Source organism: Mesoplodon mirus, assembly GCF_964341445.2.
Source record: "Mesoplodon mirus genome assembly, chromosome: 4".
Classification (NCBI taxonomy): Eukaryota; Metazoa; Chordata; class Mammalia; order Artiodactyla; family Ziphiidae; genus Mesoplodon; species Mesoplodon mirus.
In genome coordinates this window covers 97,899,901-97,971,989 of record NC_138979.1, presented here as the reverse complement: position 1 = coordinate 97,971,989, position 72,089 = coordinate 97,899,901, and the positions used below count along the sequence as shown (strand labels likewise).

Genomic DNA, 72,089 nt, shown 5'->3' with positions numbered 1-72,089 from the left:
TTCTGGGAACACATCCGACAACAGCCTCCTACCTCCCCCGTTCACGCTGCTTAAAGTATGGGTGCAGCCCGAGCCCACTGGTGACAGAGGCTGGGACGAGTATAACACCTGCCTACTCACCATCAGGGCTACGTCACGAACTCCTGTTGTGTTAACTAACCAAATATCCCAATCAAGTTCCAAGCTCACCTGAGGGCTGTCACTAAAGCTTTACTTACCTAAAGCACAACATTATGAACCAGCCGATTTGAGTTTTAAAAGGTGAATTTTAAAAGTTAATCTGCACAACACACAGTCCGGGTTCTTACTCCATCTCTCATCCTACCTGGATTTGACTCCCCATCGCCCTTGCCCCTCCCTGAGCCTCACAGTATCTCTTATGCCCTCCTTTGCCCTTATGTCACCCTTAATGGGGTGAGCAGTAGAGTTGTGGTAAAGAAAGAACTGGTTTTAAGGGAGGAGGTGAGGAGTGCAATGATGCTTTGTGCATGACTATTATTTGGTAATTTCTTTAAAGATAAAAGTTTAATTGTTTTTCAGTCAAGTCAAACTATTCTCATATCAAATTATCTGAATCAAGATGTCATGTGACATGAGAAAGGAAAACAGTAATTTCTGTGGCCAGGGGATGGGGCTGGGGGACGCTTAATTTTCAAGCTATATGATTAACACCTTTTGTATTTTGTGCTGGGTGTATGCATTACCTTTTTACCAAAACATAAATAAGGGTTTTGTTTTTTTTTTAAGGTTATATATGCCCTTAACAGATCCATTACACCGGGGTCCTAGAAAATAGTGCATGCCAACTCCAGGAGGGCATAAGGTTAAATATCCAGTTAATTCCAATGTATTTGTGCCACAACTTTGTTGGAGATGAAAATTTGAAAGTTCTCTTAGAAATGTTTCCTCTTTTCTAGTATTAGAGGTAGAGTCTAGAACTGGTTTGAACTTGTATATAACAATTGAACATAAGAAACAGGTTCAACATCACTTCCTACAGGAAGCCAAGAAATTATACAAATATGTGTCTGAGAAGCAAAGCCATATTTAGGAATGCAAACTCATGTTTCCTGATTGGTGAATAATTATTACAGTCCTGTAACTCGACATACACAGCCAGCAATCTTCAATAGTAGAGTTTATTGGCTTATTTATTTTTCAGAAATGAAACGAGCAAAATATAACATGCTTCAGATTTGTTTCATTTGCTCTCTTCAATCAACTCCAGATGAGCTGTAAGAGTGTTGCTCTTTTATAGGCTATCAACAGTTTTTCCATCAAAAAGCTATTTTAATTCATTATTGACGCTTTTCAAAAATGCCACTATCTAGCCACCATCCGATTGATGGCAGAGGATAAAAGAGAAAACATCTGAGGAAATGGGAGACATGAATTCTGTGAGTACACCATTGCTTTTGCTTTAATAAGGTCCATTAAATGATCTCTGATGATGTAAGTAAAGTCAGCAACACCTCCATTACCCATCGGCACACTGGGAGCACCAGCAGAAGTTCTCTCTACACACACCATCTCTGCTCTCCTGAAATCAGACAGTCAATGTGGCTAAGAATTATGCTTTGAGGCTCAAGAGCCAGACTGAAATGCTCCACTAGCTCCTAGCTAATCACCTTAGCCAATTGTCTTAACTTTTCTGCCTGAGTTTCCTCATCTGTATAATAGGAAGAACAGTTGTATCTCTCTTATGGGATAGTTATGTGGAGTAAACAAGACAATGTATGTCAAGAGCTTGGCAGCAAGTGAGTGCTCAATAAATATTAGCTATTATAATTATATTGCAGTACAACAACTGGACTTGGCACTATTATATCTGAAAACTTTCCTATCTAGGTGCTTCTCCATTTCGCCATGGCCTCATGGATGATCCGATCTGTGCGTGGAAAGCACATTTCTGTTGATCCCTGTTCCCCACGTTTCGCTGGCTCGTTCTGCCTCGGGCCTTTCCCATGTTTGGTATCCAGCAATTTATATCTGAACAACCTGGAGACATGGACTCTTTAATCTCTCCTCCTCTGCTCTACTCCGATACTGCTCTGAAGCACAGGCAGAATAGCGAGGGCCAGGGCGGGCTAAAGGAGGTACCAAACCTCCCCTCGTCCCTGGTCATCCCTCATCTCTGGAGAATGCCTGAATTTACACCATTGGCTCCGTTAACTCTTCAGTTAAAAGGAGAGAAAAGGAAAAAGGAAGTGGAATTAAAGCTCTCCTAAAAGGAAATGAAACATGAATTTACCTTGTTCCAATCTACCCCAAACTCAAGTTTAAGACAGGGTTGAAAAATATGGCATATGGAGGATTGTGTAGCCTGTGACTTAAGAACCAAATCCAGAGTTTACTTGCAATACTTCACCAAAAATAGACATATGAATTACCTTTTCCCTTCTGCCTACACAAATCCTACACACCATTCAAAACTGTTCTACAAATACTTCATCCAGGAACAAACGCTCCCTTCTTTTTTAATGCCCATAATGCCTTGTAACTTGATTCTGGCCTTTATTAATTCCTGCCTTGTTTTAGGTTATTTGTGTGTTACAGGTCTTGGTGACTATGCTCTAACTTTTCCACTGGGCTGTCAGAAACCTGAGGTCAGGGCTGCCACCTCTATTGCTCATCCGCAGCTCGTCATCCATGTTCATTTTCATGTTGTGCCATCCTTATTGCTCCAGCCTGCATCAACAGCCCCATTTGATGCATGAGCAACAGCGATTAGAGATCCAAACTTACAGTGACTTTATATCATCACAGCCTCAGAAACCATGACACAAACCAAGAAATAATCAATGGCATAGTTTTTAATAGTGCAACTAAAATGGATTACCTGCTCCTAAGCACAGAGAAACAATTACAGCTGGAGCTGCTATGGAGGAGAGGGCTGATGTTCAATAATGGGAAATAGGAAATCTCATGAAGCTACAAAAATTGGTTATCTATTCTTAGCTCCAACCTGGAAGTGACTTTTTCACACAAAGGGATGCAAACCTCATTACTAACCACAGTCCTTAGAAATTCAGCTTCTGGCCCCCAAATTGCTCATCCTTACAAAGGGAATGCAGCAGTCTAATCCATCTCTTCTTAGAGCCACAAAACTCAGAAATCTTATGAACCATAGGCAGCATGTTGGAGAAATATCGAAGGGAAACAAGGTCTTCTAAAAAGTACATCTGATGGACTCAGAGCCAGTGACAGCACAGGCAGAAACAGCATTTTCTTCTCATCAGCTTAAGCATACCTCAAAGCACATGTCATTCAGGGCTGTAGATACAATGTCTCTCAGGCTTTATTCCAGCTTCTTTCCCCTACAGTATTTGGAAGATTTACAAGGAACCCATAAAGTAGGGAGGGGCAAGTCCTGATTTCTCTAATGATTTCCTCTGTTGCATTCAAGATTTATGTCCACATGATCCCTTGAAGTCTGACTGCTCAAAGCAGAGAGCCCATGCCCATCCTGCTCAGGTGCTCCAGTGACCTTTACCTCAGAAGTCTTGCCCGTCCCAGAGCTCTGCTGGGAGCAGGGCATGGGTCCCAACTGCTCTCCAGATTAAACAGCCTCCAGACCTTCTTTATATCTGGGATTTCCCTGCTCTTACCTTGTCCTTGAGACGCTCCCTCTGCATCTCTCTTCTCCAGAACACCCAACACCATTTCTGTGACGAGCTCAAGATTTTAAAACACGTTCGAAGAGTTTTGGACCTCAAGCAGCTTCTTCTCTCTGCCTTGCAAAAGTTTCCAAGGTAAAGAAATAAGAACAAACTTGTTTCCCGTCTGAAAGAGAGAAGGAGAAAAAATTGGAAAATTCACACCAGTTGATACATCAGTCCTTTATTTTGCCATAAATAAAGACTCTGTAATAAAGGCAAGAGCAAGATGCAGATATCCCAGGGCAGATGGGAGCTTTTCAGATAAGAGCAACATGAGACAGGCGGAAAAGAAACCAGCTTGGACCAGAGCTAGTCTAGTAAAAAGTTATCTCCAAGTTCCTTAGGGAGGAGGGAAAAGAGAAAAGGGCAGAATCGGCTATATATCTTTCCTTTGCAGCTTGCAGTCTATACATAAGAACAACGAATGGTGGTTCAATTCATTCTCCACAATACATTTACCATCTTCATAAAACCCAAGGTACAGAATCCTTTCTAAAAGTGTTAGAAACAGACGTAGATTTAGACGATGCACACTTGAACACCAGAGTCCAAATAAGTGGACAAAACCAAATAGGCAATGCCCCCTAAGAGGACTGGCTTAACCCCAGATTATTTCCATCTCTATGTGCAGAATATGAAAAATCACAGTTTTTGAAAGGGGATCCAGGTGTCCGGGTGAGACTTTTGCACGACATAGACAATTTGAAAAATATCAGATGCATTTATCCAATTTATCACACTACTCAGTTACTAAGGAAATGGATTCTGGAAGTCGGCCAGCCGTGCTTAACCTAAAGATTTGTGCTTTCCAAAAAGGAGTGAAGATAAACCTAGTTTATCTTTCCCATCTCAGACACAACCTACACAGGCAGAAGTTTTCCAGCCATAATATACTGTCCCCAAGCTTCTTTTTCATTTTCCCTAATTGTTGGGCAAACGGTCCTAGATGAAACAACCAAAGAATCTTAAACAGGTGTGGTAAACAGGCAAACAATCAGTCTGCACACACGTGGGGAAATAATGTATAACTTTTTATTATGCAAGTAATCAAGTAATGCTTGTTTATTGTTAAACCAAAAAATCTAGAAGTTATATGGGTAAGCCAATAGTAGAAATTAAGAATTGCATATTATCTTACCACCCAGTAATAACCACTATTCACATCTTGGTATAAATTTTTCCAGACTTTTTTTCATATGTACACATAAGTAGACTACATATCTAATATTTACAAGATTAGGGTCATTGTACATGCTATTCTGTAACCTATTTTTTCATTTAGGAATATACTTTTATGTAAACAAATTTCTATTTAATCATTTTAATACTGACGGAGCACTCCATTGTACCATAATTTATTAGAAAATGTAGGTTACCTCCAGTTTTTTGACATTATAAACAATGCTACAATGAATGAATATACTCTAGATGCATTTCTGGCCAGTCCCTTCGGAGAAATTTTTTAAAAAGGAATTTGAGGTCATGCTGTTCAGATTTCATAGTTGTTTTGATGTACAAAACTGCCCTTCAGAAGAGTTGTTCCAATTTATACTCCCACCTGCATGGTGTGGGTGAGTGTCCAAAGCATTAATCTTAATGCTGTGCAGTAAATGCACTGACAGACCCAACTTCTTACAGCTGTCAGAATCTGAAGTCCTAACAACACTGTCCATCATTTGCAAACGAGCATACATGAGAAACAATATATGATGATAAGTAATATACATGTGTTCAATCAAAACAAAAATCTTCAGGAGATTCTCATTTGGCAATGAACTCTTAAATCATGTTCTATTTTTACTTTTAAGTATGTAGTTTAGTCTAGTCACCATGTGAGTCTCAGTTTCTTTATCAACTAGATGTTCTTTAAGGTCCTTTCTGTTCCAAAATATATGGTTCCATTCCACAACGGGAGAGAAAAAGGCCCCGGATCCCTGGCTGGGAACTGAAGGCCCTTCATGTGGCCCAGCTTCCTCTCTAGCCATCCCTCCAACGGTTCCTGCAGGAGCATCTTCCTGCCCGCTTGCTCTTTCCCGAGGGAGCCAGGTCACTTCTGAATTCTGTGTCTTTGGACACGCTATCCCCTCTAACTTAGAATATCACCCTCCTTTTCTATCTCCCGTGGCAAATTCTTCTCGTCCTTCAAGGCCCAACCCCAACAGCACTTTCTCTGTGAATCATCTTTGGGATCCCCCCACCAAAGTCAGTCTTTGTTTTTCCCACATCACCCCATTTCTGCCTGTCTTACACCATCATGCAATGATCTTCTTCATGTCTGTCCCTCCCATGAGACCGTGTGCTCTCTATATTTCCTGAATTAAAAACTGTGATGGGGCTTCCCTGGTGGTGCAGTGGTTGAGAGTCCGCCTGCCGATGCAGGGGACACAAGTTCGTGCCCCGGTCTGGGAGGATCCCACATGCCACGGAGCGGCTGGGCCCATGAGCCATGGCCACTGAGCCTGCGTGACTGGAGCCTGTGCTCCGCAACAGGAGAGGCCACAACAGTGAGAGGCCCATGTACCACACACAAAAAACCCCCAAAAAACTGTGATGTGCATATCCAATGTGCTTTTAATAAGTACTTGATAAATGTGCAGATGAGCGCACAGGTTACAATTCTTCTGAGTCCATCTGTGACATCTCCAAAAACTTCAGAGATTTATTCAAATCTACATCAACTTGAAGACTGTTATTTTGCACATCTAGGTGCCAGGGTTTCTTCCGGGATTTATCCCAGATCCAGGCTCCTCTCAAGAGTATGCTCTTCTGTCCTTCTTAAGAACAAGCACCTACTACTAGTTCCCATTCTTGGACTGGGAAAGAGAGGGATTAAACCCAGCCCATACACACACTGCCATGGGACCAGCCAGGGACTATCTGCCATCCACGCTGAGGGTTCCAGGGAGAGAAGGGAGGATTGCAGTGATTCTAGTTGAGCAAAGCTGGTCTGGTAAGTGTAATGGGAGTCTTTGCACGCCCTTCCAGCAGCGACTATAGCATGACAGGGAAAATAAATGAGAGGGGATTAAAAGGGGAAATGTATTTCTACTCCTATCAACTTTATCTCACAGGACTTAGGCAAGGGCCCAATGTGAATTTCCCTCAAGCCGTGTGAACATCTGCAGGTACATCAGGTAACACTTTAGAAGTGCTAACACTGCACACACGGTTCCCAAGGACACTCCCCTCCTCCTAATTTTCACACAGCAAAACTGTGAAAATTAGATACCCAGCTGTTCTTCGATAGATTTTAATCAAAGATCTGTTTCTCTTTTTGCCGTGAAACTGTAGCCTCGCCAAATGGCCGTGGCCAGAGCAGGGCTGCCACTGAGCCTCGGGGAGCGGCAAACCCTGATGTGGGAAGCTGGAATTCCAGGAGTTGAGATCACAAGAGGGAAGAGATATGGGAACATATGTATATATATAACTGATTCACTTTGTTATAAAGCAGAAACTAGCACACCATTGTAAAGCAATTATACTCCAATAAAGATGTAAAAAAAAAAAAAAAATGCCCTCGAGGCCTACAGTGAGATTAGCCCAGAACTTTGAGGCATGAGGTATGACGGCTGAAAGCGAAGCTTCCAGTGTTTGATACCCCAGGCTTGAAATCAGCTCAACCATTTTCTGTGTGACCCTTGACAAGTTACTTAGCCTTTTTTGAGTTTTTGATACCTCTTTTATAGAATGACTCACTCTCTCACTGTATACAAGTCTCTTCTCAAATGTCTTCTCCTGAGAGAAGCCCTTCTAGACCACTCAAAAATGGTATTTCCTGCCACTCTCCATCCCCTCGTCTAGCTTTAGATGCCTCCTGGCATTTATTACTATCTATATTCTGTTAGTATTTGTTCATTGTCCTCCATTAGTAGGGAAGCTCCAAGAAAACAAGGTCTTTGTCTCACTCACTCTAGAAAAGTTGCCAGCACATATTAGGAACTCAGTAAATACTTGCTGAATGCCTGAATGGGAATAGTGATTGTACCCATCATCAGATTGCTATGGGAGTTAAACGCACAAAAATTGTTTAGCATATCGCTTAGCATATTAGAAGCTCACAGTGTATGATAACTAGAAGTTTTAATAACACTAATAATAAACATTCCATCCCTAGAGTCATTTTTTAAAATCAATAGTGGCAATATGACTTTATGTAGTCCTGTTTTATATTCTTTAATGAATAACCCAGCTTCTCCCAAAAAAGGATTTTAGGTAGTTTACATAAATATGTAAAACTAGGGCTTCCCTGGTGGCGCAGTGGTTGAGAGTCCGCCTGCCGATGCAGGGGACACGGATTCGTGCCCCGGTCCGGGAAGATCCCACATGCCGCGGAGCGGCTGGGTCCGTGAGCCATGGCCGCTGAGCCTGCGCGTCCGGAGCCTGTGCTCCGCAATGGGGGAGGCCACAACAGTGAGAGGCCCGCGTACCGCAAAAAAAAAAAAAAAAAAAAAAAAAAAAAATATATATATATATATATATATATATATATATATGTAAAACTAGCTGTACCAACATAAGTTACATCATTCTGGAATATTTTTACAGTTGATAAATTTTTAATGTGTTTTATTTGCTTACTCATATATTTCATGGCAAACACAATTAACAATCTCATTCTTCTCATACACAACACTTAATAAGACTAATGATCAAACTTTAGAGAAAGAAGCATTCAGTTGTCCCCAACAAATACATGCAGTGGTCTGGTCTCTGCCCCACTGTGCGAGCACCCTCTCATTCTCTGTCCTGCCAGCTTCGCATCTCCATCTGAGGAAAGCAGCTCTTATAAAATACAATAGGTGTCAACGAGTGTTCTGGAATACAGTTTCCCACAATGACAGTATTTAATGGGCTTAATGTATTTAATGACTCTCCACTATGGTGTACTGCAAAGCTCACAGCTGTAACCTGTTTCCTCTGTTTTTCCCTTTCATTCCCTTTACAGTGTGTAGATCTTTGTGTTCAGTGTTCCCATGTGGTTAGTTCTATAGAGTTTCACTTGTCTTCTCATTTCCATTTATTCTTCTCATCCTGCAGTGGCCTCTGTCCATATGTGTCATCTTGATCTCTGCTTTACTACCACATTTGCCTTTCTTATAAGGCTCCCAGAGTCTTTAGACATGACTTAGTTCTTTTTACACTTCTTAAATTATTAGATTAAGCAAATATATGTCAAAAATTCATAAAATTCCTTAATTAAATTAGTAAAGGCTCAGATAGGCTCCTTTAATTTAACTGATAAATCTTCAGAAATGTGTTTACTTTTTCATAAACAATTTTATACCTGGTATTGTCCAAGACAGATGACACGTTGAATATTATATATTGTAGAAATTCTAAGCTTAACTCAAATTAGCTCAATAAAGCCTCAGAAACACGTATTGTTTATAAATGGACCTAATCTGAATCTTCACTATTATAGTTTATAACAGGCTTGCTTTCTACATAATCACCAGAAGTTTGCACCAGTTGAAGTGGTCAAGAGAAAACTTCATCCGGCTGAACCCTGGGAAAACACTCTAGCATTAAATATTCAAGAAAGATTCCAGAATAGAAACAAAAACATGAGAAGAAATCACCAAGATGAGGAAATCAGGAAAAGATAATCAGATAAAGCAAAGGGTAAAATAATTCATAACAAAGAGATACCATATTTTTCTGCATACTTGCTAAAGTTGAGCCTCAGCCACACATCTGGCTGTAATGGGCAGAGCAAAGAGGAAAACATATCTGCTTATGAGACTCACAAACTGTCTGTTCACTCAGGAGAGTTACAGGTCTTCCAAGCAATGAAATCTTAGAAAAAATTTCCCTTGTGTGTCTTAATGGAGGGAATAATGCGTAAGGGAGTGAATTACTTCCTCAGCAAGCCCCTATACTAAATACCATGGAGAATTAAACAGGAGTGCTTCTCACAGCATCCACAGCAGCAGTAAATGTCATTACCCACAAGGCCTCTCACAAAAAGTGGTCCATGAGGAGTCAAGACAGTGGTGTCCCAGGATGCACCTCTCAATTCAGGAATAACTTTTAGAATTTTTTTAAATAATAGACTTATTTGTTCATTCAGTAAATATTTATTGAGTATTTTATGGGTCAGGTACCATGCTGGGCATTAGGGAGGAAGTACTGACAAGACAAACATCGTCCCTTCCTTCAGAGAGTAACATATTTGTTGGAAAGATAGACCAACAACTACAAAACGTTGAGATGTGTGCAAGATGAGAGGACATCCAAACTCTGGATTTTCAGCTCCTTGACCTTCTCATCTCCAGTTGCTTTTTCCTCCACTTCACTACAGCCGATCTAGTCTTATTACCACACACTCCCTGGTTATTACTGCAATCAGCACCACCTCCAAATCTGCTTCTGAAAACCTGATCTCTAACTCACACCTCTTCATGATTTTTTAACCTCACTGACATCCCCAAACCATCAGCCATGTTCTCATTACCCACCAGTCAGTCCCCTCTTTTTATTTTCTTTCTTATTCATTTAGATCACATAGTCTATAATTTATAATCACCTCCTTGAAAATTTCCTCTCCTCCTTTACACCTCTCTCATCTGTCAACACTTGCTTGGAACAAAACATGCCTGATGGAGTCCAGTTTATCCACACTTGCATTTTAAAACTAGAATATTACTGGAGGATAAACACACACACAAAATATAGGTGACCAGTTTCACTTTAAATTCATGATCAAAAACCTGAATAAAACATTCAACACTCCTCTTATGTTTGCCTGGTAAATTAGCTTTTCCAATATCATGAAGATTATTTCATATCGTCTACAGTTTCTCTTCTCAAACCTTCCTCAAATATGAATTAAACATGATTTTTAAAACATTCTTTATGACTAAAAAATAGAAACCATCAGATAAGAATTTATGTATCCTCTTCCCCACCTAATCTGTGAATCTATATCCATCTTCTCCATTTCTCTTGTTTCAATGGAGGAAGCAGAGCTTCTCCAACAAAAGCCCATCTACCCTCTGGAGCTCTGGAACCCTAACCCCAGCACCTTCTCAAGGGTTCCCTTCTCTTTGCCGCATTTTCAATTCGTGCTTGTTTTTGGATCATCCCCATCAATGCACAAACATGCTATAGAATATCCCATGGTAAAAACAGACAAACAAAACCCCAATTCCCTCATCCAATATTCCCCTCCAGCTCCTCAATTTCTCTTTCACGTACAATAAAACAAACAAACAAAAACCCTCTGCTTTTTTCCTTCTCATGGTTTATTCCAGCTTTATTTCTACCCATAGGACTCCAGTGAAACTTCCCTCTTAAAATCACCCACGATCTCTCTGCTCTGTGTTTTGTATTTCACCTTAACCTCTAACCAGTCCTCAATGAAAACTGCCCATCTTCTGTTCTGGGAATACCACATTCCTTTGGTTTTCCCTCTTGCCTCAGTGACCCTCTTTCTGAAACTCACCTGCTGGCTCCTCTTCCTCTATCGGGCTGCACCTCTGAGCTATGCACTCCTATATGCAACTGCCCACTTGACACACAGGTGTTGGAAGGACAGCTGGTGGCGAGAGACATGATACCCTTGTCAGGAGGCTACTTATAGAAGTCTGGGCAACAGATGATGGTAGCAATGGATATGGAAAGGAGTGTGTTGACCCAAGAGATGTCCAGGAGAAAGAGTTATCTGGACTTGGTGCTTGATAGAGGTGGCAGGGGATGGGAGAAGTAGGAATCATGGATGACAACCAGGGCAGTATCTTTCACTAAGATTAAGTTGGAAGGAAAATGGGCTGCATACAATGCAACCTTTAGAAATTTTCCAAAAACCTGCCCATGGAATCAGTGGCATTCACTGCTTCAAGGAAAGGGTACACACAGTCTAAAACAAAGGAGTTATTCCTTTACTTTGAGTTTCAAATTCAATCTGTTTTTTTCTATCCATAGATGACAACATTTTTGAAAGCCAAGATTTGTTGAAGGAGAAAGGCATTTTCTCAAATCTAAAACTCACTGTTCACATATCAAGGGTAAAGTTTGGAGTTCTGAGCATAAAACTCTACCAAGCTATCAGGTAGGCTAGGGCCTGTCACAGGTAGGGTTCTTTGAAGCTGTCATTTAGATGGAGTTTGGGGTATAAGATGTTTACTGGGGCTCAGCACCCGTGAGAGGAAAGGGAGGAAGCAGGATTTGGAAGTTAAAGAAGTTGAACTTCAAGGCAGGTCCAATGAAGCTTTGGTCCAACCAGTGGGGAGCTCTGAAATGAGCACTGCCTGTCAGAGTGGTCTGCTTGGGACTCAAATGGCTGGGCTTCTACACCCCTGCCTTACTTAGACGTGGGCTGCCCTGGGAACGGTGTGATCTCAGGTGAGGAGACTCTACAGCTCAGGCAGTCCCTGAAGGGGCTAAGCTGGAGGCCATCTGCTGACAGCACCCCCCATGCTGGGGCAACAAGTCCTCCCTCGAGGGGTATCTGGGAGGTACACGTCCATGTCTCCTACAGGGAACTTCCGGTTTGGGGAAGAACTGGAAAAAGCGGGAGAGAAGGGCAAGAGGTGAAATATGTGTGTCTTTAGGTTCTAGAAAAAAGTAACATAGTTCTAGTTCTTTGGGAATATCCAGCCAAAGACACAGCAGACTGAGTAGCCCCACAGTCTGGAAAGCAAGCATCCTTTTCACAGAGACTTGTGCCAACCATGCCTGCAGGTCTTAACAAAGAATGACCACAGTCACAGTACCAACAACAACCCTGGCCTGCATGGGCATGGAGTACAAGCTACTCGTATGACAGTGGTCAATCCTCTTGGTCAACTCCCCTGCTTCTCCTCTAGCTCCATACCCTCCACGACAACAACAGTGGCAGAGCTGTGACCACTTCCACCTCTGCTTGCTAAGGAAGGACTTCGAAGCACATGAGGTGATGTGTATAGCCTATCCCAGTATGGAGAGAAATACAGAGCACTTCCTGGAGTTCCCTCTTCAAGACCAGATTCTCTTATGTTCCGTCCTTATGAGCTCTAGGGCTCTTGAGTTCCAAGCCTAGGGGAGAAACTCTAAGCCCAGCAAATTTGGAAGAACCCCTGATGAATGCCTTTGAACCAATTATTTAGAGTAAAGGAGGCATCTATCTCCCTACATAGGGGTGGCAGCCTTCACAGAGCAGACTAAGGAAAAATGATGATGCTAGCTCAAACCCTGAGGGGGTTTATTATATTAAAGTGAAGAAACTAAAGCTCTTCACTCCAGCACGTTTGAGTCAGGGTCCCCCCTCCTCTTGTCTCACTTGCCACCCCCTCAGAACACCCCAATGAAATAGAGCTAGAAGAGAAAATGACAAAGCCGGGTTGAGGCAGGCCCTTTTCCAGGTCACTCATTAAACCACCAAGTACTGAAACACTTCGGAAGGCTTTTCTATCTAAACTCTGAGAACAAAGACAGAGTAAGGCTAGCACAAATGAAGTGGGTGGAACAAGGATCAAAATGTAGGCTAAAAGCAAATTTCCATTTTTTGGTAAATGTAGCTAATGAAAATCCCTTATCTATTTATTTTTTCCGCAGCTCATGGCCTGCCCAGTGCATTCAATTTCACTGAGCACTAAACACTCTGCCAAGTTCTGGTGACATAGAACGTGCTCTCATGGAGTTACAGTGCAGAGGGAAAGGGGATGAATATTTATGTTCTATGTCTGTAATCCCACAGCCTAAAAAGCATGTGGTATTATCCCCATTTATTGAGTTTCAAAAAGAATGGAGGAGGGAGCTTTAACCCAGGTTTAGCTAATTCTAAAATTATTTCCACTCTAAAACGTTTTTTATTTTAGATCAGATTTGATCTGCAAAACGTGAACCCCCCATTAGTATTCAGAGAATTGGAATACGCCCTCCAGGAAAAGAAAAAAAAAATACAAATTTTGAGAAAACTTTGAAGGCCTTCTAGGAATTCAAAATGTTTTAAATAACTTTCACCGAGTTGGACCCACACAGCAGTGAATGAGACCAATGTGAACCGGGTTGGAAATTGGAAATGTTCAGTCATACTCCCAGCCAGTGCTTGACCCTGGGCTTTTGCTGATAAACTCACTAAGGATAAGGATGTGAGGAAATTGGCAGGTACCATTGGAATATGTGAACCATTGAGCAGATTGCTGCTTACTCACAGCCATGGCTATGGCCCCAGCTAGCAACTTCTATGATGGTTAGAGATTAAAAAATGAAGGAGCTCAGTAGACTGAGCTGAAAACTCCTTGTCATGAGGATTCCCAGGCTACTCTCTTAGGAAAGCAGCCTCAGGGACAGCCACTCATGGGCCAGCAGCAACTGAGACACAGAGGGCTCCCTATGACGATGCACTTACAGTCAACACTCACTGCACCCCAGCTCTCTCAGGCTGTACTTAACATGGTGACAATCAATCACTCATCTCATTAAGAAGTGCCCATGGGGCTTGACTCTGCCTGTTTAAATAGGAAAAAGCAATGGCAAAGTATGTGCCCTCTTCTGTAGGTATATTATATATTTTAACAAAAAGTTAAAAAATAAAAAGGTAATAATGACAAGCTGGAGTCAGAACCTGGGACCAGCCTTAGCCACCTGCTTCCTTTCCCTTCCTCTGTCTTCACAGTAGTTGGGGCAGCCTACAAAAACCTTCATTTCAGGGTTGGGGTGCAGATAATAAAAGGCAGGGGCTGACCACCATTCCTAGCTCTCATTCCATGAAGGAAAGTCGAAATCTCTTTTCAAATGACTGATTTCACAGGGTTCCTCATTGTAGATTTTCTGTATTCCCTCCAACAGGAAGTTGGAAAGCTCAACCCTGTCTGGAGCACCAGCAGGTGGAGCTAGAGAGCTGACTGAGCCCCCTTGGTTAGGGGACACTTGAGACACATGCTTGGGGAACTGAGCAGATGGCACTTGGATGGGACAAAAGGATCAACTTATAGAAGATGCTGTGTATTCTTATCCTGTGGACGTTGTCAAGGAAAAATCATTGTGGAATTCCTTATTTCATTCATTCATTCATTCATTTAACAATATTTAGTAGATGTCCATCACATGTCCAACACTGTGTTGAACACTGGAAATGCAGGACGAAATTAGATAGGCACAGTTTCGCCCTCATGGAAATTACATTCTGAAGAATTGGCTCCGTTTAGCAGGTAAGGACGTTCCTGCACTTTAGCATTAGACAGACCTTTCTCTGCATCCTGGCTCTGACATTTAGTTGGAACTATGTAACCTTAGATCTTAGGTAATTGACTCAATCTATCATCCATAAAACAGGGGTAGAAATATCCATCCCAGTAGTTCTCAACAATCCTAGAATCACCTGGGAAATTTTTAAAAATATCCCTGCCTAAGCCACTCCCTAGATTTTGATTCAATTGGTCTGGGTAAGTGTCAAATCATCAATAATTTTAAAAGCCACAGATACTTCTACTGAGCAGCCAGTGAAAACTACTCCTCTATCCTTTAGGGTTAGTGGGAGAGTTACACTGAATAGTGCACATGAATACCTCATGCTTAGTAAACATAACTTTACTGTTAGCTTTGATTCCAAACATAAAAGATGCTAACTCAGCAGAGGTCCACGTATCTGGGAGAAGACTGTGAAGGTGAAGCTGGTCAGTGAGCAAGGAAGAGCTGAAGAAGATAATTTTGACAGTTTTACTCCTCAAAAGAAAAAAACGACTACCAGTCTATACCTTGACCACAACTCAATACCATCTCTGCACTGATTTTAACAGGTTAGCTTACTTGGCTATTTCAACAGATGGCTTGTTCTGGGCTTCTTTGTTTATTTATTTTAATTGTCATTGTAAGTACAAACCACAGTTCAGAATTTAATAATGTTATCAACATGAAAGAACTCAGGGAATACTGTTCCCATGAGTCCTTCCAAAGAATCTACTAGAATATAAGATTTGGGCATCAAAATATCTAGAGAAACAACCCAAATCAACCTAAGAGTGCTGGCAAGCATTAAAAATGTAGATACTTGTAGTACCAAGACTAGATCAGGGTTAAAGGGAGAAAGAATATATTTAATGACTATATGCTCAGGCAATGCAGACAGGCTATAGCTCTTAGAATAGAAAGTGAATGGAAAGAGCATATGCAAAATCTTAAAACTCTTCTCAGTAATTATATGAGTAGTGGTGGTATCAATACCATTATTTTGAGACTCATATATGTAAATAGCACAAGTAAATGAGTAATTATGAAGCACTGGATATTCTATTGTCCCCTAAGTACTGGGACCTTTGAGAACTGGGGCCCTTGAGTGAGAAGTACCAGTATGAACTCATGATGTATTCTATCAAGAGGTGTGTGTGTGTGTGTGCGTGCGTATGTGTGTGAGTGTGTGTGTCTGTGTGTCTGTGAGACAGAGACAGAGAGAGACAATGAGCATGCCTAGCAACCCAGATTCTTAGGTCATGGTCTTGATGTACTCTGCATTTAAAAAAATAAAGAGGCATTTTTGAGAAATGGCTAGTTTGAGGTATAAGATAAGCCTAGAACATCTTTTTATATCAGGTAGTAAGAAAGCTACCAAAACTATTAAGATCATGTCAAAGGCTCTCAGAAGTCAATTTGAAGAGGCTCCCACTGGCTAAAGATGAGACAATTTGAACTTCAGAAAGGATAATAATTACAATTGGAACCCATCAAATATATTTAAATACACTAACTCATAATAATTGTTTAAATAGAATTGGTTATTTGGGAAGGAAAAGAGAGCGCCAAACATCTTGAGAAATGATAAATAAAGAAGAGTCAAGCATATACATTGTCATTGCTACATAAACTGAGTACCACTTGGTACCCACAAAGTGGATGACAGAAATCACCTATTGTAAAATATTCCAAGTAATAAATGAAGAAGAAATTATAGAATAAGAATGCCATTCTTTTGCAAGCTCTAAAGAATTAATAGATTTAGGTAATGAGCAGGAATGGCTGCTAAAATCACCACAAAAGGGAGAAGCAGATACCGTGTGCTTTATGAGGGAAAGACCTCACCACCACCTTAGTGGTGCCAAAGTGTAGCCCAGTAGCAGAGCAGATTCTGAGCATGCAGAGATAGTCTTGCCAAAGGGGCAGTACTGAGTCTGAACAACTTCTGCGTCCAGCTGTCAATCAACAAAAATATAGAAAACGGAGGAACATATTGAGCTATACCATAGGACACAATCAATAAATCAGGACTGTGGGAAACTCTACAGATCAAATGCCCTGGGGTTTTCCAACAGATAAATTATAGGGAAAAGAAAAAGAAGTAGGGGAAACCTATAAACTAAAAGAGACTTAAATGACTTCTTTTAAGGCTAAGCTATAGTATCCTTAGCATGCCCCCAATTAGGGATGAACGATGAACTATTAGAAATATACACAGAAGGAGGTGACTGCTATAGAAGCCAGGAGCCTGGTTACTCTCAGAGAAAAGGATAAGTTGGGATTGGAGCACATGAAAGGATTTCTGGGATGGCTGGCAAACTTCTATTTCTTGACCTGGGGAGTTTATAAGGAAGTCCATCTTATAAAAAGAAATAACAACAATAGTAAGATAATAACTATACATTTATTTTATGTGGCTTTTAAAATCTGTTTTATTTTACAATAAAGCTTTTTCAGATTCTTTTGCAAAATGAAGAATAAATGTATAAAGCAAATCTAATTAGCCTCCTAAATTCTCTTTTCTTGGTAAACTATATTTTATTGGATAGTTTGTTCAGAACAAGTATACCGTGTGTTCTGGGAATGTGTTTTCAAGAATCATTACAGTCTAATCAACAAATGTTTATTAAGTACCTACTATGAGCAAGATTCCACTGGAATTGTTTCATTGTAATTGGCTTATATATTCAGATACTTGCTCTGTTTCCTGGATTAACAACATACATTGTATAAGTATTCACTTTCACTGTGGGTTTGAGTTTTCCTGTTGTTTTGTTTGTTTATAATGTTTAGTTCTATTAATTGATTGAACTACTGCGTCTTGGAGAGGAAAGGTTCATGAGACACTTCCACTTATACAAAGGTAACTGGTCTCTTCCCTGGGGCTTAGCACTGCTGGCATTGAGGCCAAAGGCCAGTGGTCCAGGGCGCCACCTCCTGCAGGTGTCAGCAGCCAGAACTCTGCTTGCTGGGAATCTGCTCCCTTACTGGGCTACACTTTGGTGACTCATCATCCCAGCCTCACAACCACACCACGTATCTGGATAGTCAGTTCCTGGAAATGACGGTTTCAGAGAGGTTTATAATGGGTAGCAATTCCCAGCAAAACAAAAGAGTGTTTGAGAATTTTTACCAACTCAAGATCACAAACTTACTCCTTTCCACCAGAAAAACGCAGTTTCTAAATTTAAAACTTAGCAAGCACATCAATTTTTATGCTTTTTCTGCAAGGGAACCATGAGAGTTGCAAAACTAAAAAATTCCTTTATGGCCAAGAAGCTTCTATCTTAATCAAAAGTAATACATTAATAATAATAATATAGATGATAGACAATAGATAGATAACATTGACCATGGGGCAGAGGCTGTTTTAAGCAGATTGCATCCATTCATTTATGTAATCTTCACACAACCCAAATAGAGGGCACTATAACCTTCCCATTTTACAGAGAGTGAAAACAGAGGAGCAGAGAGGTTAAATAACGTGCCCAAGGTCATATAGTTACTAAGCAGCAATGCTAGGACTCAAGCCACGTGGTCTGGCTACAGAGCCTGTGCTATTCGTCACATGTTACTATACTGCCAGAAGTTCTTAACATCTTGGCAAGTCCAGTAAATGCTAGGGTAGGGAGGATAGTAGTTTATATCTGAACACTCCCTGGCTTGTCCAATTTGCATTTTAGAACCTCTGGCAGAGAGCACAGCTAACCAATGATCAAATAGCCTCCATCCACTACGACTCTTACTAGTTCTTGAAGCTGCCCACTTCTCTCCATCCCCATTGCCACTGCTCTGGTTCAAGCCACCATCATTTCTCCACTAGATTATTGCAGGAGCCTCCTAATTGGAGAGAGGACGAGAGGCCAAAACAGAAATATAAAAGGGTGACAGCCTAGCCAAAGAATGCACATACACGAGCTCCAGCAAATTCTAGAAGCAAAGGCTGGAGAGAGAGGTGGAAGCAGTTATAAACTCAGGTCCTTACAAATCTAAAGAGAGTCAAAAGCAGAGCCAGTATGAAGACAATAAATAAAATCACTCCATAAAGAGCAAGCCGCCTGGATCTGCCCTCGGGGACTGTGGGCCACGGGACTGTCTGCTTCCTCCCTACCTCCTCCAGCCTCTCTGGGGCTTAGGGCTCCTGATCAGAGTGGCTTGGCTGGCTCCAATCACCCTCCCTTGTCCACTGGCCTTGCTGTGATGTGCCCTGGGCAGGGCACTGGGCAGGAAGGAGACTCCTCACATGATCCAGCTTAATCCTCCCCTTCTCCCTTCCCAAGGCTGCACGTTGCAGAAAGACCGCTGCAGAAATGCAGACCAAAGGGGGCCCACGGTGGGCAAGAAGGGCCCTGCTCCTCGGCATCCTCTGGGCTACTGCGCACTTGCCTCCCCCAGGTGCCTCCCTGCCCCAACGTCTCCCAAGGGCTACAGGTAGGTGGACGCTGGGGTCAGCTACCCCTGCTGCTGCTGCCACATATGGATAAACAGACAAAGAGAGGGAAATTCTTACTTGACTCACTTTTGCTTATGCTTCCTGCTGTATTTGCTCTGAGTTTTAGCATTTGGTAAGCTATCAAACACTTCTGATCCTTCGAATAAGTTCTCAAAGATAGCTCTGAAATAATTCACAGACGTCATGAAGCAGGAGAGTCTTCAGTTTTTATTGTTGGAGACTTCATCATGGAAAAAGAAATCTTCTTTCATCCTAGAAATTCTCTCTGCAACAGTGGATGATTCTTTGTGGGCCTTGGGCTTTGCGGACAACTTGGGCTCTGAAATGGGAAAATGAAATTGTACAGATATTAGGAATCTTTATCTTCAAAATACAGTTTCTAATTGAGGAGGAAAAGGGGTTCAGAATTCCCTTTTAGTAATGAAGCAGACAAGGAAGACTGATTTCATTATTTCCTTTTTTTAATTCACCTGCTATCATTATCTTATTTCATTTAAAGCACCTCTTTCAGGTCCCAAAGACTAATTTTTTTTTAAGAATCTACAATTACATCATATTTAAAAGTGATTTAATCCCACACTTCCTGTTTTCTTAAGGAATTTCTATTTGTGGGCTTGGAATGTGTTACTCCAACATCCTTCAAATTTTCACCTCCTTTTCCTTACCAGGAAATAGCACCCAATGTGTTATGTCCCCATCATCAGAGTTTCCTGAAGGGTTTTTCACAAAACAGGAGCGTGCAGATGGAGGCATCGTAATCTACTTCCTAATTATCCTTTACATGTTCATGGCCATGTCTATTGTCTGTGATGAGTACTTCCTACCCTCCCTGGAAATCATCAGTGAATGTAAGTAGCTGGAAATCTTCTCTACAACTTTCCAGAACAGTAGTGCCACACACATATACAGCTGTCTTTGGAGTAGCTCAGCAGCAATCCTGTCCATCTCATCTGGCTGCAGAACACTGACTTCTGCATTGTGGTGTCCTGTATCTTGAGGGACTGGCGTGAGTATGGTCTTTCTTGGTAGTTAATGTGCAGCAGAACATCTTTAAATGAGTACAAAGCAACTATTGCTATACTGCCTATCTCCAGAAACTTGCAGTTTGTCTATTGTACTGCCTCGCTGTTTGTTAGTAAGCTGTTCCAAGTTTCATATACATGCACTTGGTATATACTCCTAATACTTGCCATCAAATACTTCAAAAATTTTTTTCATTTTTACTCTAAAATCTCTGTAACTTTTTTAAAGGTAGATGATAAACAAATACCTTTAAGGACCGCCCTCCTCCCTCTTCCTTTCCCAGCCTCCTACCAGTAAGGAAACTAATTGATGTTTATGAACCAATAAATAAATAAATAAGTCCTGCATTTTATGTAAAGGGCCCTTCGGCATCAGGTAATTAAACATTAAGCTCAGTTACTGGTTTCTGGAAATAAGATCTGCCAAGCCCCTCAGTTCTACTCCTTCAATCATGTATATCGCCCAGAATTCTGAGCACAGACCTTACATTAGCACACTGGTCCCTAAAATCAGGATATCAGTGATGTTTTATGCCAAATAAGCAAAAGTGCCAGCGTTTCCAGTCTCTGTCTCCTGCTTAATTAGTTTAATTGGTCGAGCATGCTCACTTCAGAGAAGGTCAAAGTTAAGGGTTAGATTTCCCACTGCATACTCCCAGGACTGCACAGAAACAGCATCCCCCCGCCACACACACACACACACACACTGCTAGCATTTCTTCACAGGGAAAGAGCATGAATGTAAACTCTCCCTTTTTCCCTTTTCCCATGGTCCCATCCCCCACCCCTGCTGAAATACAAGTCATTTTCTCTCTTGTTCAGTGCAGTACAGCAGTATCCTTAGGACTTAAAACAGGATCTGGCAATAGCAGAGGCACTCAACACCTATTTCTCTAATGAAAAATAATTATAGAACAGGTCGGCGTAAGTTTATTATAATTACTATTTAAGTTATACATATAGTTTTACATTGATACTACATTTGACATTGACACTGATAGTTTTCCTTAATAGAAATTAAATTACTTTAACATAATATTTTTACTTAGACTGATGAAATGCAAGCAGAATAGAAGAAAAAACAAATTCCTCTACATTTCTATCACCCAGAGATCCCCACAGTTATCATTTGGTGTCTTTCCTTTCAGTCTTTTAGATCTTGCTACATATACAATTTGAGGTCGTTTCCTTTTCCTAAGATAATACTTAATCATGCATATTTCCCTATATTATTAAATACCCTTCAAAAACATGATTTTTCATGGCAGCACAATAGTTCCTGATTCTGTAAACGATTTGAGCACCTAACACTGGTTTTTATACATAATAAGCACCCAGTAGAAATTTATCACAATTTTAAAAATTATTAATCTTATTAGACATTTGAGTTTTAGTTTTTTGTTCTAAATGATGTTATGTCCATTCTTGTATCAAATCTTTGCAAACTTCTCTGATCATTTCCTGATAAAGATATAGAGCTATGCATATTTTAAGCTTTATATTATACATTGCCAAAAGCATTTCACAAAGGGTGTGCCAACGAAAACCTCCACAACGTGTGGTAGCTTCCATTCCAGAAAACCATGAGTAATATCTTTTAAAAAAATAATTCTTATTGGGATCATTTTAAATGTCTTTGTTAATTGCTTTCAAATGGAAGTTATTTTATAAAATTTGTATTTATCTTACTATTTGTGAGGTTGAACATTTTATATGTGTATTCAAATTTGTGGTTTTGCTTTTGTGTTTTTTGCCCATGTTCTAATACGGGAGTATTTGTCTTTTACTTACTGATTTCCAAGATTTTTTTTAATATAAGGGTATTAACTCTTTCTAATATAATTTTTATATGATATACTTTTTATGGTTTGCTTGGTTTTGTATTTTATGTGTTTATCACATTGAAGTGTACATATTTTTAAGTCAATTTACAAATATTTTCCTTTATGATTCCCCTTTTGGTTTTATACCTAGAAATACCTTTTTATCCCTACGTCAGAAAAATTGTCATCTTTTCTTCTACTTATAGTTTCTTTTTTTTAACATTTATTTATTTATTTATATTTAATATTTTTATTTCTTCCACTAAGAATTTGTTTTGCTATAGGATACAATGCTATTTTTTCCAAAAGTTGATCCATTTTCTATACTCTCAACTCTATACTTTATTCTAATGATCTATTTGTTCATGTTTGTGCCAGTACTGTACTTCTCATTAGAAAAACTAAATCATATTAATTATATAAAATTAATTAATTAATTAATTAATTAATTAAAAATTCAAGGTACTATATCCCCACTTAGAATCCTTCTCTTCCTGGAAAACAAACAAACAAAAAAGTCACTTTTTGTTTGTTTGTTTTTCGTTTTCACATTTCCAAACAACGACTTGACTGAAAGAATAAATCCATTAAGAAATTTTTAAATAAAAACCTGTCTTGGGAGTGGTAAATAAATAGATAACTTTTCTAGCCCTGCAGAAGAAACTACTGCATTAAAATTTAGATTGCTACTTCAAAATAATCTTCATTAAGCAACTTCATAAAATATCTATAATAATGACTTCTACCATGCCATTTGTGGAATTACTTTGGAACATCATCAGCAAACATTCATTTCTCAAGTGAATCACTCTTTGCTCTGAAGTATAACACAGTAGCTATTATGGATGTGTGATTGATGGATGCCCACATCACTGCCAAATCTTCAGCTGCTAAGAATTGACCCCGGTCTTCAGCATTGAAAATGCTGGCAATGAAATGAAATAGAAATAGTGCTAGCTGGATTCATTTTTAAATGCCTCTAAATTAATTCTGTCGTTTCTCTTTCCAAGGTCTTAGCATGGTCTTGTCTAAATTAGGACATCAGCAATAAAACACAATTTCTCTGGAATTTCTTTACATTCACAGAAACTAACTTCAGAAAGTCTGCAAACGCTTTACATTTCCCCATAGTTCTTTGACAAGCTATAATAGTCCTACCCAACTAATAAGTATTAATATAATCCTCTAAACAATTTACAGAGCATTCTACAATGTACTGGAATGCTATTAATTATTTATGTATTTATTATAGTTATTTATCATAAAACCATTATAGAAGACCAAGCATGGTTCTAAATTAAACATATATGATTATATTTAGTCTTCACAAAAACCCTATGAAGTAGGGACTATCAGATAGGTTTTACTAATGAAAAAACCGATGCTGAGAGAATATATAATTTCTCAAGACTACACAGCCAGTACACAGGAGAGCCCTGGTTTCTCTAATGCCAAAACCCAAGAATGTTTTCAATTGTTGTGTGATATAATTTTACACATACTTGTTTGAGATTAGCTGCTGTAATATGGTTGTTTCAGAAGAACTGTTCTTTTTGAACAATTTTAAAAGGTATTTTTCCTCCCAAGGGCACTGAAAATTTTGACCACAAAAATACATCAAATACTCATTGTAACTACAGAGGAAGCATACTACAAAATGAGAATCCACGAAGTCACTTAAAAAAATCAGTTAAGAATTTTAGCAACCTACTGGGGGCTGTAAATTAATGTTATAAATGGTAACCTGAAATAATTAGACTCTGAGAACTAAGCATTTTGTCTATGATGTACATGAAATCATAGTGCAGTACTGTGGAACCAAACCATCATGTATAATGCAATGACTTTCTATGGAGTACATGTCTGAGTCCCAACCTAGGACACAATGGTTGAATTGGCACACCCCCGGCCCACCCCAGCCCTATCACCCCATGAACCCCTCCTCAAATCACTAACAGTGGCTCATTTGGTTAGCACAAGGGTCTTCAGCAAGGGGAAGACTAGAAAAGGCTCAGGACTGGAGTCTCCATGCAGGGGATAAGTTGGAAGTGGTGGAGGGCAGAACCTCTTGCTGATGCCCTGGCCAGGCCCAACTCAGGCAAGTGAGTGCTGTTTCTCTGCCTGTAGCTATATATGCTGGTCTGTCAATTACCATTAGAACCACCACCACTTGAGGCTTTCAACAAGGATCTTTCCCTTTCTTGCTCAGCTCATGACCATAAAAGTTACACAACCTCTCCTCCCCACCTCAAAACTGGAAAAGCAAGCACATACCCTGAGACATTTTGCTGTCATCTTAACTACGTAGAACCAATACAAGAAAATGTTGCTATACCCCCTTCCTCTAATCCTATTTTCTCTTTTATCCCTTTAAGTTCTAAGGGAAAAGAGACTAAAGATGATTCTTTGAACACATTTATATATAATATAAACTATATTAACTTGTAGCCCAAATAGTAGGACTATTACCTCTCATCTTTATAAGCAGTTCATTTTTAGAAACACAAAAGTTCAGTATAAAGTCAAAACAAATCCTTTTTATGTGTTGTTTTAACATGTAATGGGGACCTCCTAGAGTTATTTAACCACTGTTTAAATCACCTTTCTTTAACTTTTCCTAAGCTGACTAGAGAGAAACATGAGAACCTCTAGTGACTGGTCACTTGATACAGCTCAAAGTCCACAATGAGCTACTTATGAAATTTTTCTTTTTATATGTTACGCTAATATGCTATTCAGTTAGTAATTCTAATCCCTCCACCATGTTGACCCTTTGAAGTATAACATGTCTTAAGTGAAAATGATCTTAGTAAGGTTTTCAGAAACATACTTAAATAAAATATTTACTTTTTTATTAAAAAATTATTCTTATTCACTTTGCTTTGAGCTAATATTTGCCCATGTTCTACTTTATGTTTCAGAAATAGACAATAAGAAAGAAAGGCAAGTTTTAATTCCAGGTAGAATTAATTCTAAATTGATAAAATTGAAAGGGAGTGGAATAATTCTGTGAGTATGGCATTTGGATAGCCGACAGTTTCAGGGGATTGTTTGATTCTTAATCCTTATGAAATTTACAGAGGCAAAGCCTTTCCAAAGAACAAAGAATCTAAGAATAGTGCTTCCTCCCTGCCACACAGGCACTCATTCTCCTCTTAAGAGCATTTTCATCCTCTTTGTTTTTCTTTTCCCTCTGATCTAAACTAATCTAAATTTAAAATATAAATAAATATATTGTGGTCACCTTGGATCACATCTAAATCTACCCCAGGTATATGGATCTAAATAAGTGCCAAGTGGTCTGGATATTACCAAGATGCCATTCAGGAATAGGCAATGATGATGATGATGATGATAATAATAATAAAGCTATGTATTAATCTCTTCACTTACATGGGTAACAGAAAGAGCAGCTTTTTAAACTCAAAAAGGTCTAGCTGCCCATCCCATCTCTGCAACTACTACCTATGTGACTTTGGGCAAGTTATGGAGACAAAACTCAGGTAATTGTGAGCTTTGGAGATAAAATGTCTTACATATGCTTTATATGATAGACTTAAGGCAAGTGGAAATTAATTAATACTAAAGCTGTTAGATTAGGCCATGGGGGAGTCTTTCTTTTTCAGTGGAATCAGGCCTTTCAAAACATTATACAGAGTTTCAGAATTTATTCCGTTATAGCTCAGACAAAATATGAGATGATAACTATAAAGTACTTCAAATGTTTTTATTTACTGTTAAAAGCACCACAGAGCGTATACATGCAGTTGTACATTGAGAGGCTAGGCATTTATTTCAATGATGCTGACTTCACTCAAAACATTTCTAGAATATATTTGGAATTAATATCAGAACCAATTTTGCAAATCATAAAAGACATTGGTTTGCTGTCATACTTCATTTTGAATAGAATTACTCAGCAGGACTACCCACCGTAGTCACTAGAGTTGGGTCTGAATGACTTTTAATTGCTTTCAAAATTCAAATCCATTCACAAAGCATGAAAATTTTCTATCACTGAGGACTTTACAAAATTGTGCCAGAAGACACCAAATTGCTTATAGCCTACTCTTGTAACTCTATTAAACGCACATTGTGAAAAGAACTGGAAATACATAAAGAACGGTAGCAGTGGTTAAAATACAATGTTAAAATTATAAATGATCCTCCCCATTCTGTTTTCTCCTCCATTTTCTAAATTTTCAGCAACAAAGGGGATTTTTATTTATAAAAGGAATTTATTTAACAGTAAGAAGCAGTACAGAGGCTTAAGGCATAGAATTCATATTTTATATTTTTTGTAAAAATTGATAATATTAGAAGATACCTAAATATTGTGTAGTCCAATCCTCCATTTTACAGATGGCAAAATACAAGGCTTGTCTGAATGACTTATCTAAAGTCTCACATTAAGGTACTGGCAAGGCCAGAAGCCAGGTCTCCATTTTAGTTTAAAACTCTTTCTACTATATTTCCAGAAGAGGATTTTCAAAAACCGTTATAAACTTTCCAACATGGTATCAGAGAAGAGAACATGCTTAAGAAAAAGTCTGATGAGTTCCAGTAGTCAGTTCATTATCATAAAGTTGCACTTTATATAAACAATGTGATTTCTAAACTTATAAAGAAAACTCACCTTGAACATTTCTACTATATCCTGAAGGAAATATGATTACTCCTTTAGAGTAATAGAGAGGGAAAAAAGTAATAGCTCTTGGGAGAGGGGGGAAACCAGAACAATTTATCTTTTTTTTTTTTTTTTTTTTTTTTTTTTTTTGCGGTATGCGGGCCTCTCACTGTTGTGGCCTCTCCCGCTGCGGAGCACAGGCCCCGGACGCGCAGGCCCAGCGGCCACGGCTCACGGGCCCAGCCGCTCCGCGGCATATGGGATCCTCCCAGACCGGGGCACGAACCCGTATCCCCTGCATCAGCAGGCGGACTCTCAACCACTGCGCCACCAGGGAGGCCCCCAGAACAATTTATCTTTAATAATAAACTATAGCAGAGAGAAATGCTACCCAAGCGTCAGTGAAGACAAAGCCAGTCGATTCTAAAGTTCAAAGGTATAAACCATTTTACAAAATATGCTTAGAACCGTAAGATGTAACTTGTTAAAATATCTTGGAAGTTTTACACATCCATCTGTACAGAACCTTTCTTTTCATAACTCAAATAGAGCCCAGTGAATAGCAACAAGCTTTATTGTTACTGCCTTTTGAGAGTGAAAGTGCTCAAAAGGGCCACCTATTTTTCCTACCTTGCAACAGCCGGATGGATCACCCTTTCTCTCTCAAGACTGAATTTTTCTAATGAAGCATTCTTCAGCCAGCATTAAATGAAGACTGGCCATTCACTCTTCAGCTGCCCCAAGTTTAGACAGTTACTTCAAGATAAAGCACTTTGTTCTTTTTCAATTTCCTCCACATACTATCTAGCCCTGGTTTGATTTGAGAAGAGAATTCATGGTAATATCACTAAATTTATACATTCTCTGGAATATGCTGGAAAACGTCTAAATTATTCCTGACTCCCAATAACTATTTTCCCCCTAGCAAGGAATGGAACAGTGGTAGTTATGTACCAGTGCCATGAGGCAGGAAAGAAAATGACTCAATTGCCCCCCATAATTGGCCTAAGTGCCATTCTTATATTATATTGAGTTTCTGTGATGAAACAGAAATAGCACTGGGTTTAGAACCAATAGACTTGTGGTTTATGCCCTAACTCCTCACATTTAAGATCCTTGCTCTCCATGTAACTTTTAGTTACTTAACCTTCTGGACCTGTTTCTTTATCTGTAAAATGGAAATACCACCACTCATATCTGAGGATAGCTGAGATGACTAAATTATGTATATGATAGTGAACTGTATACCATGAATTAAGATATTATTTACTTCATACATAAAATGAAAAAGTTAATAACAGAACAATATGCTTCATTTTGTTCTATTTTAAGTTTCATGGCCAATTGGTCCTACTACATATCAGAGTTGTAGTAAGAGTATAAATACTATATACTATATATATACTACATATTTATATGTAAAATTACTCTAACCAGTAAAAGAAATGCTATGAAATGTCACTTACATAAATTACTACTTCTCTCCCTTCATTAGTCACCACAAGTAGATGTTCATCAAGCAAGATGACCAAAGGAAAATAGTAAGGAATAGGATAGAGGGCCTGGATTAGATAATTCCGACTATCCTGAGAGGATTTTTCACAATGGAGGCTTAACAGGTGGCCCAACGAGCTGGTTGGGCCTCTGAGACCAGATAATCTCATGGGGATAAAAAAGATGACTGCGGCTGGTATTACCAGCAAGCAATATTGTGGATGTCTTTCCAAGCACTTCCCATATTCTTCACAATAAAAGCCCAAGTCCTTGCTAGGATCCACAAGGCCTTACATGATCTAGTCACCTATTACCTTTGACCTCATCATCTACAGCTCTCCTTCACACACTTTATTCCAGACACTCCAGTCTTTTTCTGTTTCTTGAACACACAGGCTAGCTTCTACCTCAAAACCTTTGCACTCACTCCATCTGCCTAGAATACTCCTGGGTCTACGTGAGGTTAGCTCCCTCACTTTGAAGTCTTTGTTAACTTACCATCTCAGTAAAGTCCTTTCTGGTTACCCAATCTAAAATTACAATCTTTCCTCCATGACATTTTATATCCCACCCTGCTTTTGCTCCTTCTAACATAATACATAGTTTTCTTATCTTGTCTGTCTGTTCTCACTATAATTAAATTCCAGAAGATGAGAAACATTTGTCTGTTTTGTTACTGCCACATTCCTAGCACATAAAAAAAGCATCTGGCATACTAGGTAGTCAATAGATAAATAACAAATAAATGAACAATAGTCAGGTGTTCCAGTTATCTATGGTTGCTTAACAAATCACCCCAAAACTATTAGCTTAAAAGAACAATCATTTCATACCTCACAGCTTTGGGGATTTACTGGCCTCAGCTGAGTTGTTCTTGCTTGAGGTCTCTCATGCAGTTATAGTAAGAAGAGAGGACTAGAATTATCTGAAAACTCCCTCCTTCACATGTCTGGTGCCTGGGATGGGAAGATTCAAAACTGGGGGGCTGAACCAGCCGGGGTTCCTCAGGTATCTCTATTTCTATGTGGGCTCTTCACAAGGTCTTTCCAGTATGGTAGCCAGGGTTTTTATGCGATCACTTAGGGCTCTGAAGCAAATGTTCCTAGAGAGAGAAAACCATGAGAAAGTTTTGTCACCTTTTATGTCCTAGCTTCAGAAATATTACGGCTCTGCCATACTGTTAGTCAAAGCAGTCACAAAGGCTCATCTAGGCTCAGATGACGTAAACATAAACTCTACCTTGTTTTTTGTTTTGTTTTTTTGATAGGGAATGGAGAGGTTCTGGAATATCATGTGGGCAGAAATATTGTAGCTATTTTTGTTTTGTTGTCACACCGCCAACAACAAAAGGAATCAGTAATGTCAAAGGTAGATGTCTCAGCAGAGAAGTAGAACCTGATGTGGACCTGAGAGTGAGCGACAGGTAACGGCCCCACAGGCAAGAATAAGGAGATACTGACCACAGGTGAAAGGGGCTCAACAAAGCACACCAGAGTTTGAGAGTCTGGAAAGACTGAGTGTCAAATATCAGTAGATATAGCAAACAATAAACATCAGCAAAGGATTGCTATCAAAGCCTTGGAAACCTGAGGTTTAGTTCTGACTTTGACACTAACTTTCTGACCTAGGGTAAATAATGCCTAGCATGCTGCCTCTATCGGCTGTTTTCCAGCTAAAGTTAATATTAGTGATTTTCTGTGAAGATGTAGCTTTGATATATATCTATTTAGTTATAAAGACATACTCTTTCATTTGTCACTTTACCAGGCATAACATAATTTCATTTGTCTTCAGCCTTTGGATTGTCCCAGAATGTTGCAGGTGCAACTTTTATGGCAGCCGGTAGTTCAGCTCCTGAATTAGTTACTGCTTTCCTAGGTAAATATTGCTCCTTATATTTTTTCTTACTCCATGTGATTTGATCTTCTCCAAGTCAATACTAACTGAGCTACTATCTTGCTTATAGGTGTATTTATCACAGAGGGCGATATTGGCATTAGCACCATTCTTGGATCTGCAATTTATAATCTCCTTGGCATCTGTGCAGCCTGTGGCTTACTATCTAACGTGGTATGTAAAAAAACTTTATTCAACAAAATTTATTGCCTTGACAAATTATAAGAACCGTTCAGAGTCTAGGACAAACAAGGCACTAGTAATGTGTTCAATTAAATTTATTAATCGGTAGAAAAACAACATGTATTCAATTTTAAGTTAACCCACAAATACCTCTTGGTCAAATTTATGAAAATCAGACTAGGTTTAGAAACACAATTTTTCTTAAAATTCCTTTCTCTATGCAATATGCAAAAGGTAACAATATTTAGCTACAAATATACAATTTTATTATTGCACTAAGCAAGTACTTGAAGAAGTTACAGTGTAATGGAAAACATTAATTATTTTTATAGGTTTCAACGCTATCATGTTGGCCCCTATTCAGAGACTGTGCAGCATACATGATTAGTGTAGCAGCAGTTCTTGCCATAATATTTGACAACCAAGTTTACTGGTAAGCTTGAAATAATTATTCTTAATGTAAAACAATTACAGAGAGGATTTTTATAAAATTCTGATGGTTTAGTAACATTTCTTTTTTTTCAAAAATGTTATTTCAATCACTTCTCAATCATCTGCCACTTCCGTACATCTTCCCCATAGGTCTCTGAGCTAACCTCCTCACCACGATTGCTAGTTGGGTTCTTCTCCCTTCTTTGCAATTCTTTAGTCAAGTCAGTCTTCTTTTTTTTTGTCTAACCACTGGATGTTACCACCCCTCTTTCTCTCCACTGACTTCCTGTTGAGAAGATCTCCCAACTTTTGTTGTCCGTTAAAGCCCCAACAGGTGGCTTTTTCATCTATTGGGTGGTTTACCTTGCCTCCATTAAAAGTGACCATGGTCACAAGATTGGAGAAGATGACAAAGGAAGTAAAAGAAGTTCCTTTAAATTCCTACAACTTTCTCCCTGATGTTCATTTAGTAAGAGGAACTATAGCCTTCTTCCCCTAAAAATCAAAAACGTTTAGGTTTCAATATTAAAAACTATTTGCTTTCTTTATAATCTCCCCATGCCTTGCTGTTCCAAGAAAATGAAAAAGGGGGTGACTTAGTGAACAGATAGTAATCGTTTCAGCTAACAAGTAGGTGTTTATCACTACACTAGGAATCTTAATGGATAAAGAAATGTAAAACGCAGCCATACAGATTGTACATTGCCCAATGCCAGAGATCACCAGAAAAATAGAAAACGCTGTAAATGGCACCCCTCTGGAATACTACAATTTGGTAGTGCTGCATCAATATCTGCTATCAAAAAACTTTAAACCCCGCAGGGAGCAAATTTTTTAAATGAATCATCCTGAAATCTAGACTGTCTCCCAAGGAAAGACTGTTGGTTACAATGGGGATGCTTCTGGGACTTAGCAGTTGTCTGTAAGGGGACAATGACTGTGAGAGCATCCAAGCTAATGCTCCCTCCATTAGGGAAATCAAGAACTCTGTGCCTTCAAGCTGTAGCAGAGATTCAATGGCTGTAAAATAAAAGGTAAACGCAAGGTTCAAATGTGATGGTATTAGCTAATGAAAATCCTTTAAACAGCAAACCAGAGTACAGGAAAACGGTTCTCGGTGCCTTAGGTATAATTTTATTTTTGAAAACATCCTTGCTTTCTTGTGAATGCAAGCCAAACTCATTTACATTAAAATCGTCAAAAAATCTCTGTATAGCAAACTGAAAGGCTCCAGCCAAAGTCTAACATATTCTGAATATTTTACACAAAATTCCTATACCTGAACAATTGAAATGAACAGATACTATATTTTCTTCTAATTATTATATTCTTCCAATGAACTGAGGTGGAGAATGCCCATCACTATTCATTAGTTTCACTTTTATTTTGAAAGTCTATGATTACTGTTATGTTTAAAGAACTTTTTATGCCTGCCATTCGGAAGGATTCTACAAATTAAGACAATGCATTTATAATCCTTGTTTTTGAAATACAGAAAGGACAGTGTCAAGCTTTCATCAAATTTTTAATAATGCTGTAACCAAAGGTGGACACATCTGCAAAACCAAAATACATCTAGAACATTTCTGTTCTATTGCTGCATTAGAAAATTAAGCAGATACTGCCCCAAAGCTACTAACTCTAAAATAACTTTCACATTTTTAATTGAAAAACACACAAATTTCTTTAATTTATAGGTATGAAGGAACTTCACTGCTTTTGATATATGGATTATATGTTTTGGTGCTGTGTTTTGACATTAAAATTAACCAATATATTATAAAGAAATGCAGTCCTTGCTGCCCCTGCCTTGCCAAAGCAATGGAAGAGAGAAGTGAACAACAGCCACTGATGGGATGGGAAGATGAGGATCAACCATTCATCCGTAGGCAATCAAGAACTGACAGTGGAATATTTCATGAAGATTCTGGCTACTCCCAGCTTTCTATAAGTTTACATCGTCTTAGTCAGGTTTCTGAAGGTAATAACCACATCCTGGCCACTATTAAGTCTATTCACTAGCAAAACTTAATTTCATTTCAATTCATTAAGTACTATATACTTACTATGTAAAAAACACTACGGGGATTCAGGGATGATCAAGAGGCAGACCTATCCCTAAAGAAGCTTCCAATACTACAGGGGGGAAAAAAAAACCCAAATAGCTAAAATGTGAACATTTAAGTACTGTAAAGAGAAACAAATAAAGCATAACTGTGGTTCCTAAAGGGGACAGACGGTACAAAATTTGATGAGGATGGTTAGATAGGAAAGATTATCACGGAGAAGGGAGCATTAAAACTAAGCCTTGTAGAATAGTAAGATTTTAACTAACAACCTGATTTATGAATAATAAGTAACAGCTATTGAAGTCTAGACTTCAATAGCTGTTACTTATTAGTCATAAGTAAATGATGCAGAGATAAGAGTAAAGAGTATTCCATGGACTGACAAGGAAATAAAATGAGCAAAAGGCCTGCTCAAGTACTAACGTAACTGGAGCACTGCATGTGCAGAATGGAAGCAGAAGGAAGGTGGATAGAAAGGAAGAGGACAGAGTCTTAAATGTTAGATTAAGAGTGTTTGCAGGTTTGTAAGCAGAGAAATTATCAGAACTGAAATATGGGATAAAGGACATGGAGGTCTTGTAATTTTTTTTTTTTTTTTTTTTCGGCACGCGGGCCTCTCACAGGCTCTGTACGTGCAGGCTCAGCGGCCATGGCTCACGGGCCCAGCCCCTCCACGGCATGTGGGATCTTCCCGGACTGGGGCACGAACCTGTGTCCCCTGCATCGGCAGGCGGACTCTCAACCCCTGCGCCACCAGGGAAGCCCATGACATGGAGGTCTTTAAGAGGCTACTAAACCAACCGATGTGTTTAGCAGATGTCTAGACAAAGTGAAGGCAGAGGGAATACAAGAGAACAGATGTGAGACATTGCAAAGGAAGCATCACCAAGACCAGGCAACTGAAGGGCTACTTGGGAGCAGAGATAATTCTGAGGCTTTTGATCATGACTGACTAAGAAGATGAGAACACCACTTACAAAAACTAGGAATTAAGGAAGAAAAGCTGGTGTGGGAAAAAAGAAAGTAAGAAGGAAACAGTTGAATTTTAAACATGTCATTTGAAGCAGTAGCAAAACACTTAAGTAAATATATTTAGTAGGAAGTCGAATTCAGCTATGGCCAGAAATACAAATTTGGTTATTTTTTTATAAAGTGGTTGTAAGAAACAGATGCTAAATTTTATTTAGTACTTTAGACAGGGAACTTATTCTATTACCTTAAAAAGTTAAAATATGACTTTTCCCCTTCTTACAAAAATTATAGTTTCTAGTCTTTCAGGCGCAAGAGGTACACACGTCTAAGTTAAATTTTGTAACAAGAAACTCAAAAGAACCAGTCCAAACATTTTTTATTACACTAAAATTATATCTATTACTTCTGGCCCATTGGCTGAGGCTTGGCAAAAAATTTTTTATGAGTTATTTTACTAGCATTAGTTGTAATGTGACCTAATATATGGGTATAGTATTTTATAAATGCCATACAAATTTTAAACAATTTTAAAGTGAATTCCCCTTTTTATCGAATGTATTATTGTCTTCCACTAAGTTAATAAAACAAATTGAATTTAAAAAACATACTCAAGTCTTACAAGTTACATTGTAGATTCTATACTAGTGCCTATTTTCTTAAGGTTTTTTCTAAGAATTGTGGTGAATTCTGTGTTTGGTGAATTAATTAAATAATGAAACAAGTCCCCTAAAGTTACTTACAATGAGAATTAGAAATATTCAACTTAATAAAAAGATTATGCTATAATTATATTATACTCCCTAAGTATACATTGTGATAAATAGGGCAGGCTGGAGGTATCATCAATATTGGGAAATGGATACAATGGGGATAGCTAAGGTAAGACAGCCAGTTAATCCCATAAGCAAAAGTTACTAAAGACCATCCACACTGTAGAAAACCAAGAGATGTCGAACTGACACTTCATAAACATTACGTCTCTAACATACTTAGTGAATGACCCAAGACATTTTGATGGATTTAAGGCCCCAAATCAAGAAACGCTGAGTATCACATTTTACACCATCAGCCCTGAAGTCTCAATTAGTTTCTCTTTGCCAGCAATATCAGTAATGAGGCATTCGAATGTTTTAAATAGCCTCTTAAAAACTGATACAGCTAATTTATTTCAATACAGCTTTCTAAATGAACATTTCTAACTTAATTGGCCACTTGAGAAAACTCAAATTCATTTAATTTTTCCTTAACAGATCCACCAAGTGTTTTCAACATGCCTGAAGCAGACTTGAAAAGAATTTTTTGGGTACTATCCCTTCCCATTATTATACTACTTTTTCTAACCACACCAGATTGTAGAAGAAAGTTTTGGAAAAATTACTTTGTGATAACCTTTTTCATGTCAGCACTGTGGATATCTGCATTTACATATATCCTGGTTTGGATGGTCACAATAACTGGTACGTATCTTAAGTATAAGAGCACAATTTAAAAATAAAATAATCAGTTTTATATAAGAACAAAGCATATATTCACTAAGTGTAGTCCAAAGAGCAATTTTTTTTCAGTAAAGACTAAAGATTAGTGCTATTTACAGAAAGATTAAATATTAATACACCAACAAGCTCATTCAGGTTTTGTGAGTTGTATATCACGTCAACTATATTCTCACTGTTATACAGCCCAGGGGTACAAGTCAAAGGAATGTACATGTTATAAATGAAATCAAATTCACAGAATGTCTTTCTATTATGCTAATAATTAAATCACATTGCATGGGTGCATAACATAGTCTTTATATTGAATTCCATTCCATAATAAAAAATATAGCAAGGTGCCAGTGTTTTGAGAAAACGATGGGTACTGTTTAACTAGATTACATTTTATTTTGCTTTTTAATATGGGAATATAAACGTAGTATGAAATGAATAAAAAGGGTATAAAATAAAAGTTTCATTTTAGGTTTCTACTACCTTCATGATTAAGATTTAACTATTACTGCTTGGTCATAAGCAGCTGTAGTCCCACAGAACTCCTAGTCCAGAAGGAAAAATTGAATATAAACAATGAACACAAAAATCAGGAATTTCTCTCAGAAAGGTTAAGCTGAATGGACTTATATCATGGGTGAGCAAACCACCACCTGTGTGCCCAAATCACTGAGTCTCCTGCTTTTGAGAGTTAAGTTTTACTGAACACAGTCATGCCCATCCATTTATATATTATCTATGGATGCTTTCACATTACACTGGCAGAGCTGAATAACTGCAACAGAGATCACATAGCCTGCAAAGCCTAAATTAATTACTATCTCACCCTTTCGAAAAAAGTTTGCTGACCTCTGACTTTTCTCATATTAATATATGACTTAGAATAGTATGCTATTCTATTTTGCTTTTACTTTAAGAGTAAGATGAAAAAGTCCAATAGCTTGCATATTAAAACTCTAAATTTTCTCAGACAGATCACATTTGACATTAGGAAAGCAACAAAAGAACAAAATGAAGTACTAGATCATAGAACAGTCGCCAAGATGATAAATATTAGTGTTATTTATGTACATATGAACTCTGGCAAACCAGTAACAAAATTAACAACCAATTACAATTCCAGTATCAATATATAAGCATGCAATAAATATGCTACTTGAAGTTCTTTTAACTAACATTTTAAGAAAGAAAAATTCTAAAGTAAGTTTTCAATTACAATATTAAGAGCAGTTACAATTACTTTCTTTTTTAAACTTCCCTCTAGTTCTGTTTCCCAAAATGAATACATTGATGAAAAATGTTGAACTGACATCAGATTTAACAGAAGTATTAAACTGGGACCATAAAGTTAGAAAGACTCAAGCCAAATCCTATTTTGTTTTCCTCAGATTTATGATTTCCCAAAGATAACACTAAACTAAGGTCTGTCACTAAAGTAGGAATTTAAAAATGCATACTGTATTAACACATGTACAGCTTAAAAATAGCTACAAATAATTTGCTTAAATCTGATCTCTTTAGCAAATGTTTTTAAAAGGGAAAAGAGAAAATGACCAATCTCGTTAGCATATTTTAAGCAACAGCCTTGACAACAGTGGACAGCCAAAACTTCTGTAAGCATACCAGGTAGGGAAATTACTCCTTGGTAGAATTTTGTGTATTAAATATTGACATCTGTCATTAAAAATCTGTGCTAGCTGGGTTACCAATTCACCAATACTATTCAAATATTTTGGTAGCTAAAAATCTAAGTAAATACATATTGGTTCTGAAATCTAAATATGCCTATGTTCTTTTTCAGGAAAGAAATATCTGAAATATCTGTAAAGAACAGTTAGCAAATCTGTAAGATTTGTAACTTGTAATATCTATGTTTATTTCAGGGGAAACATTAGAAATTCCAGATACAGTAATGGGCCTTACTTTATTAGCAGCAGGAACAAGCATACCAGACACGATTGCAAGTGTGTTGGTTGCAAGAAAAGGTAAGAAGTAGGTCCCTCAAGCTGCAGTGCCCATTCTTAAAAGCCTGGCTGAAATATACTGAGCAAAGGTAACTTTAAAATATTTATTTCCTCCGTAACATACTTTGAAGAAAAAAAAAGGAGTGACTCAAAGGAAGGATTTACTATTTAATAGCAGATTAATTTCACTAAATCTAATCGCCCAAGTAATATTCATCTGAAATGTGCATTAAATCATAACTAACCATGTTAGAATGAAAAGCAACAAGTAATCTACATACCTTATTGAAAAATGGTTTAATAAATAAAGATAATTATTAGATAAATAAATGTTAAGACTTTAAATACTAACCCCCCAAAATTTAAAAATACAAATTCATTAAGACTTTTCCTCTAATACAACAATTTTCCAAAACAAAGAGAGAAAGTATCCAGTGTTTTTTCTTATGAAGCTTATTAATAAAATACAGTATTGGTGTGCATATTTTAACAACATGCTTTTTTTTTTTTTTTACAGGCAAAGGAGATATGGCTATGTCTAACATTGTGGGATCCAATGTGTTCGATATGTTGTGCCTAGGAGTTCCATGGTTTATTAAAACTACATTTATAAATGCATCTGCTCCTGTAGAAGTGAACAGTAGAGGACTAACTTACATAACCATCTTTCTCAACATTTCAATTATTTTTCTTTTCTTAGCAGTTCACCTTAATGGCTGGAAACTAGACAGAAAGTTGGGAGTAGTCTGCCTATTATTATACTTGGGGCTTGCAACATTATCAGTTCTGTATGAACTTGGAATTATTGGAAATAATAAAATAAGGGGCTGTGGTGGTTAATGTGGAAAATGTGAATGATGGGGAAGGGCAGAGAAGGAAAACTCCATTTCTCCATTTAAGTCAAATAAAAAATATTCTGAACTTTAGAATCTAAAACTTACTTACAGCAATTCTTTATCACCAACAAAAATTTAAAACCAACCAAAATCATATCCTAATTTGTCTGAGCCCTTTCTTTCCAAGGACAATTACATATATTAAACAGAAGTTTTGAAAAAACTATCTATGTTTTACCTTACAATAAGTTGATAAAAGCTTGGGACACTTGAACAAACAAATCCCACTATGCAGAACTGAAAATAACAAGAAAATGGCTTATTTCATTAAAAATAGTATAACCATTCATTTAAACTGAATGACCAGACTTGCTGTCTTTAAAAATCCAAACTTGAGATTAACAAAAATCACAGTATATTAACACTATACTGTTAAAAGCTGGTGGGAGTTTTAAAAGTTCATCTTTACAACTTTTGTAAGCGTACAGTATTACTTAAAAAAATGACTTTTACTAGGAGATTCAGCAAAACAGATGTAAGAATGTTCCAACCGTGGTTTCAAATTATGCATTACGATCCAAGCGAACATCAATTTCTCTGCCACTGATTTTTATGCCATTCATTATTCTGCAGGCTTTTTCAGCTGATTCTGGGGAGTCAAATCTGACCGTTCCACAGCCTTTTGACTTTCCATTCTCCATTTTTATTTCTGCAAACATTACATGACCTTTAAAAGAAAAATTATAGAATTACTAGTCTGTTTAAACAGGTTCCATTTCACTACACAGGTCTGAAATTTCTCATAGCCAATGAAATGACAACTTGGCTAAAAACATCAATGATTTTAAAACAGCACATCATATAAGTATTATTCTCATCATTTTATATTCTGAATATAATGCAATTCATATAAAGTAATGAATATATACAGGTTATAATATACAAAATTGAAATCAAAATAAATTTGCTTAGGATTTAATATTTTATTAAAATAAAAAAATTTTAATGTTAAATCCTTACTTCTAAAGTGAATTTTATAGCAAGATAAGGTAAGCTAGCACAAAATGACACCAAGTCACCATGCCTAATAACAAACTTACAAATTCAAACAAAATTATTTTTAGAAAAACAATTGCTCTTTTATGCCCAATCCCCTAATCTCTCTTCCTTCCCTTTTATCCTCCATTTCACTCTTTTATCCCTGAAAATAGTAGCAACTGCCCAGAAATTTAATTTTTACCAGGCCACAAAGAGCTCCGCTAATTCTGCTTTTCAGCCACAGTGCCAAAGTCATTTATTCAATATGACAATTTGAACTCCATATGTAAGAGTGGCACCAAGTATATTACGGAAACAGGCATGGACGAGATATTGTAGATTTAAATCAATAAAAGTAGAAAACAGTGATGATAAGAGCACAAAGAAGAACCTTAGAGAAGCTTCCAGGAGGAGGAAAACCAGACAATGGTTCTGTTTATAGTTAATATCATTACTGACTCTATACAGACTAGTATTTGAAATAAATGAATATCATTTATCAAAATACGTGGCCATAAAAATCCATCATCCAAACCAGAAACTTTAGAGAGTAAAAGGGAGAGTTATTAATAATTACACACAAATAACAGATGTAAACATTGAGACTATCCCCAGGCATACAAGTCTGTATGATAACCCAGTTCACACAGATTTAGATGTGAGGTGACTACTTGCCATAATGTTTCCCTCCCCTTGAATATTATAGTTGCCAGATCACTATGGGCTAATTTTAGTCTGGCAATAAAATCAAAGACCCAGACATATTTAGTTCTATAAAGGGACAAAAAAAGGAAAAGGGGGGAAGGTAAAAGAAAAGGGATTGGGTTTCCCTGGTGGCGCAGTGGTTAAGAACCCACCTGCTAATGCAGGGGACACGGGTTCAAGCCCTGGTCTAGGAAGATCCCACAGTCCGTGGAGCAACTAAGCCCACGCACCACAACTACTGAGCCTGAGCTCTAGAGACCGTGAGCCACAACTACTGAGCCCACGTGCCACAACTACTGAAGCCCGCACGCCTAGGGCCTGTGCTCTGCAACAAGAGAAGCCACCGCAATGAGAAGCCTGCGCACGGCAACGAAGAGTAGCCCCCGCTCGCCGCAACTAGAGAAAGCCCACGCACAGCAACAAAGACTCAATGCAACCCAAAATAATAAATAAAATTAATTTTTAAAAGGGCTTATCAAAAAATTGCATAAGCCCTTTCCAGGTGATGGGATGAACTTTTAATCCCAATGCATGAGTAAGATTTTTTTTCCTGTTTAAATTTTGATCTGAATGATTTCTACCACATCCTAGACTACTTTTCTTCTTTTGTTTATTCATCCATCCCTGCCCTGCCCCGCCCCATTACTGCGTTTTTTAAAAACCAACTGATAGGTAATCACTCACCCACTCAATACTAATTAAATGGTTCAAGTTAATAAATATCACACTGAACCAAAACCATGATCTGTAACCCAAGCCAGGCAGTCTTTAACTGTGTTCTAAAAGTTATAAAACAGACTAATTCCCAGAAAAATTATTATAATGGTTAAAGTAGATCCAAAAAGTTTTTAACCTACAACAGGTAAAAAACCAAACACACCCCTGTGCACCATTAGTGGGAATGTAAACTGGTGTTGCCACTACAGAAAACAGTATGGCAATTCCTCAAGAAATTAAAAATAGAACTACCATAAGATCCAGATCCAGCAATTCCCCTCCTGGGTACTTATCCGAAGAAAATAAAAACACTAATTAAGATACATGCACCCCTATGTTCACTGCAGCACTATTTACAACAGCCAAGATATGGAAGCCACCTAAGCATGCACTACTCAGCCATATAAAAGAATGAAATCTTGCCATTTGCAACAACATGGATGAAACCAGAGGCTAGTATATGCTAAGTAAATAAGTCACAGAAAGATAAATACTGTATAATTTCACTTATATGTGGACTCTAAAAACCAAAAGAAATGAACGTAACAAAACAGAAACAGTTATACAGAGAATAAACAGGTGGCTGTCTGAGTGGAGGGGGCTGGAGAGAAGAAATAGGAACGGAAGATTAAGAGGTACAAACTTCCAATTGCAAAATAAATAAGTCATGGGTATGAAATGTACAATGTGAGGAATATAGTCAGTAACTATGTAACATCTTTTTATGGTGATATATTGTAACTAGACTTATTGTGATGATCATTTGAAAAGTAGGGAAATATCGAATCACTGTATTGTGTAACAGGAACTAACATAGGGTTGTAGGTCAATTATACTTAAAAAGCAAAGAAACAAATTCACAGAAAAAAAAAGAGATCATTTTGTAGTTACCAGAGGTGGGGGGGTGGGGGGTGGAGTGGAGAGGGGAAATTGGAGGAGGGGAGTCAAAAGGTACAAAATTTGAGTTATAAGATAAATAAGTACTAGGGATGTAATGTACAACATGATAAATATAATTAACGCTGCTGAGTGTTACATATTAAAGTTGTTAAGGGAGTAAATCCTAAGAGCTCTCATCACAAGGAAAATCTTTTTTCTATGTCTTTAATTTTGTATCTATGAGATGATGGACGTTCACTGAACTTCTTGTGATAACCATTTTATATGTGTAAGTCAAATCATTATGTTGTACACCTTAAATTTATACAGTGCTATATGTCGATTATATCTCAACGAAACTGGAAGAAAAAATTTTTTTAAAAAATACAGAAATCACATTTTCTAACAAACATCATAAAATGAAACTGGAGACTATATATATATATATATATATTTTAAAGCTTTAAAGACAAATGCAGAGCAATTTCCAGAGTCCTCTTAGTATCTCAAATGCTGGGACCTGAAAAAAAAAGCAAGTTTAATCAAAGAAGCATACCTTGGTAAATGGGAGCACTTTACAGTGATTTTGAAGAGGACTGTGGAGAATTTTCAGGAGCTTTTAAGGTTAAATGTTCTTCATTATCCTAAATTTACCTGTTTTTCTTAACATAAGTATCCCACCATAGGTTTATTAGCAATACTAAGGTTCACCCAAGCAAGAAATCTTCAAAACTTCAAAGGAAAATATGTAATAATCTCTTACAAAATCTGTTAATCTCCCAGGACAAGTTTCTCTTTTTTTCTCTTAAATTTCCTCTCTGTTTAGGAATCATGACTCAAACCCCCAAATTCCTGACCTCACAATGATCTCAAGTCTTTTCTAGCCGACAAGGTCTATCAGCTAAGATACTTGAAACTTCTTACAGTTTGGACACTCAGGTTTATAGAGAAAGTGGCTTACAGATACTTGTTTCAGTTAGATTGCCCCCAAAAAACCCTAGGTATAGAACTAGAAAGTCCTGTTTTCTAACTTTCTTCTTAATCCCATAAAAACACCAACTGAGATATTTTCTTTTCTAAAGATAAATAATTGAGGAGAAAAAAATTTAGTTTTAATTAATTAAAATCAGACTTCTCTGGTTTTGTACATGCTCCGAGGACTCTTTTTTTTTTTTTGCGTTACGCGGGCCTCACTGTTGTGGCCTCTCCCGTTGCAGAGCTCCGGACGCACAGGCTCAGCGGCCATGGCTCACAGGCCCAACCGCTCCGCGGCATGTGGGATCTTCCCGGACTGGGGCATGAACCCATGTCCCCTGCATCGGCAGGCGGACTCTCAACCACTGCGCTACCAGGGAAGCCCTGAGGACTCTTAAATATCTACTGATCTTGTATGATTCCAAGAAAAACAAAATAGGGCTGCTATTTTAGCAACAGTATAAGAGTATGCAATGAGAAATCAGTATTACAGTAATCAAAGATACTGCTGTTACATATACTAACTACAAAACATGACTCTCCTGCAATAAAAGAAATCTTTCTACTTTATTTAACTCAGCCTATTAAGTAATCTTGTGGGATATACTCTGGAAAATAATGATGTAAAAGCATATCTAAAAACAGATCAAATTAAAGCACAAATAAATAAATAAATAAATAAATAAATGGTTTAATAAAACCTACTTCCAAAGTACAGCTGTAGCATAACCACAGGACAAGAAAGCAAAATCAGATATTCTATAAGAAACTATAATTATGATATGGGGGACAAAGTTTGAGTGTTTCTTTACAAACATAAGAAAGTGACTATCTATGAATATTCTTCATGTATTGTTTTTACTCTTACTGCATTATTTTTACTGTTATGTTAGAGTCCACTAGCCATGCTTGAAGCACCATGTGTTTTAGTAAATAAAATCCACCACAAGTCTCCATTTTCTATGCAGTTAACAGGTAGCATACTGATGTAAAAAATGAAAATAATGGAAACCTGTGGAACAACGTTATATTTGGTATGGTTTATAGCAGGAATAATTAAGAATGGGCTTTCCTTGCACTGCAGTTCTAATACACACTAAGCCAGAGTATAGTTAAAGTGTATAGACAATATGGAAGTTTGAAAAACTACACCTATTTGACTTCATTAACACAACCTGAACTAATGCGGGGTCCAACTCTGAATGGGTCAGTTATTTATACTCAGTCTTCTTAAAAATGTGTATTGAGGAATTACATATAGCAAAATAAAAGAAGATCTACTTTACTATACTCACTTCCTTCTCATCTTGTTATATTTGGGGATATCTGAACACATTTTTTCCTGAATTATACCCGCTAAGGAAATGTTGTATTGAGGGTTATATAACTCATACTCCAACATTTTCTCAATCTTTGTAATTGCCCCACCAAGGACAATTAACCACTCAAGACATTTAATAATCAGAGGGCTTGGTGATGGGCCATTTACTAGCAGTTACTGTCTAGAGGAGAGCATGGAGTACCACTAGACTCCTACTACGAAGTAATCAAGAGAATATACTTACTCACCTTGGGCTCAGGGGGTTAAAAAAATAGCAAAAAACTGACTTCTACTGTGAAAAGGGGCACTACTGGCTTGGAGCAGGTTAAAAACAAACTTTCCATTCTAAAAAAGAAAAGCTCTAAGATTTGAAAATAAATAAAGTGATGTGGCAGAAAAATAGATGGCTCAGTTCATACAAGCCAGATAATTTCCATAGCTGTCAATAGCTGGACACTTAATTCTATAAATTATTACTGTAACTTATCTTCCTTTCCATCAATGTAAGTTCAAGGTTAAAAACAGGAAGATGGTAGGAAATTATTTAGTATGGTATTACTTTAATATAAATCTGAAAGTCAAAAGCTTTTACAATTAGAATTGAGAAAACAAAACCAAAAATCATTACTCTCATGATATAATACAGACTGATCAAAAAGGGACATAAAAATAGAGCTAAAATAACAGAGTTAAGCACTTTATTTTATTGGCTAAAATGTTGTACAGATTTTTTAAATGTAGATTTGGGGACTAGTTTTTCCTTTTAAAAAATGTTTTTGAATTGTTGATGTCCTTCTGTCAAAACAATGCCAGCAACAAGTATAGAAGCCCACCAAAAGACCTCAAATTTGCTGCAACCCTTGCTCATATCTGATCTTGAAAGGAAATCTGCCTACGTACAAGGAAACAGTCAACTCAGTATTGGTCACATTTTCACTAATGTCATTTGTTTGCCCCACTTTGTTCTTTATCTTGTTTCATTTCTACTTTGTAAAATAAAGTCATATGTCATCTGGAGATTCTTTTTCACTGAAACTACAACAGCAGGGATTATCTATACTTGCTGCCACCGCTCCTCATTTGATGGATCTCACTAAGGCCGTAATGTGCTCGTTTCCCCTGTAGCCTATGGGATTCACAGCTAGATGCTGCTTACTCATCCTGGTGGATCTCCTTACTCCTACAAAGACTACCAACACCTCAAAACTTGATAATTCTGCTTTCTCTTAGTAGCGACTATTTACTAGTTGACTTGTTTACAGCAACTTTTTTATCAAGAAAAATTATCTTTCTCTTCTTTGAATAAAATGTAAGTAAATATAAATAAAAAGATGATCAACAAAAAGGAGCCACTAGAACATTGTAGACAGATCCACACTGTATGTTCTTTGAGGGCAGGGGTGGTATCTTACTTTCTTCCCCTTTCTAATCCTAATGACAAGCAGACTACCAAAAATACAATATTTGTAGATTTACTTAATAAATAACCAAATAAATTAATGAAGATCTTTTCAGAGTGCTTAACTCATTCATAACATTTAATAAACTCCTACTATACGTGCAGAGGCAACGAAAGGTGCTAGAATAAAAAGATTATGGTTTTTGCCCTCAAGGGCCTCCATCTGGGAGGGAAGAAAACATGTGAACAGATTACTATAAGAAAGTTAGGTATAAAGTACTCTGAGAACACATTAGAGAACAGTTTCCAGAAGGATCACTTTGATCCCTTGTGACAGTGGCTACAAAGGCTACTTTTGTGGGAGAACACTAAACTTATCCCCTTCATGATCTCCAGAAATTAAAGATATATTCCAAATACTCTTAACTTTCCATTAACTCTCAAAGGTTGAATGTACCACTTTTACTTAGCTATTTTTCATCATTATATCCCACCTACATAGTTGTACTATTAATAATTATACTCTCTGGGTTACCATGCAATAACAAAAAAATACTAGCAGGAAATCTGTTACTTTGTTCTACTCACACTAAATCTCTTATCATTACAAAAAAAAAAGGCCCTCTTTTAAAAGTAATAAACCACCTAATCATCTACAGACCTAATGAACATATTACGGTCGTATAGGTAGTATCATTATAGCCAAGAACAGTTTATAAAAGGAACAGAAGGGCCACCAGAATGTACCTGTCTAAGGCATTCTAGGCAGTGGGTTCTACACTATCAGCTAAGTTTCCTTTATTGTATAGGTGACAGAGTATGCAGAATGGGTCTCATCTATTAACTCCATATCACTTGGATGTCAGCATTTCATTGGGTCATGTTGACAAAGCACTGTACTACATTATAAACAAAGAAATAAATATACCATTCGTTAGTATTTCCCACATAAAAAACATCCTTTTAAATTCAAGCACTGATGATATTAGTAACCATTTAAAAATCAGGTAATAAGATAAGCCCTTTCTTTATCCACAGGAGACAATGTCAGACTCTACTCTAAATCTTGTTATTTAGTAGTAATTTACACTGCTGTATGTCAGAGGATAGCAAAATAATTCATTTCTTTGAAGTGGAATTAAACCTGTCATACTACCCAGGAATAAGCATCCGGACAGGTAAAGGTCTAAAGCAGTATTTAAAAGTTTAAAATCAAGTTTTCCTCCATAATCAATATCAATATATCTACAGTCATTGGCATACTTACCACACTGACTGAATTTCTCTTTTAGTTTCTGCCAAGTCAAGTCAAAAGGCAGCTAGAATGAAAAAAGGTATTAGTAACAGATATACAAGGAAAAAAATAATTTTAAGTATACTTTACATTTAGTTGCTTACATTTCTGACAAATATCTGGTTGCCTTTGGAGCCTATTCTGTCTCTCATTCCGCTTCCCATAGGACCTGATAAAAATCCTCGATCCATATCGATGCTCCTTTCCAGTATAGCTCCTATACCTGGTCCCATTCTATCAAAGCTGGAACTCATCCGATCCAGTCCCATCCCCATTCCTCCAGTCACACTGTTCATGCCACCCATTCCACCACCTGGATTTTCAAGAAGGGAAGGGAGGATTTGGGAGTTTGGTGTTTTTATTTTAAAAACAGAAGGAAAAGGAGAAGGAAGAGGAAGAAGGAGAGAAAGAGGAGGGAATCATTTTTGAGAAAGAAAGAGAGAAAAATTAATTCATTTATGTAATTAGACAATATATAAACAAAATTATTTTTATACACACAATATAACAATCTTCCAAGGAACAGATTTTAATTTTGTATATATTCAGTTAGTTGAATGTTAATGGCTAACTGAATCTGTTCATACTATTATACATATACATTTCTAAAAAATTATATTCTGATCATAAAACATAAGTTATATAAATTTTCTATCAATGACTTTATTCATTAATGTTATAGTAGTCTGTATCCTCATTTTTATCTTTTAATAATACCAAGCTTAGTAATTGTTAGAACAAAGACATATGGGGTAAATTCAAATAATTACAACTCCAACATATCAACTGTTGCTCTCATCATACTTGTCCTACATAATATTCTTTTCCTAGCTTACCTTTCACCTCAGTATCTTGTTTCGCATATAATTGCTCTTTTCATATCAATTCAATTTTCAATAACCACCGAAAAACCTAACTTTTAGTCTCTATGTTATACAGAACTTGTGGAGATAACAACAAAAACTGGAATCGCGCTCCTTTAGCCAGAGCTTAAAAATCTAGCTTGTAGCTCGTACCCACTTGATTCTTATACATTGAGTCCCCTTTAACTATTCCAATCCTACTCTTTCTCAATCGTATCCTTTTTTCTCGTACCTTATATACCCATTCTAAAAATTAACATCACCCTCAAATTGGCTTTCTGTGAATAACAAATATAAGATTAGGGGAACAGAAGTATAAACACTGAGGTGAAAAAGGAAGGTAGGGAAGTTATGATTAACAGGAAAATGGCCAAGGCTGAAAAGATGATGAAAAGAAGGAATAAAATGAGAAGCAAGGTACAATGGAAGTAAGTATCTTCAGCTGACAAGATTTTTTTAACTCACTCTTAGAAGAGTTCAAGTAGACTTTGTTTCCTATTTGTGAGTTTTCAATCAATTAAAGGAAGTCGGTAACTATGGAGAGCTCACATAGACATGGTTCAGTAAGCAACACGGGTCAAAAACTAAGCCTTGTGTTAAGGCTTAATATAAGGCCTAAAATGTAGTAGTGGAAACAGACGGAAGAAATTTGGCATTCCCCAGTTTTGCAACAATAGTACTCTTGATTCTATCAAAGAAAAGGTTTAAGAAGCAAGGAAATAAGCATTTCTTTTAACCTTGCCCTCAACCTCAGGAGGTCTCCAGAAGTGTTAGATCTGAGGCGATTCACCTGTGTTTACCAAAAGACACAACTTTTTTTCACAGATGAAATAAGCTAGTCTCCAACAGCAGTTATAGAGAATAAGCAAAGAGACAGAGTTGGTGCTAAAGCTAATGTTGTTCGTGACATATGATCAGAAAAAGCCCCAGATTCTTTAGTTGGAATAAAGGTTCTTGAATTGGGTGACAGTTAACACATATTCTGGTGTTAGTTTAGAAATGTCAAAGAAGTAAAATTCAAAGTTAGTTTAGAAATTTCCAACAGCGATAAACAGTAAAGCTCAATAAATATCAAAGTTTCTCTAAATTATGACAAGTCATATTAACATATAAGAACAAAGTATTACAATACTACAATAACTACTCTTGCAAAGTTTTTTGCAAGTATTCAAATATTACTGTAAAATTCTAGTAAAATTTAAACCTACTTATTCCAGATCCTACTGGACCCATGTTAGAAGCTCCTATTCTTCCTGCAAACCCTCCAATCATTGCACTGCCTAAACAAGGATGGAAAGATAATATACTAATTAATTTTAAATAATCATACTTTAAAATTCCCAAGGTATTATGCTCTCAGAAGATGTACAATAACTGAAAAGTATAAAGTCTTCTACAAATAGGGTTCAAATATGTAAGACACTGAAAAAGAGAGCTAGTACATTAAAACCTCTGAAGTATTTTTCTTCAAGTAATAAATTGCACAAAACATTATAAATTTCTTATTTTTCATACAAAAAAAGACAGCCAAACTTTGAAAAATACAGCCTGCAAAAAGAAAAGGAGAAGTAAACAGCCAGCCCTACCAAGTCTACCAAAGGAATCTCCAAAGCCTCGATTTATTCCAATATCACCACGTCCAAAATCTCTCTCCATGCTACTAGTCATTGCACCACGGTATAGCTCTGAAAAGATTATGCAACAAATTAACCCTTTTTCAAGTATTATCAATAAACAGTAATCCATTTAGGAACTTATTGAAACTAAACTGTAATGACAGCAAAAGTCACAATACAAGAAGTCCATGATATACCCAACCTACTTCACATGACACAGATATCCCAGTCCCGCTCTGCCTGTCCCTATCCCCTGGTGCCCATACATCCTCTGAAAACATCTACAGTATCCATTCCTAAGTAAAGGGGGGATACTTTTAATAATGGGGAAAATGAAATGTAGCAAACACATCCCATTATATACATTTACCTACCTCCCATTCGACCAACTCCTCCAAATCCTCCCATGCTACTCATTGCTTCCAGACCACCAAACCCAATTCCTATGGAATAAAGATTAAGTTTGAGATCTGTCAGTTATATAGCTGAAAGGTACATTTTGTAAATATTAAGTCTCATCAGTAAGCTCTTCATCCACCCTACCTTGTGCAACTGCTTCTTAACACATCACCTTCCATATCCCTTAAGTATGTACTAGGCTCAATTTCTGCTAGCAGCATTTAGGAGGTGAGCCAGCAATAAACCATGACTTTTGTTTCCCTTGGAATTCTCAACGTAGTTTCTAACTTACTAAACATGGTGATGGGTACATACAAGAAAACAAATGCTTATACATACCTCCTCCAATTCTATTCATTCCTCCAAAACCTGGACCATCCATTCCCATACCTCAAATAAAATACACAATATGTACTTTCAGTAAATCTTATTTTAATGACTAAAGAATGACATAATGCAACACAGCAAAATAGATACCAATGGTCTAGTCACAGTGGAATACTAGAGAAGCAGCAGGGCACAGATGGGACGGTTTAAAGTGCTATGCCACAGCAGTTGTCTAATCATGAGTCTTCAAAAAGGCCTCTTTGAATATTTATTAGACAAGAAAACAAAATTCACTGGTCATACTCACATTCAGTTAGAGAATATCTAGGACTAGGTAATCGTTCATTTTTTTTTTCAGCTCAGACACACAAATATCACTACAGCAGATTGAGAGATCAGGTCAGAAAGTAAGGACTCCTTTAAACATGGCAGCTAAGGGAGCAGTAAAAAATGAAAGAATAAAAATAGTATGTGTTTAGGAGGGTAGAGGGCCTAAGAGTAAGGGAGAAGATTTCCATCTGTTTAGATCATAATGATTACCATAACTATCCTCACAATTTAAAATGTAACTATAACATCTCAACAAAAATAGAAACCAGATAGCATTAATTAGTCCATCAATTAAAACAGCAATTCTCAAAATATGGTCTAAGGACCTTTGAGGGTTCAATAGGTCAAAACTCCTTCATTATCCAAATAACACTAAGATATTGACTGTTTTACTCTCATTTTCTCATGAGTATAAGGTGGAATTTTCCAGAAACTACATGATAGATGACACTGTAACAAACTGAATGCAAAAGCAGATATAAGAGCATGACTGTCTTGCATTAAGCCAAACATTAAAGAGATGTACAAAAAGGTGAAATAATATCACTCTTCTCACTAATTTTTGTATTGGAAAATACAATTTATTTTCTTAAAACTTACTTTCATTTTAACACATAATGGGTTTATCACTGTTATCTTAAATAAATATGTAAATTCTTTTACATTTCTAAGTTTTAATTTCGAATACAGTAAAATTGACAAATATAACTACATAAACAAAAGCACTTTGGGGTCCTCAACAAATTTTAAGAGTATAAAAGGGTTCTGAAACCAAAAAGTTTAAAAATCAATCTTCAAACATAAACTGTAGGTTAGTCTATGTGAATAGCCAAACAGCTATCTGAAAAGCTACCCTCCCAACTAGATATTCAAACTTAAATTGCTTATATGGTAGTATTTCAGCCATTCCACAAATATTGTATATCCATGATACACAAGGCATAAACTATGTTGAATATTCTCCTTCTACCTTAAAGACAATTCAAAATCTAAAAGGCTAAAGGCTAGCTGTAACGTGGCTGGCCTCAGAGGAACCCTCCTGACCTTTTGTTCAACCTCTTTCATGTTCTCTGCTCTCAAAGGTTTCATTCCTTTTTCAGACTAAAGTAACATCTTAAATATTCAACTATAAACTACAGTCCTTTAAATATTATTACAAACTAGTAAATATAAGCTTTTAAATGTAGCAAATGTATCATTTAAAAAGAAATAATAAAGTTAGAATACTCACCACTTGGACCTAAATTTCCCATTACACCACCTATGTTCAACTGGCTGGCACTAATAGGCTGTCCACCTGGACCAAGTCCCATTCCAATGCCTCCAAGACCACCTAAAACACAAATAAGAATATTATTACCAACTCATATATGATCAACTAACTGGCACTGAAAAATTTTTTAAAGCTATATGCCTGTAGTAGTATTTCTAAAATTTTGCAAATTTGTAAATAAGAGCACCAGTTCTTGTTTTCATTGGAATGCAGCACATTGAAGCCTCACTATAATATCATTTACTAATGAGAAGTGTTTTATGAAGCAGATCCATCTTATATCCCAGTTAAAGGCATACTGAAAGAGTAATGAAATACCAAGAGGATTTTGAACCACCTTATAAATGACATACACATCTGAAAATAAGAATCTTGCTTGAATCTGTAGACCCTCTTAAAACCTAGGAATTACTTTTCAGATGGTTCAAATAAAACTAAAACGTCAACAAACATGAAAACATTGAATAAAGCAAACGTTACATTACCTAGTTTTATCATTGACATAAATATTTATTTATATAAATAAATACATTTATTTATATTTATATGGTATTTTAATTTATATACTATGGTATACAGTGTTTTCACATCTATTATCCACAGATGAGGTAATTTTTGAGACCGTTAAGTTACTTGTACAATGCCATTTAACTACGTGATTAAGCTAAGACTAGAATTCAAGTTTTCTGTCTCTAAATCCAGTATTCTTTTTACTTTCTCTCTTAAACTAAGTTCACCGAAAAGAGACTGTAAGAAGATAATCTGATGACTTAAAGACTGTGGGAACTGTTTTATTCTACTAAATCTGAGTTTGGCTAAAAAGTTCTTGCTAGTCAATGTAGCTATTAGTAAGTGGTAAGGGCTGAGAAAACCATATACTATATATATTTTTTTAAAAAGAGTACAGAAGCATGTCGTGTTAAATTGGAGAGAGATCAATGTGACCTGGTAAAAGAAATATCTTTTTTAGCTCAGTCCCTAAAAATGGTTCAAAGCAATAGCACACTTGACTATCAACAATGCTCATGTCTACACCTAAAACTCTTATTTTCATCTCTGATATCACTCTTCACTAAAAGGAACCAGGGCTCTTTGAAAGTAGGCCAATCTCATGTCTTTGAACAAAAAAAATCTTCATGGATCTGGGAAATCCCATTCTCACCAGAAAGTAATAGCAGAGGCATAGGAAATGAGAGGTCCCCACTTGCCAAGTTATAATAATTTGAGAAAAAGAAGTGGGGGGTTGGGGAGAAAGGAAAAAAATAGGGAGGTTAATAATGATTAACTTAACTAAAACAACAAACTGATTCTGTTAAAGTCTATGAGTTCATATTACATCTCAATAGAAAAGAGTACATAAAACCATAAATCTTGAAAAGAACAGATATAAAAGTATGAATGTAATTTTAAAATCTAAATAAACTGAAAAGTACTAACAGTGGAAAGGTAAATCAAAAGCCCCTACTTATAAAACCAGGATATTAATAGATGACACCCTGAGTGATAAGGAAGGGCAGGAAAGGACTGCCCTACAAAGGGAGAACAGGTAATATTCAAAGACATATAAGCTGAGAATTTTTGAGAATTTATTTTAAAAAACTGAATTCTCAATTGTGAAAGCCCAATAAACAGTAATCCACATCCACACTGTAGTAAAACTGCATGCCAAAGACAAAGATCTTAAAATCAGCTACATGAAGAGCACAGCTTATCTATAAAGAAAGGACAGTTCAAATGATAGCTGACTCGATAGCAACAACAGAAGCCAGTAGACTGGAATATTTTTAAAGTGTTGAGAGAAAATAAGCACCTTAAACTATATAACCAGTGAAACTATCTTTGAAGACATTTATAGACAAACCAAAATTAAGAGAATTTACTAACAACAGATACTCACTGAAAGAGCTTTTAAAATATATGCTTCAGGGGAAAAAAATAGTGCCAGGGCCTGTGAAAGCAGATGATAAGTAATAATAATGCCTAATTTGTGGGACTGGAAACAAAGCAATATATAACTAAAACATTGAGCAATAACAGCATATAATTCAGTAGGAAAGTGATTAGAATTAGAGCATTCAAAGGTCATTCTACTATTGAGAATAACTATATTAACTTCAGACTTTATATAGACATATTAAAATATCCAGAATAACCACCAAAAGAGAAAGGTAGGAGAAAAATAAATATAAACATTTGTAAAACACAGAAAAATAAAACACAAAATAAGATAATGGGAATTAATCCAAATAAATCTACAAATGTGAATAAACAAAACAAAGCTGTTGTATCTACATTACTATTAGAAAAATGACTTAAAGGTAGTTACTAAGTATGAAATCACTCTATAATGATAAAATCTTGATTCACTAAGAAAATATATCAGTTCTAAACCTGCATGCACCTACTGAATTAGTTTCAAAATAGTTCAAGTAAAAACAAGAAAAAATATGCAAATTCACCATTACAGCAGGGGATTTTACCATACACTTATCTCAGTAATTGATAGCACAAGCAGACAAAATTACTAGCAGAGATATAATTCAAATGATTAACAAACTTGATTTAATGGACATATACAGAACAGTATACTGCACACCTGAAGTATTTATTAAAATGTATCATATATTAGGCCACAATGCGAAGTCCAAATTAATTAATTGATTCCAAGGAATCACAGAGACCATCTTCTATGACCACACTGTTAAGTTAGAAGTTAGTAAGAAAAAAAGTTTACATTTGGAAATTCAAAAATATATGACTTAGGAAGAAATCATAATGGCAATTTAATAAAAATTAAATCACAATAAAGACACTCTATAGCAAAACTTGTATATAGTGGCCAAATTTAGTCCTAACTACTTGTATTAAAAAAGAGGCTGCAAATTAGTGAAGTACACATTCAACTTAAGGAGTTAGGACAAAAATAAGAGACTAAACCCAAAGAAATAGAGAAGGAAATAAAACTAAGAGAATAAATTAAAATATAAAAAATGGAATTCACTTCTTTGAAAGCACTAATAAAACTGACAAATCTCTAAGAAAAACTGACTAAGGGGGCTTCCTTGGTGGCGCAGTGGTTAAGAATCCGCCTGCCAATGTAGGGGACACAGGCTCGAGCCCTGGTCCGGGAAGATCTCACGTGCTGCAGAGCAACAAAGTCCATCCACAACTACTGAGCCTGTGCTCTAGAGCCTGCGAGCCACAACTACTGAGCCCACGCACCACAACTACTGAAGCCTGCGCGCCTATAGCCTGTGCTCTGCAACAAGAGAAGACACGGCAATGAGAAGCCCATGCACCGCAACGAAGAGTAGCCCCCGCTCACCGCAATTAGAGAAAGCCCATGAGCAGCAGCAAAGACCCAATGCAGCAAAAAATAAATAAAATAAATACATTTTTTTTAAAAAAGAAAAAAAGACAAATTGCAAACCACTGGAATTTAAAAAAGAACTATAGATGTGGCAAAAATTTAGAGACTATTTTATGCCAATAAATCTGAAGATGAAGAAAAACAGTAAAATTCTCAGAAAAGTAGAAATTATCACAATTGAGTCAAGAAGCAATAGGAAATATGAACAATAAATAGTTAAAAATCTTCCCACAAACAATACAAGGCCAGTTCTACAAATAATTTCTAGCAAACATTGAGAACATATTATTCTAAGAGAAAAAGAACAAAACACTCAACTTAGTATTGTTTCTAATAACAAAAAATTAGAATAACCTAAAAAATATATATGTAAAATGTGGTATTAGCAGTTAAAATAAAGGAACTAGAGCTACAATCTATCAACATAAATCTCAGAAACAATGTTAAACCAAAACCAGCAAGTTGCAGAATAATAGGCACAATATAATTTCACTCACACCAAATTTTAAATCCAGCAAAACAATTTCATATAATGTTTATGGATGTATAAATGTGTGATCACGTTATTAAAACCTAAATGATAAACACTGTATTCATAAGTTGTTTCCTCTAGGTAAGGTATCTTGGGAGATGGTAGGGGAGAAGAATCTTTATCTGTAAAATTTTATTTTAAAGAAAAATCACCTAAAACAAATATGGTCTACACAGCTACACTAGTGATTTTATATTTGTCTGTATATTTTAAATATTTTATGGAAAAAAACTTTAATAATAACCAGAGAAAATACAACAAAAAGTAAGAACACGAGATAGTATTTACTGAGTGCTTACATTATGCCAGAACTGTTCTAAGTGCTTTACATATACTATATATTAATTCATGTAATACTCATGCCAACCCCATGAAGTAGGTACTATCAAGCATCCTCATTTTGAACATGGGGTATTGAGACACAGATGTTAAGTACATCATATTGCTGTTTTATAATCCTTTGGAAAACAATTTGATAATACTCATCAACGCGCATACCTGAAAACCTGTAAATCTACATCAAGATATCTATCTTAAGGAAATAACCAAAAACATACCAAAGATTTATATACAAAAAGAAAGAAAAAGAAAAAACTCTATTGGTGATTAAAGGGAAAATGTTAAAATACCTAAAATATACATAACAGTGAAATAGTTATGGAGCATCCGTATGATAGATTATTAATAGCCAATAAATTTTGGAAAGAATTTTTAACATAGAATAATGTTTTTGTTAAACAAAAAAATAGAAAATTATTTATATGGTAGTTCTCAACTATGTAAAAAAATACACCTAGAAGGAAAGACTGGAAGGAAATGCACAAAAATGTTATAATGGAGGTTACTCATGGGTGGTAAAATCACAACGATTTTTTTTCCCCCTCACATATGAGCTTAACAAATTTTTTAGTATATATTGCTTTTATAATCAGGAAAAACTACAAAAAGAAAGAAAAGTGTCTGTCACATATAATCAATTATGCCAAACTAGCTCCATAACTCCAAACACCAAACTGTGGGCAACTTGGGAAGTAGGCACAAAAATAAAGTTTTGCTTAGCATATAATGAAATTGAAAAAGAATAGTCTGTATTACTTCTAATAATAGCTTTTACTTACGTGGTAATTGTGGTGTTTTACTATCATGTGAACGGTAGTCTTCATGAGGGACAGACTTGTCATCCTAATTGCAAAAAAGTTTATTATATGGTTAATATATAATTAAAAAGATCTGTAACATAGAAGAGAGCAGGTAAAACATTTGAAGAGGTTGGAGAGTTGAAGTGATATACAGGAACTCACCATTTTCACATGCATAGGTCTATCAAACAAAAATTGCCCATTGAACATAGCTGTTGGTTCAGTCAAGGAAAGCCAGTTAGGCAACTATGAAATTATACTTGAACACAAACACATTTTTAATAATCATATTTAGCATCAGACTATCTCTGTTATTTTAAAAAAACGTCCTTAGTATTTTACTTATTTGTATTAGTCTATTCCGCATACTCAAAAATCTTCAGTTCTTTGCTTTATAGTTTTATTTTATAAATATCTTTTAATTCAACCACTGCAAAAAGAAAATTAACAAGGCTTCATTTAAAGCAACTGTATTAATGCACAATGAATTACATTACTGTCAACAGCATGTATACAATTAGTTGTGGTAGGAAGAGAAAGTAGAAAAAAGTTCATACCAGGCCTATACAATATGGCTAATTCAAGTTTTAAGAGTGACTTTAGTACTTGGACATAGTAAAGGTTTTATGTGCTGGAGACCAAATTCTAATACACATTTCTAAGCCAGGCAACCTTAAATTCCATAATCCCCACAAAACGGTATCAAACTGCAACCTTAAATTCCATAATCCCCACAAAACGGTATCAAACTTCTTCAACCTTATTAAATAATGCTAAAGTGTAAATCAGGATACAAATTGCTTGAACTGCTTCAATTGCTTGTTCAAAAGTGACTGTGCCCATTCCTCTGCTCTTGCCATCTTTGTCTTCTTTAATATCTGCCCGCTTTACAGTTCCAGCTATGCTGAACACTTCCTTTAGCTTCTTCCAACCAACTTTGAAGTCAAGCTTAATATAAAATTATATAAAGTTACATACCTATTAACTCCTCTCCCCACTTATAAATAATACAAATCTTTTCTAAACTCTCAAAAATATAAAGAACTATAATTCTTGTTAAACAGTGTATCAATAGTCTTCACGTAGAAACATCTTAAATTGTTAAAGATCGGTTAAGCTACATCTACATTGTTCCTTACCCTTAATTTTTTTAGTTCCCGAAACAGTCTCTCAGAGCTGCTCAATCCTGTTTTGTACATTTGAAACTTTCATATCTATTTTTACTGACAGAAATTCAGATTTTGGAAAGTATGGTTGATATCACTGACTTCCAAAAGCTTAGAACAAATGACAAACCAACTACAACATGCACATTCACAAATATCAAATATCAAAGCTAAAGAAAGAAATCCATTTACCAGTATGAACAAAAATCACATATAATGTAAGTACATAATTTCAAGAACTGCTTAAGTGTTTATAAATTCCACAGTTCTGTTTTAAAAAATCCTAAATACTCGTATTTACACTCTGACCTTATATTTATGGACTTAAATTGGGTTTGAGTTTACAATAATTACTGTTTTGCTTAGTTAAAAACAAGCAAAATGTTCTATAAACCTATGACCCATTCATCTAATTAAATAATCTCATGATTAGAACTAAATATCTGAATGGCAAATTTTTAGAGTAAAGCTTAAACTTACATTAGCAACAAAAATTGTGGAACCAAGTCTACCAGCCTGCAAATTACTGATAACCTCAGGAGGAATGTTTGGATTATTGAGAATGGAAGGTGGTAAATTCATCAATCCCGATCCCATGTCGGGTACATGTCCTCCTGGAAATGATCCTCCTGTTCGTTGCAGTGCCCTACGAGCATTTTCTCCATCAGGATCCTATAACACACAGTGAATGTTAAATGCCACCAGATACATCAGTAAGTCTATATCACTAAAATAACAACTTCAAATTCTACAGCAGCTATCCCAACTGGCTCAAATTAGTGGCCCTCTTGAAGAGTGAGCTTTTTTCTCATCCAGAGAATTCAGTCCCATAAAAACCTGTGGATAGACAAAAGATTTCAGTCTCCAGGGATGTCAATTAAATACCTCTTTCCAATCACTAAAGTCACTTAAGAACTTGAAATTAGTTTAATTTTGTCCTCATACAGGTATACAAGTATATGGCACACACACATAAATCCACATAACTCAAAGAGGAACAAAATACTTACTGTGACTCTTATTCTGACCACTATATGCCCAATGTAATGCCAAATTCATACTAACTCAAAGCTTTCAACAGAAGAACAGCCTGTTATAAAACCCCCGAATACTGGGGTAGAGGGGAACTGTTATAATGTGTAAATTTCATTCCCGAACAAAATACAATTATCCACCTTCCAACCTCTTTCCATCCTCAACAATGATTATGATCTGAGATGGAGGGAGAAGGGAGATAAAGAAAGGCATGAAGAATGGTACTAAACATTGGTTGGTTTTTGTTTTTGTTTTCTTTAGTCCATTGACTTTTAAGAGAAATATGCTGCCTTTAAACAAAGCAAAAAAGGCAAGGTTAAACATACTTCTCACTCATCTCAGTAAGTAGAGTACAAAAAACAAACAAAAACCACATAAACACACAGATAGACTATCATCTGCAATACCAAATGATTATGATATATGTAACCATAAACTCTACTCTGCTGGCCTCCACCTGGGAATACTAATAAAAAGAAAGTTGGATGACTTTAATAAATTTTCTAGAAAGGCTGGAAAACAGAAGGTGAAGTGAATGTAAGAATAAAGATATTCTGGCATCCAATGTATTCCATCACCATGAAGAAATAAAAAGAAATACAAAAGCAAAGAAATTGATGTTTTGAAGAATGCTATAAAACTCTTTAAGTTAATAAATAAATGCTTCAGGTCTAAGGTTTCAAAACCTTGCACAAATACAAAACTTAGAATAGTGGTTACCTATGGGGGAAGGAGGAGGACATAGCAGGGAAGATGCTTCATGAACCACTAAGATAGTCAGACTGTTTGTCCTTTACATCTTAACATTAATAAAACATAGTTATATTTTGATTTTTTTAGGTATGACATATAAACATATATACACACAAAAATATAAACACACATATAAAACATATATAAAATACAAATTATGTAAAACCACCTACTATATAGCATGATTTTTATTCCTCTTTTCTCCTTAGATGTCAGCCTGCCAGTCACTGCCTGCTACTGCCATGAGAGGGCCTATAATAAGTTTACAACTACTACTAAACCTCACTTAATTAAATTTTTTTGTTTGTTTGTTTGCGGTATGCGGGCCTCTCACTGTTGTGGCCTCTCCCGTTGCAGAGCACAGGCTCCGGATGCGCAGGCTCAGCGGCCATGGCTCACGGGCCCAGCCGCTCCGCGGCATATGGGATCCTCCCGGACCGGGGCACGAACCCGTATCCCCTGCATCGGCAGGCGGACTCTCAACCACTGCGCCACCAGGGAGGCCCTTAATTAAATTTAAAAATGCAATTCTAATATCTGTTAATGAACATTGGAAATATACTTTTCCCTAGACTCGAACTAGTATTTCTCAGCACTGACCCCAGCCACCCATGTGAAAATCAGATAATTCCAAGAAAGGGACCTTTAGAGATATTAATCCAAAAAAGTTAACTGAATAAAGAACACCTCATCATTTAGCCATGCCAAACTCAACCATTTTTCTCTTTAGGAAGTAAAAAAATGGGAGTATCCGATATCAACTTGGATCACATAACTTTATTATAGGATCTCTGAAATATTACTGAGGATCTACAATGTGTTAAAAGAACACAAACAATACGGGCTTGGCCTTTAGCATCCAATAAACTTTTTTTCCAGTTTAAAAAAAAAAAAAGACACAGAATCTATAATACTTGTCTTTTTTTTTTTTTGGCCACACTTTGAGCCTCGTGGGATCTTAGTTCCCCGACTAGGAACTGAACCCCGGCCCTCGGCAGTGAGACCACAGAGTCCTAACCACTGGACCGCCAGGGAATTCCATATAACACTGGTCATTTGAAGAGGAATAGGAAACATCATAAAAAAGCAAGTCATAATTCTCAAAATAATAACTTCCCAAATGGTGGCTGTTCTACAAATGTCACCCTTATGGGAAATTATTAGGTTATCAGCACATTTCCGGAAAACTGGTCCTGGCTTACGCATAAAAATTACCAAATAAATGGCTGGCACAGATTACAACAGTCTAAACTTTCTCTACCAATTTTCTACATCTCAGTCAAAACATTTAAAAAGAAAAAAAAAAGAAAGGAAAGAATAAGCCCCTAGGCTCAAATAGAATTAGAGAAATTCAGAAGCTGACTCCAATAAAGGGATATGGGATACCTGTATTTGTTGGCAGCATGGCCTTTAATTTTAAGCTATTATCACCTCATATCCTGGAACAAGAGACCAAGGACCAGTAACACTCCCACCTTGGGCGGGAATAACAACAATCAAAATTATTATTACAGGACTTCCCTGGTGGCACAGTGGTAAAGAATCCATCTGCTAATGCAGGGGACATGGGTTTGAGCCCTGGTCCAGGAAGATCCCACATACCGCAGAGCAACTAAGCCGGTGCACCACAACTACTGAGCCTGCACGCTAGAGCCTGCAAGCCACAACTACTGAGCCCAAGTGCCACAACAACTGAAGCCCGTGTGCCTAGAGCCTGTGCTCCGCAACAAGAGAAGCCTCTGCAATAAGAAGCCCGTGCACTGCAATGAAGAGAACCCCCCACCAGCCACAACTAGAGAAAGCCCACGCAAAGCAACAAAAACCCAACGCAGCCAAAATAAATTAATTAATTTTTTTAAGTTAAAATTATTATTACAGCTAACATTTATTATGTAGTTACTACATTTTCAGCACTGTGCTAAGTGCTTTATATAATTATAACAAATATGTAACATTTATTGTTTTACATATATTAACTCTTTGAGTCCTCATAACACTATCAGATAGATTCTAGTATCATACCCATTTTAGTGATAAGAAAACAGAGAGGTTAAGTAATTTGCCCTGGGTCAGATTCTCTGATGCCAGAGCCTGAGTTTTTTTAATCCTCATAAATGTATCTCCATTTAATCCTCATAAAAACCCTAACTAGGTAAGTATTATCTGTATACTATCATAATTACTAAGGTTTAGAGAATAACTCAACGAAGTCACACAGCTAGAAAGTGATAGAGCTGGGACTCAGACCAATACCATACTAAATTAAGTTGTGACTGACAGTACTGCTCTACAATGTTTTGTATCCATGTTGGTGGAAACTCTTCAGGGTCCCAAAGTTACATCCTTTATCATTTTTTACTATAGACTTTAGCAAGGATATATACATACGTGGTCTGTGATCAACTATTCAGATAAGATCAACAATATGAACTAAAGAAAGACATGAAAATGACTTCTATTCAAACTAATCATTTCCAAGGTAAACTACACCTAACTGTAAACAGTTTTTCACGTATCTTCCGATCATTCTTTTGTCAACATATTTATACACTGCTTCATACAACGGGAACATCTACACTTTAGGGGTTTCCAAGTTCCAGTTATAAATTTCACTAACCAATTTATAACTTTTCTTAAATTTTAATCTGGCATAGTTTCAGGTTAATTTTATTAAAAGTGAATATCAATTTTATTCAAATCCATACGGTATTTGCATTATTAAGCAAACTAATTATCAACTAGAATATCTACAATATTTCTTAAATCTAATAACACAGTCTAAAAACTGAAAATGTTTATACCAAGTATAAACTTGGTATAAAAAAGTCAGCACCTTAAGTTTGTCATCTTTAAATTTCTGTGTCCTGTAATTTTTTAGAATCATACATCCCTGCTTATAATAACTTGGAACAAATCATATACATAGGATACTGCTTAAGGGCAAATAGGAAATCATGTACAAGCAAAACTATCATCAATTATATAATGCTTTAGTAAGCATCTACCCTTTAAAAAAAAATGCTGTAATCAGATAAATAACCTTACTAGATGAAAATCCAAAGAAGACATGTCCTTACAATTCAAATGTTTAAATTATTCCAAATATAAGAAATCTTACCTCTTTGATATTCAAGGGTCTTCCGCTAAGATCATATTTGTTCATAGTTTCTAGTGCTTTCTTGACAAATTCTTCATCTTTGAATTCAACCACACTTAATGGGGAAAAAATTTATAGGAAATGTTTATGTACTAAGATTTTTTTTCCAATCATAAGTTTAAATTTGACTTAAGATACTTAAAAAAAGAAAATTCTTACCCACAACCCTATATCCAGGTAGATTTGTCAATATATGCAAAAGAAAAAAAGTTCTGGATCAGTAGACGAAGTTAATGGCAGATTCTAACATTTAAATCATTAAAAATCAGTAATACAATCATTCTTTGTCTTTTAGACCTCCAGAACGTAACAGGCACGTGACCACAAATTTTCTGTAAACTTTTAGATCTATCTATTTAAGATTGTAGAATCTAGCATCTAACAAGCTTGGAGCCCATTTTAACTTTTAGATGATCTTCTTTAAAACTAAAGTAATGTCATACCACAAATTCAATCAAAAGTAACTCAAGGAAGTAACTGAAGGCTCTCAAATACCTATCTTTACATTGTTACGAATATTTTTGAAAGATATATGGTACACAAATAGTTTTTAATGTAAAATTTTCAATTTTATTAAAATCAAAATAGGAAATATTAATCTAATGTTAAACAAAGTTCTCAAAACTGGCTGCACACAATTTAATAGCATCCAGTTGTAAGTATATTAAAAAAAAACTATGCTAAAGAAACAAATTAGTAGAATCAGTTTTTAAATAATTCCTTGTCAATATTACTGTTCAAAGTGCCATTTGAATGTGATGACAAAGTTTTTATTTCTCATGCACCCAACTGGTTTTTGCTAGTATAATTAAACATTGTTAAAAAGCTTTCCATTATATTCTTCAATATATTGCTTTCTTGCTAAAATCAAAATCTACTATCAACCAATTCCTTCTATGTCAATTTAATCATCAATGTTATTCATACCAATTGGTCAGAGCACTGCCTTTTATGTAGTCCTGCAGGCTACCAAATTAGGCTCTTCAGTGCAAGTTTCAAACGTACATTCTGATTTAACACCTTTAAGCTATAGGCCTCTCATAGAACTCTTAGGAAATATTATCAATTCAGTGATTTTTAAAATATCCTTAAAGACATCAAAACACAACAAAAAATATCCTATATTAAAATCTATTGGCTAAGAAGCATTACCTTAGAGCATTAGAAAAGTGAACGCCCTTTATGAGCATTTACAAAACCCATCCCTTCAAGGCACCTAGTTTGGTTTGTATAAGTGTCAGACTTGCTAGTATAAAGCCTCAAATCTTTCATAATAAAGTAAAACAAAATGAAACTTAAGTTTCCAAAAACTGGTACAAGTATTATACAAGAAGTAAACTGCTGAGGAACTTTTAAACCTCAAGCAGATTATTGCCCACAGCACTTACCCTTGATTTTCCTTCCGCATCCTTAAAGAGCTCCACGTATGTAACCTCACCAACTACATAAGACATACAAAAGGAAGATACCAAGAAACAATACATTTAAACACCAATATCTTGCTTTACTGCACACCTGTGCACAACTCTACAGAAAAGCACCTATTATTCACCAACAATCAAAACCAGACCAACGTACCTCCTGTCAATGGCTATGTAAATTTAACTAATTTTCAGAAATGTACATCATCCACATTCTCTAAAAAAGCTAACAACCATATTAACCTAATTCATGCTACAGATCATATTTTGGCCAGCATGATATAGTTGGTGAACAAATGCACATATACATACAAATGGTCCCTTAGCCTATCATATTAAAAACATCAACATTAGCACTTTTCAAATAACTTTGGTCGCCTACACACAACAGCTGTTTTAAGGTGACTTTCTACCTGAATGTCTTCAATCTTGTTTGCCGTCAGTAAACTAAATTTACAAGTCATGCTTCACAGCAAGCCACACACTTTCTAAATAAAGTCAATGAATAAAACCAATCAAATAGTTGTCACCTTACAACAGATACACCAATGCAAATTTTTTTTTATTTATTAGAAGAGATCAGCCTCAAAACCAAGTAAGTAGTTTGCAGGACTGTTGAAACTCAGTTTTTCAAGAGATAACAAAACTAACTTTTACAAGATCAAGTATTAAAAATATTTTTCCCCAAAATCAACCATGTATATAAAATGAAGGTTTTCAGGTTATTCTGAAAACAAAACTGCAACAGCAGTAACGCAATTTTAATATAGAACTGCAGAGACAGCATCATGACATTCATGACAATGCAAACAAAATGAATTCCACAGCCAGATTCCAGACTCCACCAAGATAATAACAAAACAGCTTTTGGAAAAAAAAATAATCAGACCTTATTATTCATACGTTAACGCTCTAAATGTATTGCTTACCTAATGCAATAGGCCTTTAAAAATCTATAAAAACTTCAACTAGACAAAGCAATCACTTTAACAAAATTCTTGGTGGCATGCATATGCTGGTTCGCTACTACCCCACTAAAATGGCAAAAAAACAAAAAACAAAAAAAAAAAACTTCATTTATCCATACTACCTTGTAATGAAATTGTGTCAAGTGAAAGAAGAGGAAAAGATTAATTTATGTGTCAAAAAAATCAATTTTTTGAGTCTGTGTGGCTAAGAGGAATAAAAAAATGTTTGTTTAGCTCCCTCCTCATTCTATATGAAAATTACCAACAATGGGTTTATCAAAAATAGTTACCTTTTTCTCTCATTAGATCTTTAATGGCTTGCCATTTCATGTCATATGGGATGTTGCTAATAAAAACTCTGTTACGATTTGGACCCTTCTTTTCTCCAGTGCCTGAGTTCTTGTCTTTTGAATAAGGATGAAATCTGTTGGCTTTCTTATTTCCTGTAGATTTTTCTTTTAATTCAGATTTCTCTTCTTTGACTGATTCATCATTCTCCCTGTGAATTAAAAATAAAACAAAAAACAGAACAACAAAAAGAAAACCTCAGAGTGGCTTCCATAATGTAAGTCTACGTTAAATAAATATTTCATATTTATCACTTCGCTTCACAAAATTCTCCCTTAAGTTAGACCTCAGCAAAGCAGCTGGAGACTCAGCCTACTAGCTTCGAAATTACCCAATGTCTTTTCAAAGCAATGATTTGGGCATATTACCAAAGTTTTCATTTAACAACCCTCCTTTTTTTCCGTATTAAATAGCTGCAGCATTCAAACAAACCCAGTTTTTCCCATCATACTACTTAATAAACGTTGTTAGAACCTAACAAGAGGGTAAAATGGGTGATTTTATTCCTAGAGTATATTAAAACTTCCACCTTTAATGGAGAATTAACTTTCTGGGCCTCATTCAGAACTCTACAAAAATTAATTTACAAAATGAGACCCAGGGCTTCCCTGGTGGCGCAGTGGTTGAGAGTCCGCCTGCCGATGCAGGGGACACGGGTTCGTGCCCCCGTCCGGGAAGATCCCACATGCCGCGGAGCGGCTGGGCCCGTGAGCCATGGCCGCTGGGCCTGCGCGTCTGGAGCCTGTGCTCCGCAACGGGAGAGGCCACAACAGTGAGAGGCCCGCATATCGCAAAAAAAAAAAAAAAAAAAAAAAAAAAATGAGACCCAGAAAAAGTTTCTCTCTTAAAGGTTAATGGTTTCCTCCCAGAACTTTCCTCTTCCATTGCTTTAAGAACATAATTAAAACACAATTTTATCTATATACTCCCATATGACTCTCATAATTTTTGTCTCTTCCCAATTTGGTCAACATAGAAAAATGATAAGGTATCCTATTTTCATGCCCAATATTTTCTGTGTTTTAACCTATAAACTAGGATAGTGTACTTCATAGAATCATGCCATTTTTATTAGTAGTATCACCTAAAATGGTGGGATGGGATGGAGAAGGGAAGCAGTACTTAAATGCAACATGAACCAGAATTTTATAAATCTACTTTTTAATGAGGTCCTAACTGGAAAAATATTTAATTTATAAGATTGCAATCACATTACAACTATATGATGCTATCCACCAAGCACCTATAACATGTTAAGTATACACTTAAAGCAAACCCTAAAGATAAAAATCTGGAGATACATTTTAAAAATGCAATTTACTTTTCAAAAGTAATTTTTCTTTTTTTACAGAAGAAACAATAGATTTAAGGCACTAATTACCCTAGTGAATTTAAAACTATTTAACTAAAACTTCGATTTTAAAGCAATTTTTCACAAACATATACTAAGAAAAATCTCTGGGAATGACATCCAGGAATCTAAATCTTTTAAAGCTTTCTGGATTCTTCTGACAACCAATCAGATTTCATAATCCAGGCTCTATATTATCTTCTGAGCCAAGCGACTGTGGGAATCTATACATTGCAGTGCTCCACACACACCTCTTACTATAGTCATTTGTTCCACAATATAGTGCAGTTTTCAGACACTGTTTTTCTGAGCAGGTAACAACGCAGCCATAAATATAGTATGTAAAACTCTGTGAGAACAAAAACTATCTGCATTGGTGTCAGCAGCATCTAGCGTGGTAACATGTGCTTGATAAATATTAATTTTTGAATGAATAGTCAATTAAGAACCCATAGATGATGCTACTGTCTGCCAGAAAAACTGCTAAAATCAAGGAAGACACATTAGGGCCAAACATGCTTTGCCACCTCTTCAGACCTTGACAGGGACACCTTCACTATCAAACATCTTCCCTCATCAGAAACAGCATGCCTGGAAGTGGTCTTCTCAACTGTCCAACTCTAGCAAGTACCTACCTGTCTGAACAGAGTGGCACTCCTATAAATGGCAGCAAGAGCACTTTTCTCTGGTTTCTGAGTACAGTAGATACAAGAACAAACACTTCTTTTTAATTCCCCAAAGAACCTATTTACATAATAGGCTGAATTCAATGAAGGTTTTTAAAAATAAACTAAGTCTCTGTTCAGGTGAGCAGACATCTATACAGTCCCTATCCAAATACACCTTCCCCTGCCTATTTTATTCCTAGATGAAACCAACTGTGAAAACTGCACACTCGCTATGTTCTTTTATTCTTACATGGATGTTGTAAGCTTACAACAATCTAACAATTCCATTAAGAAGCGGTAAAGTTATTATATAGGATATGTTCTTTATTACTCAAGGGATGACCAGAGGGAGAGATTTCTTCAAGTTTTCCCCAATTCGTGGCATCTTAAAGATACTGTTAAACTGCGCATCTACAGTGCATAAATTAAGATTACTATGGAAGGTAGATCAGTTTAGTTGCTAGAGGTGTAGTCTGATTATTAAGAAAGTGAACTATAATTACTCAATTTCTGAACTCATTTCCAAGTCATAAATACACTATGGGAAAGACAGTAAAGATATATGTAAAAACTCGTAGGAAAATAATACTACATAATATCAAAATATTGGCACTATATCCAGAATTCCATGTAATAATTCCAGAACTATTCATCTAAGCAATCTCCCTTGTAATGTACTTGAAATAAAGACTGTGATGATTCTAAGCCACAAAAACATTATCTACTCTTAAGACTAAATTATGTCTACCCGAATTGACATCAATTTCTGAAAAATCAGTATCCAACAACAAACGAGGACACACAGTTTCAATATGTGACTTAAAAAGCATAATGCTATGAGATCCAAAATCAAGCCCGGTTCCATTCTTTACTCCTAATATAATAAAAAATACTACTCCACTTCAAACACTACACCTTGCACCAATACTTAATATTTTATACAACCATTGTAATGTAACTCTGAATCTCCATATGCTCCAAGGTGTTACTTAGTCACACATGAATAATAAAGTTATAACAATACGGCTATTTTTCTTCCCATTCACTTAAGGAGAGCTAGTCTACCATTTTGGCATAAAAAAAAAGACTAGACCTAGGGAAACATCTTTAATTTCTTGTCAAAAGATGTGAACATGCCAAATAAATCCTCTGGACATGAGTTTCATGATCATATAAGTTCACTTCTGCATTTCTTAAATGTTTATTGCGCCTTTTTTTTTTTTTTTTTTTTTTTCTTTTTGCGGTATGCGGGCCTCTCACTGTTGCGGCCTCTCCCGTTGCGGAGCACAGGCTCCGGATGCGCAGGCCCAGCGGCCATGGCTCACGGGCCCAGCCGCTCCGCGGCATATGGGATCCTCCCAGACCGGGGCACGAACCCGTATCCCCTGCATCGGCAGGCGGACTCTCAACCACTGCGCCACCAGGGAGGCCCTATTGCGCCTTTTTAAATATAAGGACTTGGGAAATACAAACAGGAGTAAGACATAGCTGTCTCTGACATAGCTGCCTCCATCCTTAATTACTATGAATTAACCTCAGTAAAAATCATTTCAGTCTTGATGACAAACAGCACTCTGTCCACTTCTAAGCAACATATATTTTAAGGCAATATTTGGTAATTTTTAATCACCTCTATGAATTCTTATCATTAAAAATATATGGTGAATCAACTGAAGGTTTATGTGTTGGGTTGTAAACTACTCCAGTTGGTGCCCAGGGTCAAAAAAAAAGAATGTTAGATTGATGCAGGTAAATGTCCCTAGTTATTCTGTGTGACTGACCCATGATAGACCATTATATGTTCTTAAGGAATAAGCAGTACAAGAAACCCCTGAGAGTAAACTGGCTTCTTTACTCAACTGGGAAAAGAGGAAGGGAGAGAGATGAATTATAAGAAATATGAAAAGAATCTGCATTTGTATTTACTGGTAACATTGCTTCACCTTATATTTTCCTCTTCCTCAATCAGAAGTGAAAGAGATTCTTTTCCCACCTCTGTCCTCTTCTGTCTAGCTAAACCCCAGTGAGACTTTAAAAGGGATTAGAGCCTTTTAGATCTAATGGAGGTTTAGATACCAGCTTTATGTGTACCAAGACCATTACACTAATCATACCCAAGTATAGCACGGCTTCTCTCCATAATTCAAGGCTGTACTTTTTGTTCAGGAGCTGGCAGGCCCATATTTAGGTATAAACAAAATGCTTTTATCATTCTACTGGTTTTCATTTGTATTTATGATGCCAAATCCCTGAAAGCCCACATTTTGGCAGGCAGGGTAGAAAGTGCTTCATTCACTTTCTGGGTCTTCAGTTACTAAGTGCACCAGGTTCCACCTCTATTTTGCCTAGAAGATACTGCCTATCCTATTCAAATCCAGTTGAGAGCAAGAGTACATAACAGAGCTGCGAGACCTACCTTATCTACCTGCAGTCAACCCTTAAACAGACTGGTCCAGTTCTGTTCTTATACAGGTTCTTATACAAAAGGAAAGTAAGAACATTTACCTGTTCTATTTTTGTGTAAGCATTATGTTCACTTTCACTTTCTACTAAATTTAGTGTTTTCACTAAATTATTAACATACTTTCAACTTCAGGCTTAAAGAGCTGGGCATGTGCAAATCAAATGCCTGACTTCATATTCCCCCCATATAACAAGAACAAAGGGGAGCACAGCATTATTATGGATTCGAATCGACTACATTCTTTATCGGTACTGATGACAGCTGCAATCTTAAAAGTAGTGGGTTTTCTTCAACTAAAAAAGATCTCCTTTTACCATTTTACCAAAATTAAGACCCTACCATCCCGCACTGAGTTCTTTTTTAAATAGCCTGCGTGGCTGACAAACATGGGGAGGGAGCTGGGGGGGGGCGGAGCAAGGCACCACGCACAGTTCCTTTTTTAAAGTACCTCTTACCAGTTCAAGGGTAACAATGGATTCAGTCTCACAGCATATTACTAAACTTCCTCTTGCTATATATTAGTTAAGAAATGAATACATACTTTAGAAAACAACAGTGAACTTATAAAGCTCAGAATGAGGACGGGGAGATGGGGGATATTCCTTTTACAAACGTCTTCGGCGGTTAAGAGAAAATGTCCGATGATGTCATCCCTAGTTACTCCCTAGTGATGAACACTAACTACTGGCCTTTAAAAGGGGGACCATTTTTCTGCAAACCGTGGCGGCCGCCGAGCTCTGCTTAAAGGTTTTCCAGCCGAATTCAGGGAAAAAGGGGTGACTCGCGGTCTTGGGCCAGAAGCAGGGGAGGGGCGCCAGACCCCAGGCCCACACCCGGGATCCCCCGCTTCGGGGCGGGCGGGGAGGGTCCGGGAGAGGGCCGGCTGCACCTGCACCTCCCGCCGCCCACGGCCCAAGGCTCAGACCTGCGTGGGGCACCCCCGGTCGACTTCCCGCCCCCCCCCACCTCGTCCCGGTCCCCGGAGGAAAAGACAATACATTTTAACGCCATTGGAGCTGCTGCTGTGCTGCGGCGGCTGCTTCTCCTGCTCGGGCGGGTGAGGTTCTCGCCGGGGCTCGCCCGGCGGCTCCGCGGGCTGCCGATGCGGGCTGTCGTCGCCAGCTGCCCTAAGCACCTCGGGCTTGTCGGCGTCGGCCATCCCGCCGCCACGGCCTCCGCCTGCGCCGCCTGCGTTGAGGGGCTCCGAGCGCCACAATGGCGGCGGCTGGGAAAGCGGTAACGGATCCCGATTTGAAAAGGCCCCGAGCGCTCAGTTGCCCGGATCTCGCGAGAACCGGTCGGGGCTTGGAGACTGGGAGATGGTGTGAGCTGATGGGGGGGAGGGGGGAGGGAGGCATGGGGTGGAGGGTCATGACCGACGCGGCCGCAATCGGCCCTGCTCCAGCCCGGGGAGGGCTTGATTTGTCCAGAAGCCCCTGGTGGGGCCGTGTTCTGACCACCAGCTCCATCTGTCGTTTGGCACTCAATGGGGTCTTCGCTTAAAAAAGTCGGCTCTGGGTGTTTGAAATCCCTAGAGTTCTCAAACCCAGACTATACTAACCATTCCGTGTAGGGGCACTTTAAATTAGAGTAGCACACACAGCTTTGCATCTTTAAAAAACGTCTTCAAATCTTCAGACTTCCCTTAGAAATCCTTTGAATAATGCAAATAAATCACTTGCCACTTCAATGCCTATGCACCCTGTGGACATTCAATAAATAGTTATTGATGACAGGCTGCAATTCACCAGAATGAATGGCTTTGAATTTCTTTGAGTTCTGGTTGTTCTTGAGAATGACGCCATGAGCTTACAAAAAGAAGACTTAAGTTTTTAATTCTCCAGGTGGCAATCAATGAGGAGAAACTATACTTTTCATAAGAAATCTTCTACTAGATTGGCCAATAATGGACATTTTGCTTTTGGGTTGTGTTTATTATATGCTGATGGAAATTATATTCGAAGCAGTTACAGGTTCTCAAACAAATTTAATTACCGTATGGAATTTTAAAATATAGTCATAGAGTTTTTCCTCTAAGTATGAAAAAGAAACCCATTAAACTTAACTCCTAACTTGGGAGTACTATAATAATATTTCATGTTGAAATAAACGTTTTCAGCTGAAAAGTTCAAAGTCTTTCCCAAATCTTTCTTTTCATAAAGAGGCAAACATGTATGATTTACATGCTTTGCAGAATATCATGCACACATTAGCAGTAAAGCTGTATTAGAAACTAACACTCAGGTAATACATAATTTCTTCACTTTCCCCCATTCTTTGACATTTCAACGTGTAGGTTTTTTCCCTGGACTAAAAAATGCCATAAAACATCCAACACTATGCCAGAAGAGTTGAGCTACTTCATCAAACACACACACATAAGAATCAGGACAATTTTAATCATGATGAGTACAATTGGTAAAATACTGCTGTTTAGGGTGCTACTGACATTGTTTCATAAACACAACACAGGCTATTATAGTTGCTGCATGAATTGTTTCTCCTCAGTCAAT

At 36.9% G+C, this 72,089-nt stretch overlaps 2 protein-coding genes across 3 annotated transcripts; one reads left to right on the top strand and one right to left on the bottom strand.

The window, feature by feature from the left end:
• Positions 1-18,658: 18,658 nt before the first annotated feature.
• On the top strand, positions 18,659-38,072 carry SLC24A5 (solute carrier family 24 member 5; the record flags this gene model as incomplete). The annotated part of the gene is made up of 9 exons (XM_082620117.1): positions 18,659-19,241; positions 19,932-20,111; positions 30,024-30,107; positions 30,196-30,299; positions 30,641-30,741; positions 32,438-32,721; positions 35,032-35,238; positions 37,152-37,253; positions 37,750-38,072. The coding sequence occupies exons 1-9, from the start codon at positions 19,121-19,123 to the stop codon at positions 38,070-38,072; spliced, it is 1,506 nt and encodes a 501-aa protein (XP_082476243.1). The 5' UTR covers positions 18,659-19,120.
• A 1-nt stretch (position 38,073) lies between these two features.
• MYEF2 (myelin expression factor 2) lies at positions 38,074-70,839 on the bottom strand. 2 transcript variants are annotated; one of them, XM_082620115.1, is made up of 17 exons: positions 70,575-70,839; positions 65,036-65,244; positions 63,745-63,797; positions 62,516-62,523; positions 62,318-62,411; positions 57,892-58,083; positions 57,040-57,193; positions 56,408-56,457; positions 56,225-56,288; positions 51,163-51,264; positions 49,614-49,664; positions 49,250-49,318; positions 48,846-48,944; positions 48,468-48,539; positions 46,501-46,709; positions 46,370-46,421; positions 38,075-38,795 (listed from the first exon to the last, which is right to left on the bottom strand). In XM_082620115.1, the coding sequence occupies exons 1-17, from the start codon at positions 70,733-70,735 to the stop codon at positions 38,632-38,634; spliced, it is 1,803 nt and encodes a 600-aa protein (XP_082476241.1). In that variant the 5' UTR covers positions 70,736-70,839; the 3' UTR covers positions 38,075-38,631. The 2 variants fall into 2 exon arrangements, with proteins under 2 accessions (XP_082476242.1, XP_082476241.1); XM_082620116.1 differs by lacking the exon at positions 48,468-48,539 and having other exon boundaries at positions 38,074-38,795.
• Between the last annotated feature and the right edge of the window lie 1,250 nt (positions 70,840-72,089).

Excerpts from the sequence above, each read along its gene's own strand:
- MYEF2 (XM_082620115.1), bottom strand. The coding sequence starts at position 70,735 with ATGGCCGACGCCGACAAGCCCGAGGTGCTTAGGGCAGCTGGCGACGAC. Across the intron at positions 63,798-65,035 it reads AGATCTAATGAGAGAAAAAG|TTGGTGAGGTTACATACGTG; the intron begins GTAACTATTTTT and ends TGTCTTATGTAG. Across the intron at positions 49,665-51,162 it reads GGGAAATTTAGGTCCAAGTG|GTATGGGAATGGATGGTCCA; the intron begins GTGAGTATTCTA and ends ATTTTATTTGAG.